Here is a 72,089-nt window from a genome sequence, read left to right as displayed (position 1 = left end):
TTGATGAGCAGTGTGTCGGCGACTGTGGTATGGAATCACATTCGGGTTGGATGTTTGCTTTGGCTCGGAAGGAATGCAGGGATGGAATCTTGGATTTCCAGTTCGATTTTGATTTATGTGGTGGAAATTCAGCCTAGGGGATGTTTGAAGGTGTCGTCAGTGTATCGGGTTTTCCCAACCCGAAGATGTTAGAGCCAGTTCCGCATGGGTATGAAATTGCGGCGGAGAACTCTTGGGAGTTGCTCTGAGGCTGAAGGATGTGTCGTCCTGTCAGCATGGAGTGGATAAAGTTGGGCTCAAACCGGGAATTCCGGTGGTTTATGGATTTTTCTAGCTCGTATGAGTTGAGCTATCGTGAATTCCTCAGTAAAAATGTGAGGGTGGGGAAGTGATGGGGAGATGGTATAGTGGGCCCTATTTTTTTAAATTGAAAATAATAATAATAATATCAAATTAATTGAAAAATAAAAAGACAAGGATATTATTGTCAATTCACTTTTGGCATGGACTAAGTTTGCAACAAAAATCGTTTTTCATGGATGAAGCATGCAAGGTTAAACCAAACAAGAGACGATCCGAGTTAATTTTAAAAACAAGGACTAAACATGGTTTTTCACACTTGCATGAGGGACGATTCATGTAATTTACCCTTGTAACATGTTTGAAATGTGAAGCCGAAATAGTGGCTTCATAAGAATGTAGAGATGATATCAAAGACAAAATTATGTGTTTGGTTTCATGCGGTTATCATATTTAAGAGTAAATTGCCCTCTAGGTCCCTGACACCTTGGTGTTTGATATGCAGCATACTTTTTGTCCGACCTTTTGAAAAAGTAACAAAACATAGTCTTTCGTTTAAAGAAAATACATTTTTTTACATTCGTAGTACATATAGAATCTATATGACCATTTTCACCTTTTTAATTTATTTTTCTTTTTTATTCATATATATATATATATATATATATATATATTAATTAACAATATAAAATAAAAACGACCCATATTTATATCACCCCACACCTACCCATATCATATCCCAACCCAACCCCACCCTTCTCCTTCTTTCACTACTAGAAAATGAGATATATTTGTCGCTAATCAACAACGAATTTGTTAAGGATCCGGTGATGGAAATTACGATGCTCCTTAAACCCTAAATATGACTTGGTAGATATCAATAGACATGTTGCTGATTTTTAGTTTCCTCCCATATTTTCGCTAATTTTAAATTGAGAAATTGTCAGAAAAGTCCTAATATTTTCAAAAAAGTTTCACTTTAGTCTCAATTTTTTTTAACAGAAAAGTCTTAATTATTTGATTTTACATGATAATATGTCATTTCATGTTAAAAAAAATGTTAATTTGAATCAACATAAAATAACTGAGACTTTTGTTCAAAAAAATTTGAAAATAAAGTGAAACATTTTCAAAAATATTGAGACGTTTTATTTTTAAGTTTCCTCTCAATATTTCAGTTCCCCACGCCCTCCCTCCTAAATTCTCACTAAAAACATCTTACCCTAATTTCAATCATCCATTCTCTTTCCCTAATTTCAATCCGACACCCCTACCCCCAACGTCGCCGATTCTGGTCACCCCTACCCCCAACATCTCTGATTTCCGCCGCCACCATACTTACTACAAATAAATGATGTTGTGGAGGTGACTTTGTGCAGGCGACGCATGTCGTCTGTACATACCTATTTGTGGCAATGAATTATGTATTTTATCTAAACCCTAGAATGGAGAAATGAGTTTCAAAAATTCCCACACAGAAGAACCAAGAAGCCACAATACCTCTGAATTTTTCCGTCTTATTCATGGGTATAAATGGTAACTCGATTACAACCATTAAATGGTTGCTTTTTCTCCGAATTTCACGTCTAAACCAGAAGTAAGAAGAGTGTTTTTCTCTACTCCGTTTTCGTCTTTTTAATTTCTCAGTTTTCACTTAGTCTTTGGGTATAAATGATAAATCGATTGAATGATTGTTGAAGCAGATGTCCTAAACCAGTAAATCCGAGTTGGAAATTCCAACATTCTGAATTTTGAGACTTGAGGTAAAATTTTATTAGTTATTTAATATTTTGGAATTATGATGTATGAGGTGTAGCACCCGATTCCTTGTATGCCTTTTATTCAAGTATTTTGTGTTTTTCTCTGGGACTCGACGAGTTGGATGCCCAACTCGTCGAGTAGAGTCGTGATCTGCAGAAAGTTTAAGTGACCTACTCGACGAGTCGGAAGACTGAATCGGCGAGTAGGTTCTGGTTAAGTAAAACCCTAAATCTGAGCGTTTGTACCCTATTTAAACACCTTATCTCAGCCTCCATCGCCCTTATCACTCCCAGAAATTTGTGTATCGAAACCCTAGCCATTTTTGTGTGTTCTAAGGCCATTTTGGTGCATTTGGTGGTTTGTGAAGCTTGAAGAAGAAGAAAGAAGCTTGAGAGTTCGAGTTGGGGCTTAGAGATTCAGAGATCTAGTTCCATTTTCAGCACAATCAAGGTAAAATGCCCCTGTCTTGGTCTTCTATGTGTGGTATTCATCTTTAGACTTGGGTTTTGGGCACATTTACGGCTTTCCAAGCCATATTCGGATTTGTGGAGTGTCAGATGACGTTTTGACTTCAGATCTGAGTCATTAGAAGGGTCTCATGGCATAAAGGTGCCAACTTTATGGCCATGAGAGCCCCATGCATCTTGTAGAGCACTTTTTATGGCTTTTTGAGCCAAAACCCCCATGCATGTGCACCAAGTTTAGAGCTTTACGTATGAAATGGACATTAGGGGGCCACATCTATGATTTTGTGGTATTAAGGCCCATTAAAATCGACTTTATAGTGTTGGTCATGGATGGACTCGACGAGTTGTTCTTAGGACTCGACGAGTCACGGTGTTATGACCACCAACTCCTTTCTTGTGGACGGACCAGTTGTTAGGGAGGAAAGTCCCTTAGATGTTTAGACACAAAAAGGAACCTGGGAATCATGGGACTCGACGAGTGTATGAACAGACTCGGCAAGCCCAAGGCAATCTCCCAATCTTTGAAGATGGACTCGACGAGTTGTTCATACAACTCGGCGAGTCGTAGACCGAACACATTCTTATAAGGGAGATGAGCTCACCGAGTTCAAGGAGGAACTTGGCGAGTCGGATGAAGATGGTCCCGATGGGTTGAATGAAGGAGAACCCGTCGAGTTCTTGCTAGACTTGACGAGTGGAGTCGAGGTTGGATCGGATTAGTAGAGTATGGACTCGGCGAGTTGGTGGACCAACTCGGCGAGTCAGGTCAACTGAGTGTTGACTTTAACTGGTTATGGTATTGACCCTGGTTAGGGTCATATGTTCGGTTTGATGACTTGAGGATTGTCGTGTAGGGATTGAGTATTCGAGGAGAGCCGACCTTCACGCCGAGGACAGTTCAAATGCTACACGACATCGAGGTGAGTTACCTTCCAGTAGGAGTGGGTCTAAGGCACCAAAGTTGGCCCACTAGTAATTGTTAGTTGGGATGATTATCTTGGTGATAATTGTTTGGTCTGTTATTATTGGATATATGAGTATGCTAGATTGTTGGATATGTGAGTATGCTAGTTGCTAGTTGCTATGTTATGTGAGATAGTATCAATAAAAGGGGACTAGTCCCCGATTCGGTCGTTAGGACCAATGGGTAGATCGGACACCCCAAATATGTCTGACAGCATGATTATGATATGATATTATGCGTTAGTAATAGGGGTGAAATAGTCCCCGTGTTCGGTTGAAATAAACCGGAGGGCAGGTCAGCTCCCCAGAATAGCTTGATATGGGTAGGTCAGCACCCCAGAATAGCTTGACATGGGTAGGTCAGCACCCGAGAACGACTTGACATGGGTAGGTCAGCACCCCAGAATGGCTTGACATGGGTCAGACGGGCGCCCCAGAATTGCCCGACAGTTTGTATGATATGTGTTGTATGGTATGTGGTATGATGGGGGAACTCACTAAGCTTTGTGCTTACAGTTTCAGTTTTGGTTTCAGGTACCTCTTCGTCCAAGTGGAAGGAGTCAGTGGTGTAGCAACGCATCACACACGCACACATGATTTCTCTTTAAGTTTTCTGGGATTGTACTCTGATATTTTATTACTTCATATGATATGATTTTGAGACATGACACTACGATTTTATGTATTGACATGATTTTAGCAATGTCTTGATAAGTTATTTTATAAACCACTTAAATAAAAATGAAATTTTTGGCCTTGATTTTTGGGATGTTACATGAGGTTAGTGAAGTCTGATGTTCTATGACTTGATATGGCCCTTGGTTAGTTACTTAATTGTAGTACAATTTATATTTATGTTTTATTAAGAAATCCATTAGGTTCTGCAATAACCGATGCACAACTTCTTCTATGTCATAATCTATATCTCTTTTTATGAAACTTTGCTTGTAGTGATGTTGAAACTATTTATTTTGTGTTATGTGCTCCCTTTCATGCTATCATACGAGTTTATGACCTCCCTCTTACCTTGATTGATAGTATTTTAGTGAAGACTAATTCTTTTTAGAGGAGAATTCAATTTGTTATGAACACCAACTGTTTGAGAAAATACCCCAATGAATGAACCATGCATGTGCATGTACTATATATTATGGTTAACAGATTACATGTGTTTGCATTATGTTGAAGTATAAGGTAGAATGAAAGATCATATTTTTCAGCAATTATAGTATTACAAATTACAATTGCAGGTATAATTTTCATTAATTCATTGTAGGTTGCTTATTTTTCAAATTTTATGTTCCATATCTTACAGGGCTAAAACAAACTTTTTGAAGGTTGGGGAGGAACTGCAAAAGGAAACTCTATCATTACAAGCAGGACCCCTTTTATACCAACTTCAAGGGCTTTGTACACGATGAGAATCTACAAGAAAATTATGGCTATTTTTGTGCTAAGGCATATATATATATGTGAAAGAATGGAATCTTCCACAGATTCTTTTAAAAGAAAGGTTATTTTGTAATTGATTAATATATAATTAGCATGGTAACCCTTCTTTCTTTAATTTTATTACAAATATTTATTTATTGTAGGGTGGAAGTTCTTATCTTGTGTTTGTAGTTAAAGTTAAGCATCTTGAAAATCACTACTATTGTTGGTAAGTAATTGTACCTTTCATAGTATTTACAATTACATAAGTAAATGGTAGAAAAATGAAATCATTATCTCTACATTTGAAATGAAGGGCATATGAGTTTGTTTAATTAGCTTCTGAATTCCTACCAGAGCATGGTCGCAGATTCAAAGCAGGAAATCATTGCTAAAATCTTGGTAAGATGTTTGGCCACTTTATTGATTATTTTAGGAATAAAAGGCTCCTTCTTGTTGAAAATAACTTTTTAATTTAAATAGGATTTTATCCTTCATGAAAGTTGTGTCTTCTTATTTGAACCTATTTGTATTTTTGGATTGAAAAGTCTCAGATCATATTGTTACAAGAGTGTTTGTGTAACACTTGATTTTCAGTATGAATTTATTTCAAACTGTTTGTTTTTCTCTTTAGGACATGGCGTGTCGAGATGACTTTGGCCGTAGAGTTTAATGAACCAACATGGCGTGTCGAGGTGCCTCAACATGGCGTGTTGGCAACTGAGAAGGAAACCCTAATTTTTAGAGTGGTGTACCCTATTTAAAGGCCTTAAGTCCCTTGGTTGGCCTCCTTACCAGCATCCTCTGTCCAGAAACCCTAAAATCGTGTATCATCTTCCATAGTTAAGTATGTGAGCTTGTGGAGAGCCTTGGGTGTTCATTTTTGTGCATTTTGAAGGAGCTAAAGAGCTAGGGGTTGCTTAGCTTGAAAAAGAGGCATTGGATCCAGAACCACCATCTTATTTGCCACGTTTTTGAGGTATCAAGTTCCCACCTTGCTTGTTAGTTGCTCAAATCTCTTTTGGGGCTAGATTGTATGCTTTTAGCCTTAGTTGGGTGGATGTTGAGGTTTAGGACGTCCATATTGCTTATTCCTTCTGATCTAAGGTCTTCATGAGCTCTTTTGTCATAAAGGTGCCAACTTTATGGATTTAAGGGCTTCATGCATTCATTAAGTCCTTCATTAAGATCCTTTTAAGTATTTGAGCTTCTCCTAGTCATGCATGAGCATAAAGTTCCTAGGAGTAAAGTTGGAAACTTTACCTTTCTAGACATCATTTTGGTCGAGATCTGAGCTTTAGAGCTCTTAGATTATGTGAAGGCAGCTTAATGCATTAAGTTGTTGGGTTTCAGGCGAACACGACATTTTTATTGGTAAACACAGTGTGTTGGTTTGGTTTTCCCCGATCTAAAGTTGATGGAGAAACACGGCATGTTGAAGGACAACACAACGTGTTTGGTCAACGCGGACCGTTGACCTTGACTTTGACTTTTGACTTTGATCAAGTTTGACCTAACGGGAGTGTTGAGGCATTTGGAGTGGTATCTAAGGAATTATTTCTATTTAGGGGGTTGAGTTGAGCTGATATTCGGAGCTGGGATGTATTCAGCTATCGTTCAGCATTCGTGGTGAGTATCTTCACTGGTTTTAGCGGGTCGAAGGCACCAATTTCGGCCCTTATTATTTATGTACAATGTTAGGAGTCTATATAACCCTTGCATGTATTATTGCTTATGTGCTTACCGGGATTAAGCCCGATGTTGGGCAGGGCCTCATGATCATTTTGTATGCTATGTGATTACTGTTTTTGCATGTGTTTACTTTTTATATGATATATGTATGCTAGGCGGCACTAGATCAATTACCGGGCGAGGCACGATACCGGGCAAGGCCCAATGCCAGATGGGGTCCGATGTCGGGTGGGGCCCTATGATATGGCGGGAACCATATATGTTTTATTATGTATGGTGTGTGGTAGTTTGGGGAACTCACTAAGCTTCGTGCTTACGGTTTTCAGTTTATGTTTCAGGTACTTCGGGTTGCAAAGGAAGAGCTCGGGTTGACTGCATTGCACACACCGCTGGTACACTGCTTTTGACATTTTACTCTGATTTACTAATATTTGATATAATTGTTTCATTTGAGATGTTTAGTTGATATTCAAATACTACTTTTATTTATTTAAAAATATGAAATTTTTGGTCCATATTTTTGGAATGTTACAAGTTGGTATCAAAGCCTTGGTTTGAGGGATTCAGTCACACTCTCGGGTGTGACTAAACTCAAACTGAGGATTTGATAAAGTTTTTAAAAGAAAATTATTTGTATTCAAAGGATTTCTAAAAATATAAAGGGTGTGATGCATGCAATCGACTGAGCTCTAGTAAGTTTTCCCAAATTACCCATACATGTTTATGATATGTTTTGAATTGTGAATCACATGCTATATAGGGCTAAGGATCGAGGAGAGATGCCTTTGTATGCTTGTTGTATGAGTTTATAGAATTGCATGCTAGTATTTATTAGTCAGTAATAGGATGGCCTGATTAGGTTAAATTTGATTCTGATTACTTGATGCTCGAATGCTACTTGCTTTGTGCTTTTAGGAGTTTTAACTAGTTTTAACTAACTAGTAAATGAATACACTAAGTCACATATTATGCGAACTAAATAATTTTAGAAGGTTAGGTTTTAACGCTATTGCGCAACTCTTGTTTGAGTCCTAACCGTTGTAGTGTGAGATCTCTCATTCGAAGAATTATCTGATTTTAGTAATATGAAATGGTATTCACGAGCTAGTTAGAGAAGTTAGCAGGAACTTCTTCTACAACTGATTGCGGAGAGTGGTGTGGAGATTTCCTTAGGGAAGCCTGGGATGTGATTAGTGCTGGGAGCGGTATTAGTGGAAGTGACTTGGTGGAGTCAAAGCCATCCTTGAGGAAAGTACGGATAGATGTGGAAGGTAGTATGGTCCTATACTACTGGAAGCAGAGGATTTGTACTCGATTCAAGGAGGGTTGCGATAAGAGCAGTAAACTTGTAGAATTTGTGATCCCTTGTTACATGATTTGTGACAAGTATTCTGATCACTTATATGGTGTATTTTCAGTATAGTGACCTTGCGTGGTAGACCAGCTGGCAGTTCTGGTGTCGGAAATGGATCAGGCAGCTTGACGATCAGATGAGGGACTTCATCTCATCTGAGATTATGCAAGTGTCATTGAGAAGGCTCATGTGATATTCGGTACGGTCAAGGAGGGCATTGGAGATTCTTGATGAGCGATTGAGCACCTTTCACGCTGAGATGGTGGCTTTGGTCAGGATGCGTTCTCTAACCTTCAGGGAGTTTCGGGTGTACGGGGCGCCAAATTATCATGGGGCGAGGAACCAAATTGCGAGCACAATGTGGTTAGCAGATGTTGCTAACCTCTTTCATACCAGTCGTTGTCCTGAGGGGACAAGGTTAGGCTAGCCTCCTACCTTCTAAAGGACAAGACACGGGACTAGTAGGAGGAGGTAGGACACACGGTGGGTGATGATGCGTGATATGGGCATATTTAGTTATAAAATTCATGCATTATCTTAATACTTTATGTTGTTTTTGTCTCATTTAATGAAAAAAATGGTGCTTAATTAGTTTACAATTTCATTTTTCAGCAATAATTACATGCTCGGATGGAAAAGGAAGCAGAACTAGCGATTGGACGCTTGGATCTTGGATTTTGAAGAAAGAAGGATGTTGTTGGACAACTTGACCCCTCGTCAGTGTTTTGGCCATATCTCATGAACTGTAACTCCGATTGACGAGATTCAAAATGTTCTGAAAACTAGACACAATTTCGGACGACTTTCGTGTTTTGAGAAAATGCTGAATCCAAATGGACTCGGCGAGTAGGTCATCAACTCGACGTGTTGGTCAGAAGTTTCGTGACTCTAGACGCGCTGACTTGCCATACACGGGTTTTAAGTGACGGACTCGCCGAGTAGGTCACTGGACTCGCCGAGTAGCCCCTGTTTTGTGAAAATCTATATAAAGGGACTTTCAGATCGATACCCTAGCATATAGATGAACCCTTGGAGGCCAATTGTCGACTAAAGGTGCTGCTGGAGCGTGGGAAGCAAGGGAATCAACCCTACATTCAATTTTAAGGAGAATCAAGTCAAAATCAAGTTTACTCTTACCTAATCTCTTGTTTGAACTATGTTTTTACCAATTAATTTCGTTTTTGTGCTTGTTTCTGTTGTAATCATGAGCTAAAAACTCATAACTTCTGTTTAGGTAGATGAATTTGTGAACATGGATTGATTATTTGATTAGGATTAATTCTAATTGGTGATTATGTTTTATTAAGCTTGTTAAAGAACCTTATGTGTTAACAATAACTATTCTTCTGTTAATAAATCAGTAATTAAGTTGTATGAACATCTCTTAGTTGCTAATTTCATATGATTTACGTGACCACATAGTTGTATGTCTAGGAATAACGAATGTGAAACTAGAATTAACTTGAAGATAGGTAAGTTAATGTGTGAGCTTGTGTGATACACCATCAACAAGAGGTTAATTGAATCACCAATTTGATTAGCTAATTACAAGTCTTTCTAAACCCGAATCAACAAACTAGGAAATTCATTAATTTAGACAACTTGCCATTGCTTGAATTAATATGTTTTCTAAGGATTAGCTATAGCGAATGTGAATCTAATCACTTTAGTCGGTAACCAATGAAGAATTAATCCGATATATTTACCATAAAATCATCCATGGGAACAAATGATTCGAACCTAAACAGAAGGCCTTTTTAATCATTGAATTTAGTTGATCTTTGTTTTCTTAGCTATTAGTTGCTTAGTTTGCGTGTTAGTAAAGTATTTAAGTTTCTAGTCTTGCAAAACTAGAGAAAACTCTTTTTTTACTTGTTTTATTTAGATAATATTAGCATTTATTTTAATTGTTTACCGTTCCCTGTGTTCGATACCCTACTTGCTTGAACTATATTACTAATCGATAGGTACACTGCCTTTCGTGTGTTTATTTTGTGTCTAAGTTAGTAGGATTAAAACTAGTTTGTTTCACACACATCAATGCGCTTAATTTGAGGACCTAGGATGGTTTCTCAACCAGGTTTTGAGTTGATTTCGCACCGATTATTGAGGTGCCACAGCTAGCGCGGGAGTTCCAGGATCTTCATCAGACTACGGAGACGGTGGTTGATATGTGTATATATATATATATATATATATATATATATATATATATATATATATATATATATATATATATCATTTCTTAATATTTTAGTCTTTATTATTATTATTTAGAACTAAAAGGTACTTATAATGGTTAAATTTATGTTTTACAGATATAATTGTTGCTAGAGCGGAAATGAAATAATTGGAGCAGAAATTGGGCTTAGAAGCAAAAAAAAAAGTTGGTTGAAGGCAGCCCACTACGCCCAGCGTAACATGGATATGCGGACTACGCCCAACGTAGATACCAGTACGCCTAGCGTACTGATCTTGGTGCCCAAGTCCTGATCGCGATTGGTTTCCTTATTCCGCCACGTGTACACCGACTTACGCCCAGCGTACATAAGTCGTTTCCAAGGCTTATAAAAAGTTATTTTCGGCCAAACAGAATGAGGAACTCGATTACCTTTGATCCTTAGTCAACAAGTAACTTATATTTTGTCGTTTTGAGGGTCTAGAAGGCGGTCGGAAGGTTGTTAAGCTTACAAGAGCGAAGATCTAAGGGATTGAAGAGCAGATTCATGTCGGTAATCATGTGGTTTGTTATTGTGACCATGTTGGCATTCCATTGTGATGCCATTATGTGTTTACATTCTAATTTAGGTGTTAACACTTTACTTTGTGTTTATGATTGAATGGATCTTTAAATTTATGGTTTAATTGCTATTTGGGTTGATTATTCTTATTTAATTTGTTTTGTCAAGTTTAATTGAAGATCCATACGTGTTAAAGATTGTTGCTTTGTTTTCTATTGATGAATTATAGATTTTAGATGACCATGTAGTTGTGTTAATTTGAATCATAGTTGTCCAGTAACCATTGGTGATTATGACTAGAGTTTTGACCAAAACCTAGGGTTAGGAAATAAAGTAATGAACTTTAATGTGTATGCATGAGTAGAATGACCATTCGATGCATGATTTAACTCTTAAGACTAATAGGGTTAAATAAGATCAAATTTTGCTTAATACGAACCAAATACTGATTTGCATGATGGTTTGTTCACCTGATCAATGAATTAATAATTGTGTTGAAATCAAAGGATTAGTTGTCATGACCATGAAACTAGTCATATTAGGAATCGGTGAATAAAGAATAAAATTCCATTATATTAGTGGTTAACCATTAATTTGAGATGTAATTTATCTAAACCAAAGTACCTAAAGAAATTTGTCCTCCAGTCTGTGTATTGATATTTTAATGTTAATGGTATTTAAAGTATACAGTAAAAGACTTCTTCATTTCTTTCGTATGTTTAGTGTAACTTATAATCAAAAATTCTAAATTAATTCAACATTGTTCCCTTTGTGTTCGAAATTTGTTCTTACCACAACTATACTATTACACGATTAGGTTCACTGCCTAGTGTGTGTGTTAGTCCGGTGGTAATAAATTCAGTTTTATAAATTTAAAACTTGAGCATATAAAATATTTATATCAAAATCACACATCAGTGTCCGAGATCACCGCGATGTTCAGGGAGAGGGCACTTCTGGTTCCGCAGTTTGTGGCGTACGATGAGATGAGGAAGGCCTGGTATCATCTAGCTGTAAGGTGTTGGAGGATATGATAGCTTGTGCTAGTGAGAGGGAGATTGATCTGGAGATGGAGAGGAAGAGGAAGTCGGAGGGGATGTCGAGTGCTGAGGGTTCGGGCAAGAGGCCCAAGGTATTTGATTTTAGACCGAGGGGCCAGCATGGTTGTAGCCACTGTGGCAAGTTCGACAAGGCACACGAGGGGGCGTGCCGAGTGGGTGGTTCTGGCTGCTTCAAGTGTGGCCAGACTGGTCATATCGGCAAGGATTATACTGTTACCACCACCGCTCCGGTATCTGGGCATATTTGCTTTCATTGCAATCAAAGGGGCCACAAGAGGGCCCAGTGTTCGAGTTTGATAGCAACAGCAACAGGACCGGTGTCAGCACCCGCTCCTACAACATTGAGGATCACTGACGGCCGTCAGGGCTGGACCGAGGCGTCTGCGGTGAAGAGCATGGCTTTCCATCTCACTGCGTAGGAGGCGCGTGCAGCTCCCGATGTCGTGACGGATATGTATCTTCTCCTTATCTCTTTATTTATATTGAATTTTTGTTTACGGTTATGTGTTTTCTTATGGTTATATATATCTTCTCCTTATCTCCTTATCTCTTTATTTATATTGAATTGTTGCTTTGGTATTATTTAATTCGGGGGATACCCGATCGTTTGTTTCTATATTACTTAGCAAGAGATTTAATGGATCTCCAGGGGAGCTGGATTGTCCTCTCGATGTTGAGATTGTCGATGATAGGTCTATCCGAGTTGCGAAAGTTCATCGTGGTTGTACTCTTCAGTTATTCAGTGAGCAATATCCCAGTTGATTTGGTTCCTATTCCTCTGCGTGGGAACAAGTTTAACATGGGAATGGATTGGTTGATCCCTAATGGGGCAATGATCGACTCCGAGCAGCATTTAGATCGGGTTCGGAACTCAAGTCGGGAAGAGTTACTGATTCAGGGTGAGAGACCGCAGTGTGGACCGATTATGTGTTATGCAGTGAGGGCCAGACGCTATCTTCATCAGGGTTGTTCGGGTTTTGTCGCCTATGTCATGGATGCTCAGTATAAGGGTAAAACAACCACGGATGATGTAATAATCGTGCGGGATTACTCGGATGTGTTTCTGGAGTATTTACCAGGGGTACCTCTAGAGCGTCAGGTGGAGTTCAGGATTGATCTTGTTCCAGGTGCGGCTCCGATAGCCAAAGCACCTTATCAGTTGGCTCCTACCGAGATGCAGGAGTTGTCTACACAACTGCAGGAGCTGTTAGACAAAGGATTTATTAGGCCGATCAGTTCGCCTTGGGGATCCCCGATTTTGTTTGTGAAAAAGAAGGACGGGTCTCATTAGATGTGTATCGACTATCGGGAGTTAAATTAGGTAACAGTGAAGAACCGTTATCCCCTCCTGTAACACCCATAAAATCATGCCAAATTTAAACTTTTTTCAAAACACTTAAAACCATTAAACATTACATAATTTGTTTTCAAAATAATAAATATCAGAGTATCCCAGTATCAATTCATAAAAATCATAACAGCAGGAGGAGCGATACGATCATTCCTTCGCCTTGCCACGATCACTAGAAGTACCTGAAACATTACACTGAAACTGTAAACCCGAAAGCTTAGTGAGCTATCCCCAAAATATCATCCTCATAAAATCATAATCATATCATATCAACAATTACAGAACAGCACGCATAATGAGCCTTCGGCCTGACTAGACCACCTCGCAGGCCTTCAGTCTATCTGGACCGCTCTCCGAGCCATCGGCATGTATGTACCGCCTCGCAGGGCCTTCATCCTATCCGGACCGCTCGTCGGGCCTTCGGTCTGACTAACAACCCTACTGGGCCTGTAGTCTGTCCGGACCGCCGTGGGTATGTTAGCCTTCAACACAAAGCAGGACCACCTCAACCCAACCCCCAACAAACAATCATGTGCACATAAATATAATACACTAGCATGTATAACAGTCAAACCGATCAACAGATCACAAAGCATATCAATCAATCCTATAACCAGGATATCGACCTAACAGGTCACTAGCATAACATCATCCTATATATCAGGACACCGACCCAACCTAATCACTAAAGCATAACATGCAATAATCCAAATACAATCCATAAAGTTGATATAGTGAGGATAACTCACCTTGCAACTGTCGACTCGAAAGATAAGCTCAAACTCTCTGATCGCTACCAAAAACCCCACCACCTATATTCGCCATACAACCATGTTAATAAATTCCCAAAATACCCCCAAAAGTTCAAAATCTGACCCATGGTCAAAGTCAAAGTCAACTACCAAGTTCAACAGTCCATGTTGACCTGAACTCGTCGAGTGCCACTAGCCACTCGCCGAGTTACTTGCATACTCGTCCACTCGCCGAGTCACTAGAGTGACTCGTTGAGTTCTTAAGGCTTGCGGCCGAAACTCCTTGGCCACTCGTCGAGTTTTCCCCTTGCAACTCATCAAGCTCATATGCATGCAACGGTTGGGAAAACCCCACCCTAACCGACTCGCCGAGTCACTTTACTGACTCGCCGGGTCTACGACAATCTTCATCAGACTCGCCGAGTTGTTCATCCAACTTGTCGAGTTCAGGACCATCTTCATGTGACTCGCCGAGTCGACCATGAAACTCGTCGAGTCCCTTCAGTCCTTCATTCATACAGGTGCTTTTTAAGCCATGCAAAGGCTCCATATTGCATATTTAAGCTCCTAGGGCATGTTTATCACGTAAAGTTGCAAACTTTACGTGTATGCAAGATGATAATGACCCAAAACATGCTAAAGGAGTCGCTTAAGGTAAGGGGAAGGTCATGTCTTGACAAAAATTGATACTTTATGACAATGAGGGGCTAAAGGAGTCCAGATCTGAGGTTGCAACCTCAGGTCTTGACCCAAATTGGAGTACCGCCACAATACCCTAAAGAAAAGGGATCTAATCCCATAAATGAAGAGATCTAGTTAAAAGAGAGCCAAGGTAACAACTTTTTACCTCCAAAATGATGCCAAGACAGGGTAGCATCCGGATCTACAACAGCCCCTTGCTCCAAACTTGTTGAACTCCAAGCTCTTTACTCCAAGATCCCTCTTCCAAGCTAAGAAGCAGACAAATATAGAGAGCAAACAGGAATTAGGGTTTCTGAACTCAAGGGAGGAAGTAAGAGAGGCTAAGGGGGGATAAGTGATCCTTAAATAGGGTGCAAAACCCCGGGAATTAGGGTTTCATCCTCCAGCTCCTACTCATTGAGTCCCTTCTTGGACTCAGCGAGTAGGTCACTTAAACATGCGGACCAACCCGCTACTACTCGACGAGTCAGGGAAACCAACTCGTCGAGTAGGACTTGAAATCAAGAGAAACTATTATATAATTAATACTTGTGAATCGGGGCGTTACAATTCTCCCCCACTTGAACTAGACTTCGTCCTCGAAGTCCACTGAGGTGAACAACGTTGGGTAGTGCTCCCGCATTTCTGCCTCCGGCTCCCACGTCCACTCGGATCCCCTCTGATGCTCCCAATGCACCTTCACCAAAGGCATCTCCTTGTTCCACAAGATTTTCTTGTTTCTTTCCAGAATGGCCACAGGCCTCTCCACGTAATTCAGGCGCTCCTTGACCTGAATATCATCCAATGACACCACTGCCTCCTGATCCATAATGCACTTTCGCAACTGCGACACGTGGAAAGTGCTGTGAATCCGGGTAAGCTCCTCCGGTAGCTTCAGCCTATATGTCACCTTGCCAACTCTGGCAATGATCCTGAACGGTCCAATGTAACCGGGACCCAATTTCCCCCTCTTCCTGAAGCAAACACCCTTCCAGGGTGAGACCTTCAGGAGTACCATATCACCCACCTGGAACTCTAACTCATATCGGCGTCTGTCAGCGTAACTCTTCTCCCGACTATGAGCGGTCTGCAATCGCTGCCTAATCTGTTGAATCTTCTCGGTAGTTTGCAAAACTACCTCCGTCCAACCCATTAACCTATGTCCGACCTCACCCCAACAAATCGGGGTGTGACATCTTGGCCCATACAATAGCTCAAAAGGCGAGGCGCCGATGCTGAAATGATAGTTGTTTTTGTAGGAAAAATTCGCAAGGAGTAGGTGGGAATCCCAACTCCTACCAAAATCAATACACACGCCCTCAACATATCCTCTAGGGTTTGAATGGTCCGCTCACTCTGACCGTCGGTCTGCGGATGAAATGAAGTGCTAAAGTGCAAATCGCGTGCCCAGTTCCTCATGGAACTTCTGCCAGAAACGGGAGGTGAATCTAACATCCCGGTCGGAAACAATGGAGACCGGATGTAACGCCCCGTTCTTAAAGTACTTATTTATGAGTCCCTGAGATTTAAGAGGAAGGTTATTTTGGTCCTTTCATGGGAAATGGGTTTCATCCAAGAAGGTTTTGGACCAGGGTATGTATCCAGAAGCGTAGGGCTTCTCGCCACCTCTTCGTGGATATAAAGTTCATCGAAAACGAAGCTAGAATGTGGGAGTTATGACACTTTGAAGATTTTGGCATTTATGGCCCTTAATGGAAAAGGTTGACAATGTAAGCCATGCATGCATGAGGCACACGTGTGGGTACGCCCAGCGTACTAGAGGTACGCACGGCGTACTCTTAGAGTCCTAAAACCCTAAAATTAGGGTCAGCCACTATATAAGGAACATAATGGTTCTTACCCTAGCCTCCATAAGCACTCTCTTAACCTCTGAAACCCTAGATAGCCGTTCCACCTCCATTGTTGGGTGTGTTTGGCCTTGGAAAGCTTGTTTTGGCAAAAGAGAGGCTAGAAGAAGAAATAGGAAGTTGTCAAAGAAGGAGTTGAGTGGCTGGAGCTTTTAGATCTGGAAAGACATCATCCTTTGGAGCCTATCTGAGGTATAAAGCTTCTTGCTTGGCATTTATATTGAGTAGATCTACGTGTTATGAAGCTTTGACACCATTCTTGTCCCAAAAGTCCTCATCTTGATGCATGTTTCGGGTTGGTCAAGATTATCTGTCCTTTCAGACCTTAGGAGAGGTCTTGAGTGAGAAAAATGAGGTCCCAAGGGTTGTGGTTGTTCCATGTGTGAGATAAGTAGGTCTTAATGGATTAAGACCTTGGGTTAAGAGCTTATTAGACGTCCCAAGCAATAAAGTTTAAGACTTTATGAATCCTAGGCATATTTGGTCTATGGATTGGGTACGCCCAGCGTACTCCCTCTGTTGGGTTTTCATTTTGGGCCTTAGAGATTGGGCTGTTATTGGGCTGCTGGATTTTGGGCCATGACTGGACATTATGGATGGAGTATTGTGGACTCATTAATTATTATGGACCATGGGTCTAGGCCCATTTGGTGAGGTGGGCGCAATTTAGTAAATTGGGCCAATATTGGGCTTTGCTTCGGACTTTTGGTCTTTGGGCCGTTAGTAGGCTTGAGAGCTTATCTAGTGTTGGGTCTTTCATAATTTGATTGTGGGCCTTAGTCATAGGCCAGATTGAGTTAAGGGTAAATTGGTCAATTTACCCTTGGAAGGATATTGTGCTTGGTCTAATGGTTATTTTTGCTTCTTCGGTTAGTCCGGGATTTTCGGTGAGGCGGTGATTCGGGAATCTGCTTCTTCAGTTCAGAGTTTCGGCAACTGTGAGGTGAGTTATCCTCACTTTATCAACAGGGTCTAAGGCACCAAGGTCGGCCCTTTTATCGGACTGAGATCCGGGTATCGTTGTATGTTATTTCTTTGATATGTTTGCATCTTGGTAGTTAGGATGGTATTATGCTAGTGACCGGTTAGGTCGGCATCCTGGTTAGGAGGATGTTATGTTATGTGATCTGTTAGATCGGTTAACTGAATGTGAATTGTTATATGAATGAATGTTTATGTGCACATGGTTGTTGGACTGGGGTTGGGTTGAGGCGGGTCTTGCTTTGTGCTGTAGGCCAACATATCCAGGGCGGACCGGTTGTCCCGAAGGCCCAGTGAGCGATCCGGATAGGCTGTAGGCCCCAAGAGGGCGGACCAGACGTGCCGAGGCTCGGAGAGTGGACCAGAACGACTGAAGGCCCGGTGCAGGCGGACCAGTCATCCTGTAGACTCAGAGAGTGGACCAGGTGGATTGAAGGCCCGGTGCGGGCAGACCAATCACACTGTAGACTCGATACGTATGGCTAGACTCGGAGGGTGGACTAGGTGGACTGAAGGCCAATGTGGCGGACCAGTCACACAGTAGACCCGAAGTGCATGGCTGTTTAGTGTTCTGATATGATATGGCATGTTATGCGTGTATGGTATATGTGGTTGGTATTTTTGGGGGTATCTCACTAAGCTTTCGGGCTTACAGTTGTGGTTTAATGTTTTTCAGGTTCTTCAGGAGACCGTGGCAAGGCAAAGGCGTGATCGTACCGCTCATCATGATTATGTTTTATGATGTGATTCTGGGAAGACTCTGATAATAATTGTATTGAAAACCTTTTTGTAATAACATTAAGAAAATGGGTTGTTTTTGAAAAGTTAAATTTGGTTGAAATTTTATGGTCGTTACAAGTTGGTATCAGTGCCTTGGTTTGAGTGAATTGGAGGAACATTCGTGTGAATCCAGTCTCAAATCAAGGAGAGATGTTAAAAGAAAATTTAAAATGGTTTTCAAAATGGGTAAAAGGAGGACGCGGAGGTACGATCAGCCGGAGCCAGTAAGTAACCCAAAAATACCATACATGATATTTGTTTTCGAGCTTTGATAGAACAGCATGCTAGTACTAGGCTAGGGATCTTCAGGATTTCATGATAATGTTGCATGTTTTATGATGCCTGCTAGCCTAGGGATTCTTCTATGGGAGATTTCCAGTGTTCCTCTAGGAGTGAGGGTTGAGTTCTTGTTATGTTTGTTTTTTTGCTAGGGTGTTGTGGTGATAATTGATATAAATATGGGTAGGCGTGGAAGGTAGTATGGGCCCGTACTACTGAAATCACAGGACCCATACGCGTATCAAATAAGCCACAACCTCTAGGGTTGGTTTAGGTGTTGGTTCCCGAGATAGTGGGAAGTATCTGAGATCTTGTGGTGTTCTTCAGTATGGTGGTTACAAGACATGCTGGGAGCGGATCCGGGTCGGGATCGGGTGCAGGAGAGGGAGGACAGGGCGGGTCAGTACCGCCCGAGGTTATTGGTCAGATAAACACAGGCGAGTTGGACGCTAGGATCCGTGAGATCCTGCACGACGAGGTTGCCGCATTGTTCCGGGCTGAGTTACCGGAACTGTTCGGGTCGATCAAGACCGCTATGATTGAGTATTTCGATGAGCGCTATGCGTCTCTCACAGAGACGGCTATCGCGGCGGCTACGGCGGCTGTAGCAGTGGCAGGGGGAGGAGCCGGTCGAGGTTTTCAATATCGGGACTTCGATAATACGAAGCCTCCTACCTTCGATGGGGTGCAGGACCCGATTGTTGCTATGAGATGGTTGTCCGACGTGGAGGGATGTTTCTTCACGTGTTCATGCCCTGCTGATCAGAGGGTGAGGTGTGCTCTGAACCTGTTGAGGCTCAGGGCGAAGGATTGGTGGAGATTGACCACGGGGTCATATTCGGATACGCAGAGGGCTGCGGTTTCATGGGATCAGTTCCGGGAGATGTTCAGCACTCGTTATGTTCCGCGAGTTGAGAGGGAGAGATTAGCTCAGGAGTTCCTGAAACTGAAGCAGGATTCGGAGTCGGTGACGGAAATCACCAGGATGTTCAATGAGAGGGTGATGTTTTGCCATGAGTTCGCTTCGGAGTAGGCTCAGATGTCCCGATATCTGAGTATGCTCAAGAGGGATATCAGGTAGTTTGTGTCTACGCAGAGGTGCAAGACCTTGTTGGAGTTGCAGGAGGCCGCCAGGCGGCGTGAGTTGGAGATTGAGTTGCAGTTGCGAGAGCAGAGGCAGGCTTCGGTGCAGTCGCAGCCGGCGCCGAAACGGTCCAAGACCGTTGATTCGAGATTGGGAGGTCAGAGCATCCACACTTGTGGGAAGTGTAGGAAGGGTCACACCGGAGTTTGTAGGTCCGGAGGTGCATGCCGCAAGTACGGGAAGGAGGGGCACTATGCGAGGGATTGTCGGCAGACAGCCCCGGTTCGGGATTTGATGATTTGTTATCATTGTCATCAGGTTGGGCACTTGAGGGTCAACTATCCACAGCTTGCTGCAGGACCGGTGTAGGCTCCAGCACGGCCACATTGAGGATCACGGGTGGAGGTCAGGGTGGAGCGGAGCCCCCAAGGGCTCAGGGTCGTGCTTTTCAGCTTATAGTAGAGGAGGTCAGGGCAGTGCCGGATGCAGTTGCGGGTATGTTTCTTTCTTGATGTCTTGTTATTTAATGATTATTGTGGAGTATTGTTTATCTGCTAGTCTCGTTGTGTGGTTTTCGGTATTGTATTCATTGTTTTTTAGGGTTACGGTATGGTTATGGGTTTAGTGTTGGGAATTTCGTTGGTTATCATTCATGAGGGTTATTAGTGGAAATCTGGTGTCTGGTCTGAATGTCGGGTAGCATCTGCAGTCTGAGGAGTGGTTAGCTAAAGATCGAGTTCCTTCGAGCTCGGGATGATCAGTGTTGATATGCGGTTTTGTGAAGGTTGCTCGTTCTAGTGGGAATCAGTTCGCGTGTAAGTGTTTGTGTTGTGTAGGGTTGTTGAGGGAGATCGGTGATGGCGACCGGTGGTTGATAGTCAGTGCTCTAAGTGGGGAAGAATTGGAGAATTCTCCGGAAGATCGATGAGCATGAGAGGTTGTTTAGCTGCATGGGATTCAGCAGTGTTTCTATCAGCCAAAAGCGTAGGCTGGTATGAGTAAGTGGCAGGCGTGCGGGGCGAGATACAGACTAAGGGTGATTGATTGTGGAAGGCCTGGGATCGGGCCGGGATTGAGTATGTAGGATAGAGGTAGAGTTCGGAACCCTAGAGGGCTAGAACAGTATGCATGGGAGATTTTCCCGGAGGGATAACTCGGAATGTTGATTGCTAGTTGAGCGGTCCGGATAGACTGAAGGCCGGTAGGCGTACCAGTCAGGTCGAAGGCTCGGAGGGCGGTCCAGATCTGCTGAAGGTTCTGAGAGTGGTCCAGATTGGCTGAAGGCCTGGTAAGGCGGTCCAGTCATGCTGAAGACTCTGCATGTGTCGTTAGATCGGTACGAGGAAATGGATTGAGTATGTCGCGATATGTTAGCGTTAGAAGGTCTGGCCCCGGGTATTGATCATGGTGGGTGGAAGGTAGAGCATGGACTTGAGAGTCCTTGCGAGCGGATCCAGAGTATGTGTGGTGCATAGGATAGCGGTTATGCTATAAGAGAATGGTGTAGTATTGAGTGAGCACCGTAGCACTTGTGGTAATCTCAAGGCAGCCAAGTGGATTTCCTTGGTAAGGGAAAGGAAAGGAATGTAGCTCCAAGAGGAAGTGTAAGTTCACGGATGTGAAAGCAGTAGTGCAGAGTTATGATTGGGGTGTTCCAATCATGGTTGATGAGCAGTGTGTCGGCGACTGTGGTATGGAATCACATTCGGGTTGGATGTTTGCTTTGGCTCGGAAGGAATGCAGGGATGGAATCTTGGATTTCCAGTTCGATTTTGATTTATGTGGTGGAAATTCAGCCTAGGGGATGTTTGAAGGTGTCGTCAGTGTATCGGGTTTTCCCAACCCGAAGATGTTAGAGCCAGTTCCGCATGGGTATGAAATTGCGGCGGAGAACTCTTGGGAGTTGCTCTGAGGCTGAAGGATGTGTCGTCCTGTCAGCATGGAGTGGATAAAGTTGGGCTCAAACCGGGAATTCCGGTGGTTTATGGATTTTTCTAGCTCGTATGAGTTGAGCTATCGTGAATTCCTCAGTAAAAATGTGAGGGTGGGGAAGTGATGGGGAGATGGTATAGTGGGCCCTATTTTTTTAAATTGAAAATAATAATAATAATATCAAATTAATTGAAAAATAAAAAGACAAGGATATTATTGTCAATTCACTTTTGGCATGGACTAAGTTTGCAACAAAAATCGTTTTTCATGGATGAAGCATGCAAGGTTAAACCAAACAAGAGACGATCCGAGTTAATTTTAAAAACAAGGACTAAACATGGTTTTTCACACTTGCATGAGGGACGAGTCATGTAATTTACCCTTGTAACATGTTTGAAATGTGAAGCCGAAATAGTGGCTTCATAAGAATGTAGAGATGATATCAAAGACAAAATTATGTGTTTGGTTTCATGCGGTTATCATATTTAAGAGTAAATTGCCCTCTAGGTCCCTGACACCTTGGTGTTTGATATGCAGCATACTTTTTGTCCGACCTTTTGAAAAAGTAACAAAACATAGTCTTTCGTTTAAAGAAAATACATTTTTTTACATTCGTAGTACATATAGAATCTATATGACCATTTTCACCTTTTTAATTTATTTTTCTTTTTTATTCATATATATATATATATATATATATATATATATATATATATATATATATATATATATATATATATATATATTAATTAACAATATAAAATAAAAACGACCCATATTTATATCACCCCACACCTACCCATATCATATCCCAACCCAACCCCACCCTTCTCCTTCTTTCACTACTAGAAAATGAGATATATTTGTCGCTAATCAACAACGAATTTGTTAAGGATCCGGTGATGGAAATTACGATGCTCCTTAAACCCTAAATATGACTTGGTAGATATCAATAGACATGTTGCTGATTTTTAGTTTCCTCCCATATTTTCGCTAATTTTAAATTGAGAAATTGTCAGAAAAGTCCTAATATTTTCAAAAAAGTTTCACTTTAGTCTCAATTTTTTTTAACAGAAAAGTCTTAATTATTTGATTTTACATGATAATATGTCATTTCATGTTAAAAAAAATGTTAATTTGAATCAACATAAAATAACTGAGACTTTTGTTCAAAAAAATTTGAAAATAAAGTGAAACATTTTCAAAAATATTGAGACGTTTTATTTTTAAGTTTCCTCTCAATATTTCAGTTCCCCACGCCCTCCCTCCTAAATTCTCACTAAAAACATCTTACCCTAATTTCAATCATCCATTCTCTTTCCCTAATTTCAATCCGACACCCCTACCCCCAACGTCGCCGATTCTGGTCACCCCTACCCCCAACATCTCTGATTTCCGCCGCCACCATACTTACTACAAATAAATGATGTTGTGGAGGTGACTTTGTGCAGGCGACGCATGTCGTCTGTACATACCTATTTGTGGCAATGAATTATGTATTTTATCTAAACCCTAGAATGGAGAAATGAGTTTCAAAAATTCCCACACAGAAGAACCAAGAAGCCACAATACCTCTGAATTTTTCCGTCTTATTCATGGGTATAAATGGTAACTCGATTACAACCATTAAATGGTTGCTTTTTCTCCGAATTTCACGTCTAAACCAGAAGTAAGAAGAGTGTTTTTCTCTACTCCGTTTTCGTCTTTTTAATTTCTCAGTTTTCACTTAGTCTTTGGGTATAAATGATAAATCGATTGAATGATTGTTGAAGCAGATGTCCTAAACCAGTAAATCCGAGTTGGAAATTCCAACATTCTGAATTTTGAGACTTGAGGTAAAATTTTATTAGTTATTTAATATTTTGGAATTATGATGTATGAGGTGTAGCACCCGATTCCTTGTATGCCTTTTATTCAAGTATTTTGTGTTTTTCTCTGGGACTCGATGAGTTGGATGCCCAACTTGTCGAGTAGAGTCGTGATCTGCAGAAAGTTTAAGTGACCTACTCGACGAGTCGGAAGACTGAATCGGCGAGTAGGTTCTGGTTAAGTAAAACCCTAAATCTGAGCGTTTGTACCCTATTTAAACACCTTATCTCAGCCTCCATCGCCCTTATCACTCCCAGAAATTTGTGTATCGAAACCCTAGCCATTTTTGTGTGTTCTAAGGCCATTTTGGTGCATTTGGTGGTTTGTGAAGCTTGAAGAAGAAGAAAGAAGCTTGAGAGTTCGAGTTGGGGCTTAGAGATTCAGAGATCTAGTTCCATTTTCAGCACAATCAAGGTAAAATGCCCCTGTCTTGGTCTTCTATGTGTGGTATTCATCTTTAGACTTGGGTTTTGGGCACATTTACGGCTTTCCAAGCCATATTCGGATTTGTGGAGTGTCAGATGACGTTTTGACTTCAGATCTGAGTCATTAGAAGGGTCTCATGGCATAAAGGTGCCAACTTTATGGCCATGAGAGCCCCATGCATCTTGTAGAGCACTTTTTATGGCTTTTTGAGCCAAAACCCCCATGCATGTGCACCAAGTTTAGAGCTTTACGTATGAAATGGACATTAGGGGGCCACATCTATGATTTTGTGGTATTAAGGCCCATTAAAATCGACTTTATAGTGTTGGTCATGGATGGACTCGACGAGTTGTTCTTAGGACTCGACGAGTCACGGTGTTATGACCACCAACTCCTTTCTTGTGGACGGACCAGTTGTTAGGGAGGAAAGTCCCTTAGATGTTTAGACACAAAAAGGAACCTGGGAATCATGGGACTCGACGAGTGTATGAACAGACTCGGCAAGCCCAAGGCAATCTCCCAATCTTTGAAGATGGACTCGACGAGTTGTTCATACAACTCGGCGAGTCGTAGACCGAACACATTCTTATAAGGGAGATGAGCTCACCGAGTTCAAGGAGGAACTTGGCGAGTCGGATGAAGATGGTCCCGATGGGTTGAATGAAGGAGAACCCGTCGAGTTCTTGCTAGACTTGACGAGTGGAGTCGAGGTTGGATCGGATTAGTAGAGTATGGACTCGGCGAGTTGGTGGACCAACTCGGCGAGTCAGGTCAACTGAGTGTTGACTTTAACTGGTTATGGTATTGACCCTGGTTAGGGTCATATGTTCGGTTTGATGACTTGAGGATTGTCGTGTAGGGATTGAGTATTCGAGGAGAGCCGACCTTCACGCCGAGGACAGTTCAAATGCTACACGACATCGAGGTGAGTTACCTTCCAGTAGGAGTGGGTCTAAGGCACCAAAGTTGGCCCACTAGTAATTGTTAGTTGGGATGATTATCTTGGTGATAATTGTTTGGTCTGTTATTATTGGATATATGAGTATGCTAGATTGTTGGATATGTGAGTATGCTAGTTGCTAGTTGCTATGTTATGTGAGATAGTATCAATAAAAGGGGACTAGTCCCCGATTCGGTCGTTAGGACCAATGGGTAGATCGGACACCCCAAATATGTCTGACAGCATGATTATGATATGATATTATGCGTTAGTAATAGGGGTGAAATAGTCCCCGTGTTCGGTTGAAATAAACCGGAGGGCAGGTCAGCTCCCCAGAATAGCTTGATATGGGTAGGTCAGCACCCCAGAATAGCTTGACATGGGTAGGTCAGCACCCGAGAACGACTTGACATGGGTAGGTCAGCACCCCAGAATGGCTTGACATGGGTCAGACGGGCGCCCCAGAATTGCCCGACAGTTTGTATGATATGTGTTGTATGGTATGTGGTATGATGGGGGAACTCACTAAGCTTTGTGCTTACAGTTTCAGTTTTGGTTTCAGGTACCTCTTCGTCCAAGTGGAAGGAGTCAGTGGTGTAGCAACGCATCACACACGCACACATGATTTCTCTTTAAGTTTTCTGGGATTGTACTCTGATATTTTATTACTTCATATGATATGATTTTGAGACATGACACTACGATTTTATGTATTGACATGATTTTAGCAATGTCTTGATAAGTTATTTTATAAACCACTTAAATAAAAATGAAATTTTTGGCCTTGATTTTTGGGATGTTACATGAGGTTAGTGAAGTCTGATGTTCTATGACTTGATATGGCCCTTGGTTAGTTACTTAATTGTAGTACAATTTATATTTATGTTTTATTAAGAAATCCATTAGGTTCTGCAATAACCGATGCACAACTTCTTCTATGTCATAATCTATATCTCTTTTTATGAAACTTTGCTTGTAGTGATGTTGAAACTATTTATTTTGTGTTATGTGCTCCCTTTCATGCTATCATACGAGTTTATGACCTCCCTCTTACCTTGATTGATAGTATTTTAGTGAAGACTAATTCTTTTTAGAGGAGAATTCAATTTGTTATGAACACCAACTGTTTGAGAAAATACCCCAATGAATGAACCATGCATGTGCATGTACTATATATTATGGTTAACAGATTACATGTGTTTGCATTATGTTGAAGTATAAGGTAGAATGAAAGATCATATTTTTCAGCAATTATAGTATTACAAATTACAATTGCAGGTATAATTTTCATTAATTCATTGTAGGTTGCTTATTTTTCAAATTTTATGTTCCATATCTTACAGGGCTAAAACAAACTTTTTGAAGGTTGGGGAGGAACTGCAAAAGGAAACTCTATCATTACAAGCAGGACCCCTTTTATACCAACTTCAAGGGCTTTGTACACGATGAGAATCTACAAGAAAATTATGGCTATTTTTGTGCTAAGGCATATATATATATATATGTGAAAGAATGGAATCTTCCACAGATTCTTTTAAAAGAAAGGTTATTTTGTAATTGATTAATATATAATTAGCATGGTAACCCTTCTTTCTTTAATTTTATTACAAATATTTATTTATTGTAGGGTGGAAGTTCTTATCTTGTGTTTGTAGTTAAAGTTAAGCATCTTGAAAATCACTACTATTGTTGGTAAGTAATTGTACCTTTCATAGTATTTACAATTACATAAGTAAATGGTAGAAAAATGAAATCATTATCTCTACATTTGAAATGAAGGGCATATGAGTTTGTTTAATTAGCTTCTGAATTCCTACCAGAGCATGGTCGCAGATTCAAAGCAGGAAATCATTGCTAAAATCTTGGTAAGATGTTTGGCCACTTTATTGATTATTTTAGGAATAAAAGGCTCCTTCTTGTTGAAAATAACTTTTTAATTTAAATAGGATTTTATCCTTCATGAAAGTTGTGTCTTCTTATTTGAACCTATTTGTATTTTTGGATTGAAAAGTCTCAGATCATATTGTTACAAGAGTGTTTGTGTAACACTTGATTTTCAGTATGAATTTATTTCAAACTGTTTGTTTTTCTCTTTAGGACATGGCGTGTCGAGATGACTTTGGCCGTAGAGTTTAATGAACCAACATGGCGTGTCGAGGTGCCTCAACATGGCGTGTTGGCAACTGAGAAGGAAACCCTAATTTTTAGAGTGGTGTACCCTATTTAAAGGCCTTAAGTCCCTTGGTTGGCCTCCTTACCAGCATCCTCTGTCCAGAAACCCTAAAATCGTGTATCATCTTCCATAGTTAAGTATGTGAGCTTGTGGAGAGCCTTGGGTGTTCATTTTTGTGCATTTTGAAGGAGCTAAAGAGCTAGGGGTTGCTTAGCTTGAAAAAGAGGCATTGGATCCAGAACCACCATCTTATTTGCCACGTTTTTGAGGTATCAAGTTCCCACCTTGCTTGTTAGTTGCTCAAATCTCTTTTGGGGCTAGATTGTATGCTTTTAGCCTTAGTTGGGTGGATGTTGAGGTTTAGGACGTCCATATTGCTTATTCCTTCTGATCTAAGGTCTTCATGAGCTCTTTTGTCATAAAGGTGCCAACTTTATGGATTTAAGGGCTTCATGCATTCATTAAGTCCTTCATTAAGATCCTTTTAAGTATTTGAGCTTCTCCTAGTCATGCATGAGCATAAAGTTCCTAGGAGTAAAGTTGGAAACTTTACCTTTCTAGACATCATTTTGGTCGAGATCTGAGCTTTAGAGCTCTTAGATTATGTGAAGGCAGCTTAATGCATTAAGTTGTTGGGTTTCAGGCGAACACGACATTTTTATTGGTAAACACAGTGTGTTGGTTTGGTTTTCCCCGATCTAAAGTTGATGGAGAAACACGGCATGTTGAAGGACAACACAACGTGTTTGGTCAACGCGGACCGTTGACCTTGACTTTGACTTTTGACTTTGATCAAGTTTGACCTAACGGGAGTGTTGAGGCATTTGGAGTGGTATCTAAGGAATTATTTCTATTTAGGGGGTTGAGTTGAGCTGATATTCGGAGCTGGGATGTATTCAGCTATCGTTCAGCATTCGTGGTGAGTATCTTCACTGGTTTTAGCGGGTCGAAGGCACCAATTTCGGCCCTTATTATTTATGTACAATGTTAGGAGTCTATATAACCCTTGCATGTATTATTGCTTATGTGCTTACCGGGATTAAGCCCGATGTTGGGCAGGGCCTCATGATCATTTTGTATGCTATGTGATTACTGTTTTTGCATGTGTTTACTTTTTATATGATATATGTATGCTAGGCGGCACTAGATCAATTACCGGGCGAGGCACGATACCGGGCAAGGCCCAATGCCAGATGGGGTCCGATGTCGGGTGGGGCCCTATGATATGGCGGGAACCATATATGTTTTATTATGTATGGTGTGTGGTAGTTTGGGGAACTCACTAAGCTTCGTGCTTACGGTTTTCAGTTTATGTTTCAGGTACTTCGGGTTGCAAAGGAAGAGCTCGGGTTGACTGCATTGCACACACCGCTGGTACACTGCTTTTGACATTTTACTCTGATTTACTAATATTTGATATAATTGTTTCATTTGAGATGTTTAGTTGATATTCAAATACTACTTTTATTTATTTAAAAATATGAAATTTTTGGTCCATATTTTTGGAATGTTACAAGTTGGTATCAAAGCCTTGGTTTGAGGGATTCAGTCACACTCTCGGGTGTGACTAAACTCAAACTGAGGATTTGATAAAGTTTTTAAAAGAAAATTATTTGTATTCAAAGGATTTCTAAAAATATAAAGGGTGTGATGCATGCAATCGACTGAGCTCTAGTAAGTTTTCCCAAATTACCCATACATGTTTATGATATGTTTTGAATTGTGAATCACATGCTATATAGGGCTAAGGATCGAGGAGAGATGCCTTTGTATGCTTGTTGTATGAGTTTATAGAATTGCATGCTAGTATTTATTAGTCAGTAATAGGATGGCCTGATTAGGTTAAATTTGATTCTGATTACTTGATGCTCGAATGCTACTTGCTTTGTGCTTTTAGGAGTTTTAACTAGTTTTAACTAACTAGTAAATGAATACACTAAGTCACATATTATGCGAACTAAATAATTTTAGAAGGTTAGGTTTTAACGCTATTGCGCAGCTCTTGTTTGAGTCCTAACCGTTGTAGTGTGAGATCTCTCATTCGAAGAATTATCTGATTTTAGTAATATGAAATGGTATTCACGAGCTAGTTAGAGAAGTTAGCAGGAACTTCTTCTACAACTGATTGCGGAGAGTGGTGTGGAGATTTCCTTAGGGAAGCCTGGGATGTGATTAGTGCTGGGAGCGGTATTAGTGGAAGTGACTTGGTGGAGTCAAAGCCATCCTTGAGGAAAGTACGGATAGATGTGGAAGGTAGTATGGTCCTATACTACTGGAAGCAGAGGATTTGTACTCGATTCAAGGAGGGTTGCGATAAGAGCAGTAAACTTGTAGAATTTGTGATCCCTTGTTACATGATTTGTGACAAGTATTCTGATCACTTATATGGTGTATTTTCAGTATAGTGACCTTGCGTGGTAGACCAGCTGGCAGTTCTGGTGTCGGAAATGGATCAGGCAGCTTGACGATCAGATGAGGGACTTCATCTCATCTGAGATTATGCAAGTGTCATTGAGAAGGCTCATGTGATATTCGGTACGGTCAAGGAGGGCATTGGAGATTCTTGATGAGCGATTGAGCACCTTTCACGCTGAGATGGTGGCTTTGGTCAGGATGCGTTCTCTAACCTTCAGGGAGTTTCGGGTGTACGGGGCGCCAAATTATCATGGGGCGAGGAACCAAATTGCGAGCACAATGTGGTTAGCAGATGTTGCTAACCTCTTTCATACCAGTCGTTGTCCTGAGGGGACAAGGTTAGGCTAGCCTCCTACCTTCTAAAGGACAAGACACGGGACTAGTAGGAGGAGGTAGGACACACGGTGGGTGATGATGCGTGATATGGGCATATTTAGTTATAAAATTCATGCATTATCTTAATACTTTATGTTGTTTTTGTCTCATTTAATGAAAAAAATGGTGCTTAATTAGTTTACAATTTCATTTTTCAGCAATAATTACATGCTCGGATGGAAAAGGAAGCAGAACTAGCGATTGGACGCTTGGATCTTGGATTTTGAAGAAAGAAGGATGTTGTTGGACAACTTGACCCCTCGTCAGTGTTTTGGCCATATCTCATGAACTGTAACTCCGATTGACGAGATTCAAAATGTTCTGAAAACTAGACACAATTTCGGACGACTTTCGTGTTTTGAGAAAATGCTGAATCCAAATGGACTCGGCGAGTAGGTCATCAACTCGACGTGTTGGTCAGAAGTTTCGTGACTCTAGACGCGCTGACTTGCCATACACGGGTTTTAAGTGACGGACTCGCCGAGTAGGTCACTGGACTCGCCGAGTAGCCCCTGTTTTGTGAAAATCTATATAAAGGGACTTTCAGATCGATACCCTAGCATATAGATGAACCCTTGGAGGCCAATTGTCGACTAAAGGTGCTGCTGGAGCGTGGGAAGCAAGGGAATCAACCCTACATTCAATTTTAAGGAGAATCAAGTCAAAATCAAGTTTACTCTTACCTAATCTCTTGTTTGAACTATGTTTTTACCAATTAATTTCGTTTTTGTGCTTGTTTCTGTTGTAATCATGAGCTAAAAACTCATAACTTCTGTTTAGGTAGATGAATTTGTGAACATGGATTGATTATTTGATTAGGATTAATTCTAATTGGTGATTATGTTTTATTAAGCTTGTTAAAGAACCTTATATGTTAACAATAACTATTCTTCTGTTAATAAATCAGTAATTAAGTTGTATGAACATCTCTTAGTTGCTAATTTCATATGATTTACGTGACCACATAGTTGTATGTCTAGGAATAACGAATGTGAAACTAGAATTAACTTGAAGATAGGTAAGTTAATGTGTGAGCTTGTGTGATACACCATCAACAAGAGGTTAATTGAATCACCAATTTGATTAGCTAATTACAAGTCTTTCTAAACCCGAATCAACAAACTAGGAAATTCATTAATTTAGACAACTTGCCATTGCTTGAATTAATATGTTTTCTAAGGATTAGCTATAGCGAATGTGAATCTAATCACTTTAGTCGGTAACCAATGAAGAATTAATCCGATATATTTACCATAAAATCATCCATGGGAACAAATGATTCGAACCTAAACAGAAGGCCTTTTTAATCATTGAATTTAGTTGATCTTTGTTTTCTTAGCTATTAGTTGCTTAGTTTGCGTGTTAGTAAAGTATTTAAGTTTCTAGTCTTGCAAAACTAGAGAAAACTCTTTTTTTACTTGTTTTATTTAGATAATATTAGCATTTATTTTAATTGTTTACCGTTCCCTGTGTTCGATACCCTACTTGCTTGAACTATATTACTAATCGATAGGTACACTGCCTTTCGTGTGTTTATTTTGTGTCTAAGTTAGTAGGATTAAAACTAGTTTGTTTCACACACATCAATGCGCTTAATTTGAGGACCTAGGATGGTTTCTCAACCAGGTTTTGAGTTGATTTCGCACCGATTATTGAGGTGCCACAGCTAGCGCGGGAGTTCCAGGATCTTCATCAGACTACGGAGACGGTGGTTGATATGTGTATATATATATATATATATATATATATATATATCATTTCTTAATATTTTAGTCTTTATTATTATTATTTAGAACTAAAAGGTACTTATAATGGTTAAATTTATGTTTTACAGATATAATTGTTGCTAGAGCGGAAATGAAATAATTGGAGCAGAAATTGGGCTTAGAAGCAAAAAAAAAAAAGTTGGTTGAAGGCAGCCCACTACGCCCAGCGTAACATGGATATGCGGACTACGCCCAACGTAGATACCAGTACGCCTAGCGTACTGATCTTGGTGCCCAAGTCCTGATCGCGATTGGTTTCCTTATTCCGCCACGTGTACACCGACTTACGCCCAGCGTACATAAGTCGTTTCCAAGGCTTATAAAAAGTTATTTTCGGCCAAACAGAATGAGGAACTCGATTACCTTTGATCCTTAGTCAACAAGTAACTTATATTTTGTCGTTTTGAGGGTCTAGAAGGCGGTCGGAAGGTTGTTAAGCTTACAAGAGCGAAGATCTAAGGGATTGAAGAGCAGATTCATGTCGGTAATCATGTGGTTTGTTATTGTGACCATGTTGGCATTCCATTGTGATGCCATTATGTGTTTACATTCTAATTTAGGTGTTAACACTTTACTTTGTGTTTATGATTGAATGGATCTTTAAATTTATGGTTTAATTGCTATTTGGGTTGATTATTCTTATTTAATTTGTTTTGTCAAGTTTAATTGAAGATCCATACGTGTTAAAGATTGTTGCTTTGTTTTCTATTGATGAATTATAGATTTTAGATGACCATGTAGTTGTGTTAATTTGAATCATAGTTGTCCAGTAACCATTGGTGATTATGACTAGAGTTTTGACCAAAACCTAGGGTTAGGAAATAAAGTAATGAACTTTAATGTGTATGCATGAGTAGAATGACCATTCGATGCATGATTTAACTCTTAAGACTAATAGGGTTAAATAAGATCAAATTTTGCTTAATACGAACCAAATACTGATTTGCATGATGGTTTGTTCACCTGATCAATGAATTAATAATTGTGTTGAAATCAAAGGATTAGTTGTCATGACCATGAAACTAGTCATATTAGGAATCGGTGAATAAAGAATAAAATTCCATTATATTAGTGGTTAACCATTAATTTGAGATGTAATTTATCTAAACCAAAGTACCTAAAGAAATTTGTCCTCCAGTCTGTGTATTGATATTTTAATGTTAATGGTATTTAAAGTATACAGTAAAAGACTTCTTCATTTCTTTCGTATGTTTAGTGTAACTTATAATCAAAAATTCTAAATTAATTCAACATTGTTCCCTTTGTGTTCGAAATTTGTTCTTACCACAACTATACTATTACACGATTAGGTTCACTGCCTAGTGTGTGTGTTAGTCCGGTGGTAATAAATTCAGTTTTATAAATTTAAAACTTGAGCATATAAAATATTTATATCAAAATCACACATCAGTGTCCGAGATCACCGCGATGTTCAGGGAGAGGGCACTTCTGGTTCCGCAGTTTGTGGCGTACGATGAGATGAGGAAGGCCTGGTATCATCTAGCTGTAAGGTGTTGGAGGATATGATAGCTTGTGCTAGTGAGAGGGAGATTGATCTGGAGATGGAGAGGAAGAGGAAGTCGGAGGGGATGTCGAGTGCTGAGGGTTCGGGCAAGAGGCCCAAGGTATTTGATTTTAGACCGAGGGGCCAGCATGGTTGTAGCCACTGTGGCAAGTTCGACAAGGCACACGAGGGGGCGTGCCGAGTGGGTGGTTCTGGCTGCTTCAAGTGTGGCCAGACTGGTCATATCGGCAAGGATTATACTGTTACCACCACCGCTCCGGTATCTGGGCATATTTGCTTTCATTGCAATCAAAGGGGCCACAAGAGGGCCCAGTGTTCGAGTTTGATAGCAACAGCAACAGGACCGGTGTCAGCACCCGCTCCTACAACATTGAGGATCACTGACGGCCGTCAGGGCTGGACCGAGGCGTCTGCGGTGAAGAGCATGGCTTTCCATCTCACTGCGTAGGAGGCGCGTGCAGCTCCCGATGTCGTGACGGATATGTATCTTCTCCTTATCTCTTTATTTATATTGAATTTTTGTTTACGGTTATGTGTTTTCTTATGGTTATATATATCTTCTCCTTATCTCCTTATCTCTTTATTTATATTGAATTGTTGCTTTGGTATTATTTAATTCGGGGGATACCCGATCGTTTGTTTCTATATTACTTAGCAAGAGATTTAATGGATCTCCAGGGGAGCTGGATTGTCCTCTCGATGTTGAGATTGTCGATGATAGGTCTATCCGAGTTGCGAAAGTTCATCGTGGTTGTACTCTTCAGTTATTCAGTGAGCAATATCCCAGTTGATTTGGTTCCTATTCCTCTGCGTGGGAACAAGTTTAACATGGGAATGGATTGGTTGATCCCTAATGGGGCAATGATCGACTCCGAGCAGCATTTAGATCGGGTTCGGAACTCAAGTCGGGAAGAGTTACTGATTCAGGGTGAGAGACCGCAGTGTGGACCGATTATGTGTTATGCAGTGAGGGCCAGACGCTATCTTCATCAGGGTTGTTCGGGTTTTGTCGCCTATGTCATGGATGCTCAGTATAAGGGTAAAACAACCACGGATGATGTAATAATCGTGCGGGATTACTCGGATGTGTTTCTGGAGTATTTACCAGGGGTACCTCTAGAGCGTCAGGTGGAGTTCAGGATTGATCTTGTTCCAGGTGCGGCTCCGATAGCCAAAGCACCTTATCAGTTGGCTCCTACCGAGATGCAGGAGTTGTCTACACAACTGCAGGAGCTGTTAGACAAAGGATTTATTAGGCCGATCAGTTCGCCTTGGGGATCCCCGATTTTGTTTGTGAAAAAGAAGGACGGGTCTCATTAGATGTGTATCGACTATCGGGAGTTAAATTAGGTAACAGTGAAGAACCGTTATCCCCTCCTGTAACACCCATAAAATCATGCCAAATTTAAACTTTTTTCAAAACACTTAAAACCATTAAACATTACATAATTTGTTTTCAAAATAATAAATATCAGAGTATCCCAGTATCAATTCATAAAAATCATAACAGCAGGAGGAGCGATACGATCATTCCTTCGCCTTGCCACGATCACTAGAAGTACCTGAAACATTACACTGAAACTGTAAACCCGAAAGCTTAGTGAGCTATCCCCAAAATATCATCCTCATAAAATCATAATCATATCATATCAACAATTACAGAACAGCACGCATAATGAGCCTTCGGCCTGACTAGACCACCTCGCAGGCCTTCAGTCTATCTGGACCGCTCTCCGAGCCATCGGCATGTATGTACCGCCTCGCAGGGCCTTCATCCTATCCGGACCGCTCGTCGGGCCTTCGGTCTGACTAACAACCCTACTGGGCCTGTAGTCTGTCCGGACCGCCGTGGGTATGTTAGCCTTCAGCACAAAGCAGGACCACCTCAACCCAACCCCCAACAAACAATCATGTGCACATAAATATAATACACTAGCATGTATAACAGTCAAACCGATCAACAGATCACAAAGCATATCAATCAATCCTATAACCAGGATATCGACCTAACAGGTCACTAGCATAACATCATCCTATATATCAGGACACCGACCCAACCTAATCACTAAAGCATAACATGCAATAATCCAAATACAATCCATAAAGTTGATATAGTGAGGATAACTCACCTTGCAACTGTCGACTCGAAAGATAAGCTCAAACTCTCTGATCGCTACCAAAAACCCCACCACCTATATTCGCCATACAACCATGTTAATAAATTCCCAAAATACCCCCAAAAGTTCAAAATCTGACCCATGGTCAAAGTCAAAGTCAACTACCAAGTTCAACAGTCCATGTTGACCTGAACTCGTCGAGTGCCACTAGCCACTCGCCGAGTTACTTGCATACTCGTCCACTCGCCGAGTCACTAGAGTGACTCGTTGAGTTCTTAAGGCTTGCGGCCGAAACTCCTTGGCCACTCGTCGAGTTTTCCCCTTGCAACTCATCAAGCTCATATGCATGCAACGGTTGGGAAAACCCCACCCTAACCGACTCGCCGAGTCACTTTACTGACTCGCCGGGTCTACGACAATCTTCATCAGACTCGCCGAGTTGTTCATCCAACTTGTCGAGTTCAGGACCATCTTCATGTGACTCGCCGAGTCGACCATGAAACTCGTCGAGTCCCTTCAGTCCTTCATTCATACAGGTGCTTTTTAAGCCATGCAAAGGCTCCATATTGCATATTTAAGCTCCTAGGGCATGTTTATCACGTAAAGTTGCAAACTTTACGTGTATGCAAGATGATAATGACCCAAAACATGCTAAAGGAGTCGCTTAAGGTAAGGGGAAGGTCATGTCTTGACAAAAATTGATACTTTATGACAATGAGGGGCTAAAGGAGTCCAGATCTGAGGTTGCAACCTCAGGTCTTGACCCAAATTGGAGTACCGCCACAATACCCTAAAGAAAAGGGATCTAATCCCATAAATGAAGAGATCTAGTTAAAAGAGAGCCAAGGTAACAACTTTTTACCTCCAAAATGATGCCAAGACAGGGTAGCATCCGGATCTACAACAGCCCCTTGCTCCAAACTTGTTGAACTCCAAGCTCTTTACTCCAAGATCCCTCTTCCAAGCTAAGAAGCAGACAAATATAGAGAGCAAACAGGAATTAGGGTTTCTGAACTCAAGGGAGGAAGTAAGAGAGGCTAAGGGGGGATAAGTGATCCTTAAATAGGGTGCAAAACCCCGGGAATTAGGGTTTCATCCTCCAGCTCCTACTCATTGAGTCCCTTCTTGGACTCAGCGAGTAGGTCACTTAAACATGCGGACCAACCCGCTACTACTCGACGAGTCAGGGAAACCAACTCGTCGAGTAGGACTTGAAATCAAGAGAAACTATTATATAATTAATACTTGTGAATCGGGGCGTTACAATTCTCCCCCACTTGAACTAGACTTCGTCCTCGAAGTCCACTGAGGTGAACAACGTTGGGTAGTGCTCCCGCATTTCTGCCTCCGGCTCCCACGTCCACTCGGATCCCCTCTGATGCTCCCAATGCACCTTCACCAAAGGCATCTCCTTGTTCCACAAGATTTTCTTGTTTCTTTCCAGAATGGCCACAGGCCTCTCCACGTAATTCAGGCGCTCCTTGACCTGAATATCATCCAATGACACCACTGCCTCCTGATCCATAATGCACTTTCGCAACTGCGACACGTGGAAAGTGCTGTGAATCCGGGTAAGCTCCTCCGGTAGCTTCAGCCTATATGTCACCTTGCCAACTCTGGCAATGATCCTGAACGGTCCAATGTAACCGGGACCCAATTTCCCCCTCTTCCTGAAGCAAACACCCTTCCAGGGTGAGACCTTCAGGAGTACCATATCACCCACCTGGAACTCTAACTCATATCGGCGTCTGTCAGCGTAACTCTTCTCCCGACTATGAGCGGTCTGCAATCGCTGCCTAATCTGTTGAATCTTCTCGGTAGTTTGCAAAACTACCTCCGTCCAACCCATTAACCTATGTCCGACCTCACCCCAACAAATCGGGGTGTGACATCTTGGCCCATACAATAGCTCAAAAGGCGAGGCGCCGATGCTGAAATGATAGTTGTTTTTGTAGGAAAAATTCGCAAGGAGTAGGTGGGAATCCCAACTCCTACCAAAATCAATACACACGCCCTCAACATATCCTCTAGGGTTTGAATGGTCCGCTCACTCTGACCGTCGGTCTGCGGATGAAATGAAGTGCTAAAGTGCAAATCGCGTGCCCAGTTCCTCATGGAACTTCTGCCAGAAACGGGAGGTGAATCTAACATCCCGGTCGGAAACAATGGAGACCGGATGTAACGCCCCGTTCTTAAAGTACTTATTTATGAGTCCCTGAGATTTAAGAGGAAGGTTATTTTGGTCCTTTCATGGGAAATGGGTTTCATCCAAGAAGGTTTTGGACCAGGGTATGTATCCAGAAGCGTAGGGCTTCTCGCCACCTCTTCGTGGATATAAAGTTCATCGAAAACGAAGCTAGAATGTGGGAGTTATGACACTTTGAAGATTTTGGCATTTATGGCCCTTAATGGAAAAGGTTGACAATGTAAGCCATGCATGCATGAGGCACACGTGTGGGTACGCCCAGCGTACTAGAGGTACGCACGGCGTACTCTTAGAGTCCTAAAACCCTAAAATTAGGGTCAGCCACTATATAAGGAACATAATGGTTCTTACCCTAGCCTCCATAAGCACTCTCTTAACCTCTGAAACCCTAGATAGCCGTTCCACCTCCATTGTTGGGTGTGTTTGGCCTTGGAAAGCTTGTTTTGGCAAAAGAGAGGCTAGAAGAAGAAATAGGAAGTTGTCAAAGAAGGAGTTGAGTGGCTGGAGCTTTTAGATCTGGAAAGACATCATCCTTTGGAGCCTATCTGAGGTATAAAGCTTCTTGCTTGGCATTTATATTGAGTAGATCTACGTGTTATGAAGCTTTGACACCATTCTTGTCCCAAAAGTCCTCATCTTGATGCATGTTTCGGGTTGGTCAAGATTATCTGTCCTTTCAGACCTTAGGAGAGGTCTTGAGTGAGAAAAATGAGGTCCCAAGGGTTGTGGTTGTTCCATGTGTGAGATAAGTAGGTCTTAATGGATTAAGACCTTGGGTTAAGAGCTTATTAGACGTCCCAAGCAATAAAGTTTAAGACTTTATGAATCCTAGGCATATTTGGTCTATAGATTGGGTACGCCCAGCGTACTCCCTCTGTTGGGTTTTCATTTTGGGCCTTAGAGATTGGGCTGTTATTGGGCTGCTGGATTTTGGGCCATGACTGGACATTATGGATGGAGTATTGTGGACTCATTAATTATTATGGACCATGGGTCTAGGCCCATTTGGTGAGGTGGGCGCAATTTAGTAAATTGGGCCAATATTGGGCTTTGCTTCGGACTTTTGGTCTTTGGGCCGTTAGTAGGCTTGAGAGCTTATCTAGTGTTGGGTCTTTCATAATTTGATTGTGGGCCTTAGTCATAGGCCAGATTGAGTTAAGGGTAAATTGGTCAATTTACCCTTGGAAGGATATTGTGCTTGGTCTAATGGTTATTTTTGCTTCTTCGGTTAGTCCGGGATTTTCGGTGAGGCGGTGATTCGGGAATCTGCTTCTTCAGTTCAGAGTTTCGGCAACTGTGAGGTGAGTTATCCTCACTTTATCAACAGGGTCTAAGGCACCAAGGTCGGCCCTTTTATCGGACTGAGATCCGGGTATCGTTGTATGTTATTTCTTTGATATGTTTGCATCTTGGTAGTTAGGATGGTATTATGCTAGTGACCGGTTAGGTCGGCATCCTGGTTAGGAGGATGTTATGTTATGTGATCTGTTAGATCGGTTAACTGAATGTGAATTGTTATATGAATGAATGTTTATGTGCACATGGTTGTTGGACTGGGGTTGGGTTGAGGCGGGTCTTGCTTTGTGCTGTAGGCCAACATATCCAGGGCGGACCGGTTGTCCCGAAGGCCCAGTGAGCGATCCGGATAGGCTGTAGGCCCCAAGAGGGCGGACCAGACGTGCCGAGGCTCGGAGAGTGGACCAGAACGACTGAAGGCCCGGTGCAGGCGGACCAGTCATCCTGTAGACTCAGAGAGTGGACCAGGTGGATTGAAGGCCCGGTGCGGGCAGACCAATCACACTGTAGACTCGATACGTATGGCTAGACTCGGAGGGTGGACTAGGTGGACTGAAGGCCAATGTGGCGGACCAGTCACACAGTAGACCCGAAGTGCATGGCTGTTTAGTGTTCTGATATGATATGGCATGTTATGCGTGTATGGTATATGTGGTTGGTATTTTTGGGGGTATCTCACTAAGCTTTCGGGCTTACAGTTGTGGTTTAATGTTTTTCAGGTTCTTCAGGAGACCGTGGCAAGGCAAAGGCGTGATCGTACCGCTCCTCATGATTATGTTTTATGATGTGATTCTGGGAAGACTCTGATAATAATTGTATTGAAAACCTTTTTGTAATAACATTAAGAAAATGGGTTGTTTTTGAAAAGTTAAATTTGGTTGAAATTTTATGGTCGTTACAAGTTGGTATCAGTGCCTTGGTTTGAGTGAATTGGAGGAACATTCGTGTGAATCCAGTCTCAAATCAAGGAGAGATGTTAAAAGAAAATTTAAAATGGTTTTCAAAATGGGTAAAAGGAGGACGCGGAGGTACGATCAGCCGGAGCCAGTAAGTAACCCAAAAATACCATACATGATATTTGTTTTCGAGCTTTGATAGAACAGCATGCTAGTACTAGGCTAGGGATCTTCAGGATTTCATGATAATGTTGCATGTTTTATGATGCCTGCTAGCCTAGGGATTCTTCTATGGGAGATTTCCAGTGTTCCTCTAGGAGTGAGGGTTGAGTTCTTGTTATGTTTGTTTTTTTGCTAGGGTGTTGTGGTGATAATTGATATAAATATGGGTAGGCGTGGAAGGTAGTATGGGCCCGTACTACTGAAATCACAGGACCCATACGCGTATCAAATAAGCCACAACCTCTAGGGTTGGTTTAGGTGTTGGTTCCCGAGATAGTGGGAAGTATCTGAGATCTTGTGGTGTTCTTCAGTATGGTGGTTACAAGACATGCTGGGAGCGGATCCGGGTCGGGATCGGGTGCAGGAGAGGGAGGACAGGGCGGGTCAGTACCGCCCGAGGTTATTGGTCAGATAAACACAGGCGAGTTGGACGCTAGGATCCGTGAGATCCTGCACGACGAGGTTGCCGCATTGTTCCGGGCTGAGTTACCGGAACTGTTCGGGTCGATCAAGACCGCTATGATTGAGTATTTCGATGAGCGCTATGCGTCTCTCACAGAGACGGCTATCGCGGCGGCTACGGCGGCTGTAGCAGTGGCAGGGGGAGGAGCCGGTCGAGGTTTTCAATATCGGGACTTCGATAATACGAAGCCTCCTACCTTCGATGGGGTGCAGGACCTGATTGTTGCTATGAGATGGTTGTCCGACGTGGAGGGATGTTTCTTCACGTGTTCATGCCCTGCTGATCAGAGGGTGAGGTGTGCTCTGAACCTGTTGAGGCTCAGGGCGAAGGATTGGTGGAGATTGACCACGGGGTCATATTCGGATACGCAGAGGGCTGCGGTTTCATGGGATCAGTTCCGGGAGATGTTCAGCACTCGTTATGTTCCGCGAGTTGAGAGGGAGAGATTAGCTCAGGAGTTCCTGAAACTGAAGCAGGATTCGGAGTCGGTGACGGAAATCACCAGGATGTTCAATGAGAGGGCGATGTTTTGCCATGAGTTCGCTTCGGAGTAGGCTCAGATGTCCCGATATCTGAGTATGCTCAAGAGGGATATCAGGTAGTTTGTGTCTACGCAGAGGTGCAAGACCTTGTTGGAGTTGCAGGAGGCCGCCAGGCGGCGTGAGTTGGAGATTGAGTTGCAGTTGCGAGAGCAGAGGCAGGCTTCGGTGCAGTCGCAGCCGGCGCCGAAACGGTCCAAGACCGTTGATTCGAGATTGGGAGGTCAGAGCATCCACACTTGTGGGAAGTGTAGGAAGGGTCACACCGGAGTTTGTAGGTCCGGAGGTGCATGCCGCAAGTACGGGAAGGAGGGGCACTATGCGAGGGATTGTCGGCAGACAGCCCCGGTTCGGGATTTGATGATTTGTTATCATTGTCATCAGGTTGGGCACTTGAGGGTCAACTATCCACAGCTTGCTGCAGGACCGGTGTAGGCTCCAGCACGGCCACATTGAGGATCACGGGTGGAGGTCAGGGTGGAGCGGAGCCCCCAAGGGCTCAGGGTCGTGCTTTTCAGCTTATAGTAGAGGAGGTCAGGGCAGTGCCGGATGCAGTTGCGGGTATGTTTCTTTCTTGATGTCTTGTTATTTAATGATTATTGTGGAGTATTGTTTATCTGCTAGTCTCGTTGTGTGGTTTTCGGTATTGTATTCATTGTTTTTTAGGGTTACGGTATGGTTATGGGTTTAGTGTTGGGAATTTCGTTGGTTATCATTCATGAGGGTTATTAGTGGAAATCTGGTGTCTGGTCTGAATGTCGGGTAGCATCTGCAGTCTGAGGAGTGGTTAGCTAAAGATCGAGTTCCTTCGAGCTCGGGATGATCAGTGTTGATATGCGGTTTTGTGAAGGTTGCTCGTTCTAGTGGGAATCAGTTCGCGTGTAAGTGTTTGTGTTGTGTAGGGTTGTTGAGGGAGATCGGTGATGGCGACCGGTGGTTGATAGTCAGTGCTCTAAGTGGGGAAGAATTGGAGAATTCTCCGGAAGATCGATGAGCATGAGAGGTTGTTTAGCTGCATGGGATTCAGCAGTGTTTCTATCAGCCAAAAGCGTAGGCTGGTATGAGTAAGTGGCAGGCGTGCGGGGCGAGATACAGACTAAGGGTGATTGATTGTGGAAGGCCTGGGATCGGGCCGGGATTGAGTATGTAGGATAGAGGTAGAGTTCGGAACCCTAGAGGGCTAGAACAGTATGCATGGGAGATTTTCCCGGAGGGATAACTCGGAATGTTGATTGCTAGTTGAGCGGTCCAGATAGACTGAAGGCCGGTAGGCGTACCAGTCAGGTCGAAGGCTCGGAGGGCGGTCCAGATCTGCTGAAGGTTCTGAGAGTGGTCCAGATTGGCTGAAGGCCTGGTAAGGCGGTCCAGTCATGCTGAAGACTCTGCATGTGTCGTTAGATCGGTACGAGGAAATGGATTGAGTATGTCGCGATATGTTAGCGTTAGAAGGTCTGGCCCCGGGTATTGATCATGGTGGGTGGAAGGTAGAGCATGGACTTGAGAGTCCTTGCGAGCGGATCCAGAGTATGTGTGGTGCATAGGATAGCGGTTATGCTATAAGAGAATGGTGTAGTATTGAGTGAGCACCGTAGCACTTGTGGTAATCTCAAGGCAGCCAAGTGGATTTCCTTGGTAAGGGAAAGGAAAGGAATGTAGCTCCAAGAGGAAGTGTAAGTTCACGGATGTGAAAGCAGTAGTGCAGAGTTATGATTGGGGTGTTCCAATCATGGTTGATGAGCAGTGTGTCGGCGACTGTGGTATGGAATCACATTCGGGTTGGATGTTTGCTTTGGCTCGGAAGGAATGCAGGGATGGAATCTTGGATTTCCAGTTCGATTTTGATTTATGTGGTGGAAATTCAGCCTAGGGGATGTTTGAAGGTGTCGTCAGTGTATCGGGTTTTCCCAACCCGAAGATGTTAGAGCCAGTTCCGCATGGGTATGAAATTGCGGCGGAGAACTCTTGGGAGTTGCTCTGAGGCTGAAGGATGTGTCGTCCTGTCAGCATGGAGTGGATAAAGTTGGGCTCAAACCGGGAATTCCGGTGGTTTATGGATTTTTCTAGCTCGTATGAGTTGAGCTATCGTTGTGTTAGGAGCGAGTGATGTATCATGGAGTGGTACTCAGTTGATAAGTGTGGTTATCAGAGGATGAGGTCGGTGACCGGCTTGAAGCGGTGGTCAGAACACCGCAAGAAAGGGAAAGTTGGGTTTCGGGTTTCGATGGTTGTGTCTTGAGGAACCTGGTCTGGTGAATGCCAGGTGGTGCATTGCGGGAGAAGTTCTGGAGTCGAGTTGCCGCAGGCTTCGAGGGCGAAGCCTAATTTAAGTGGGGGAGAATTGTAACGCCCCGTTCTTAAAGTACTTATTTATGAGTCCCTGAGATTTAAGAGGAAGGGTATTTTGGTCCTTTTATGGGAAATGGGTTTCATCCGAGAAGGTTTCGGACCAGGGTATGTATCCAGAAGCGTAGGGCTTCTCGCCACCTCTTCGTGGATATAAAGTTCATCGAAAACGGAGCTAGAATGAGGGAGTTATGACACTTTGAAGATTTTGGCATTTATGGCCCTTAATGGAAAAGGTTGACAATGTAAGCCATGCATGCATGAGGCACACGCTTGGGTACGCCCAGCGTTGGCTGGGTTACGCCCAGCGTAATGGGTAAATGGACGCAGGTGCAAGGTCGAGTACGCCCAGCGTACTAGAGGTACACCCAGCGTACTCTCAGAGTCCTAAAACCCTAAAATTAAGGTCAGCCACTATATAAGGAACATAATGGTTCTTACCCTAGCCTCCATAAGCACTCTCTTAACCTCTGAACCCCTAGATAGTCGTTCCACCTCCATTGTTGGGTGTGTTTGGCCTTGGAAAGCTTGTTTTGGAAAAGGAGAGGCTAGAAGAAGAAAGAGGAAGTTGTCAAAGAAGGAGTTGAGTGGATGGAGCTTTTAGATCTAGAAAGACATCATCCATTGGAGCCTATCTGAGGTATAAAGCTTTTTGCTTGGCATTTATATTGTGTAGATCTATGTGTTGTGAAGCTTTGACACCATTCTTATCCCAAAAGTCCTCATCTTGATGCATGTTTCGAGTTGGTCAAGATTATCTGTCCTTTCAGACCTTGGGAGAGGTCTTGAGTGAGAAAAATGAGGTCCCAAGGGTTGTGGTTGTTCCATGTGTGAGATAAGTAGGTCTTAATGGATTAAGACCTTGGGTTAAGAGCTTATTAGACGTCCCAAGCAATAAAGTTTAAGACTTTATGAATCCTAGGCATATTTGGTCTATGGATCTGAAGTTTGGACTTAAGAGCTAAAGCCATTAAGATATTATGAGATGTTGTAGTTCAGCGGAGTTACGCCCAGCATAAGCTGAGAGTACGCCCAGTGTAGCGGGTCTGTGTCCCGATTCTGTTTCGCGAGCATCATGGTACGCCCAACGTACTCCCTCTGTTGGGTTTTCATTTTGGGCCTCAGAGATTGGGCTGTTATTGGGCTGCTGGATTTTGGGTCGTGACTGGACATTATGGATGGAGTATTGTGGACTCATTAATTATTATGGACCATGGGTCTACGACCATTTGGTGAGGTGGGCCCAATTTAGTAAATTGGGCCAATATTGGGCTTTGCTTCGGACTTTTGGTCTTTGAGCCATTAGTGGGCTTGAGAGCTTATCTAGTGTTGGGCCTTTCATAATTTGACTGTGGGCCTTAGTCATGGGCCAGATTGAGTTAAGGGTAAATTGGTCAATTTACCCTTGGAAGGATATTGTGCTTGGTCTAATGGTTATTTTTGCTTCTTCGGTTAGTCTGGGATTTTCGGTGAGGCGGTGATTCGGGAATCTGCTTCTTCAGTTCAGAGTTTCGGCAGCTGCGTGGTGAGTTATCCTCACTATCTCAACAGGGTCTAAGGCACCAAGGCCGGCCCTTTTATCGGACTGAGATCCGGGTATCGTTGTATGTTACTGCTTTGATATGTTTGCATCCTGGTAGTTAGGATGGTATTATGCTAGTGACCGGTTAGGTCGGCATCCTGGTTAGGAGGATGTTATGTTATGTGATCTGTTAGATCGGTTAACTGAATGTGAATTGTTATATGAATGAATGTTTGTGTGCACATGGTTGTTGGACTGGGGTTGGGTTGAGGCGGGTCCTGCTTTGTGCTGTAGGCCAACATACCCAGGGCGGACCGGTTGTCCCGAAGGCCCAGCGAGCGATCCGAATAGGCTGTAGGCCCCAAGAGGGCGGACCAGACATGCCGAGGCTCGGAGAGTGGACCAGACCGACTGAAGGCCCGGTGCGGGCGGACCAGTCATCCTGTAGACTCAGAGTGTGGACCAGGTGGATTGAAGGCCCGGTGCGGGCGGACCAATCACACTGTAGGCTCGATACGTATGGCTAGACTCGGAGGGTGGACCAGGTGGACTGAAGGCCGGTGCGGCGGACCAGTCACATAGTAGACCTGAAGTGCATGGTTGTTCAGTGTTCTAATATGATATGGCATGTTATGCGTGTATGGTATATGTGGTTGGTATTTTTGGGGGTATCTAACTAAGATTTCGGGCTTACAGTTGTGGTTTAATGTTTTTCAGGTTCTTCAGGAGACTGTGGCAAGGCAAAGGCGTGATCGTACCGCTCCTCATGATTATGTTTTATGATGTGATTCTGGGAAGACTCTGATAATAATTGTATTGAAAACCTTTTTGTAATAATATTAAGAAAATGGGTTGTTTTTGAAAAGTTACAATTGGTTGAAATTTTATGGTCGTTACACCGGAACCCCGTGGCGAACATAAACGTCGGCCAACTTCTCGACTGACGAACTCTCCCGAATCGCCAAGAAATGCGCACTCTTGGTCAATCGATCCACGATGACCCATATGGCATCGAACCCCTTCGTCGTCCTCGGTAGCTTGGTAATGAAATCCATCGTAATTTGTTCCCATTTCCAAATGTGAATCTCCAGGGGCTGCAACATGTCGTGCGGTCTCTAGTGCTTAGCCTTGACCATCCTACAAGTCAAGCACCTCTCAACATACCAAGGGATTTCTCGCTTCATGCACGGCCATCGTAGCTCAAACTCAAGTCCCGATACATCTTGGTGGCCCCCGGGTGAATAGAAAAATGGGACTTATGGGCCTCCTCCATAACTGTCTGTCTGACCCCACCAGATATCGGAACCCATACCTGGTCACATCGAGTCAACAATCTCCAGCTATCCCGTAAAAATCGGGTGTTCTAACCCCTGATCCTCTCCATTTTCCAATTCTCTGGTCGCATGCCCTCAGCCTGAGCATCTCTGATCAAACTCACTAGCGGAGAATCTACCGTTATCCTCATACATATCGCTGGAGTGGGAGACCCAGCTGACTTGCGGCTTAGAGCGTCCGCCACCACATTCGCTTTACGGGGGTGGTAAAGGATCTCACAATCGTAGTCCTTCACTACATCCAGCCACCTGCACTGCCTCATGTTCAGGTTCGGCTGATCCATGACGTGTCTCAAGCTCTTGTGATCCATGTATATGGTACAACGGACCCCATACAGGTAATGTCTCCATATCTTGAGAGCGAACACCACCGCTCCTAGTTCCAAATCATGAGTAGGATATCTCGTCTCGTGCGACTTCAGTTGTCACGATGCATAGCCTATCACTCATCCTCTCTGCATGAGGACCACCCCCAAACCTGTGATGGATGCATCACAGAATACCACAAAATCCTCAACTCCCTCCGGGAGTGTCAAGACTGGAGCCTCGCACAACCGCTGACGGAGGGTCTCAAATGACCTCTACTGCTCAGGGCCCCTCCAGAAATCCACCCCCTTCCTCGTAAGACGAGTGAGGGGTACTGCAATCTTGGAGAAATCTCGAATGAATCTCCGGTAGTACCCTGTCAATCCCAGAAAACTCTTGATATTCAAAGGAGACCTCAACACCTCCCACTGCATGACTACCTCGATTTTGGCCAGATCGACCAAAATCCCCTCTTGGTTGACGAGATGTCTGAGAAACTGGACCTCTCGTAACCAAAAATCGCATTTCGAGAACTTGGCATAAGCCATTCTCGTCTCAGAACTCCCAACAACTCCCTAAGATACTCCTAGTGCTGCTCTCGAGTCTTGGAATATACCAAGATATCATCTATGAATACGATATCCGAGCGATCAAGCATCGGTCTGCAGACCCGATTCATCGGTCCCAGCAGCCAGAATTGAAGGTGCTTGGTGAGAACCGAAGGCGAAGCTGGTCGAGTAAGGACCCGAAAGCAAAATGGGGCGAAAGAGAAGGTTCGGTCCGAAAGGACCTTCGGTCCTCCAATATTCGGGTTCGGTTCTTCATTGGGTTCGGTTCGGCAGGGCGGTTTCAGTCCAGGAGGCTTCGGTCCTTAGAGGGTTTGCCTCTAAGAGGTTCGGCTTTAAGAGGGTTCGACCCTAATTGGCTGTTTTTCAAATAAACTCCCCGTTTCGAGTGGTTTTTCACCGAGTTAAGTGTCGGGATGACCAGAATGATTACAAAAAGTTAAAAGAGATTTTGAGAGAGATTCGAGAGAGATTTGGAAGAGAGATATTTATAAAGAGAGATTGAGAGAGACTATGTTTGTGACCTTTTTGAGTGTTTGGCTTCATAACGCAAAGTTTGTATACCCCGTTAAGCCTCGTTATGATTGTTATACGCCCCCGAGGGGTATGGAATAATGTTTTATCGAGTAGTTTCATCACTTACCCCGATTAGGGTTTAGAATTTCTAAACACATGACACTTCTAAGTGATACTTTATATTAACATAGCGAGTTGTACAATGAGAAACATAATGAAAACCCTAATATACGAGGGTTAGCTGAGTTAACCGGTTTGATTTTTGACTTTATTTGATTCTTTAAGTTAACCAAAAATTGACAGTTGTCATATCATCCCCCCATTAGAAGGAATTTCGTCCCGAAATTAGCGTTTTGACTGGAACATCATGAGATGGGGAAAAGATGCGGGTATTTTTCGTAATGCAGGACATTGATATGGTAAGGGCCAAGCCATTTTATGTTAATTGACGACGTTTGGACATCTTATTGTTGTCGGTGCTAAGTCGATTTAAAACTAAAACTGTTTGTTTTGGGATGATAGTTTATTCTATTATACTCCCCACTTTGTCCTTGTTATTCTTACTACGAAATTTTATAATATAGTTAGTGAGTACTAGCAGTATGAGCGCTTTGACAAAAGTGATGAAATTTTGCAATATGAATCCCACTAGTTTTTTTATAATCGATGGGTGTAAACTAGTCGTATATCATTAAGATTGCAAGGGCAGTCGAATGAGTGACTCTGCCTTAAGCCCACAACCAAACGAGGAACAGGAAGTAAGGCAGAATTAAACATCCTAATTCTATAGAATCTTAATGATATATGACCATAATGTTTACACTAGCCATCATACATTCATCAGTAAGAATCCTGAGTTTTTATATAAACGATATGACTTACTTGGGGGAGAGGGGTAGTTTACGACTAGGGTTTGTCGTGTTCTCGAGATTTATGGTTGATATACTTTAATCGATGCTAGTTTTAGTAAAAAAAATTAAAAATCTAAACGTTGTTGTTAGAAACATGTACCGATATCTACAGGCGGTTCCAGGGGAGTCTTTCCTGCAGTGATCATAAGCACCCTTCCACCATCACCAACATTCCTTGCTCTTGGGCAGCCTCTTTTAAAGTGTCCCATTTCGCCGCACTCATAACAGGTTGGGCTTACTCTAGTGACAGGGACCTGGATGATGGGTTGTGCTGGTGCCCTACAGAAACAGACAGTATGCCCCTTCATGTTGCAATTTTGGCAATGCATCTCCCGACAAACCCAGTATGATGAAAGTTACACTTGTTGCATTTCGGAAAGGTTCCAGCGTATCGATTTATGGGTGATGGAGTGGCATGGGTTGTGGCAGCATGAACAACAATGATTTGTTGCTTCTTAGTGGAGTCATCGGCCGGTTGGTCCTTCTTGTTGTTCCAAAACTTCCTTTTGTTATTTCCCTCTGTTGCTTGATCAAGGGTGGTTATCACCGTGTCGTGGATGGCACTATGATCTATGAGTTGTTGTGCCAACTCCTTGGCACTGTCAAAGGTAGTTGGTCTTGAGGCCAACACACTATCTTGAATTTGGGGAGACAATCCCCAGAGGTATCGTTCCACCTTTTTGTCTTCCGGGGTGACCAAAGCGGGACAAAGGAGTGCTAGATCACAGAATCGGCTGGTGTAGGTTGCAAGGTCAAAGCCTGCCATCTTGTGATCACATAGTTCTTGCTCTAGCTTTTGCATTTCGCTCCTTGGGCAATACTCTTTCAGCATCATCGCCTTTAAGTCCTCCCAGCTCATCGAGTTAGCCACTGTAAGCGTCAGTGACTTAACGTGGCCGTTCCACCAAGTAAGGGCCCGGCCGGAGAAAGTGCATGCTGCAAATTTGACCTTGCTTGCTTCGGGGCATACACAAATTTCGAAGACCGATTTGATCTTTTCGAACCATTGCCTCGGTGTGATGATGCCCCCGCTTCCATTGAAAGAATCGGGTCTGCCACTAGTAAAATCCTTGTATGAACATTCCTTCATACGCCCCGTACTGTCCCCATGGTTGGAGTTTGTGGCACTAGATCCAGCACCACCAGTACCATTCGCACCAATTTGTGACATTGCGGCAGCCACAGTTGCTATTACAACAGCTTGGAACATTGCGGGATCAAACTGCGGAGGTGGTGGTGGTGTTGTGCTGCTGGAGTGTCTGGAATTTTTCCTCGGCGGCATAGTTCTGTCATAAGTTTGTAAAGACGAACAGACGGTAAGCCTCCAATAGCAGTGGTAAGTCGAATGTTATTGAACTAGATTTTTATGTATTATGTCCCGAATTAAAGGTATTTTGAAAGCAATTCATAATGAAAGTCCATATAGATAAACTTATGAATTTAGTAGTAGTGACTCGAATGTAATCATGTGATTTGTGTTCCATGCCTAATCCACTCCTAAGATCACCCGATGTATACCAATTGTGTGTAATTAAGGTTTAATAGGTCGTTGAACTTAATGAGTCTGCCCTAGATCCACAACCAAACAAGGAACAAGACCCAAGGCGGACTCACCATTTCTAATTCGATCGTCTCTTAATTACACATAACCTTGAGGTATATATTAAGTAATCTTAGAGTTACTATAAGCAAATCGTTTGTAATACTAGGTTATGAAATATGTGGTAAACTCCCAGTGAAATAAAATGCATGCTAATTTCATTGATATAATCTAGTACATAGAGTTTAGGAAAGTTGACCTTGTATTAGGTCTACATTTTATTAAGGTAAGGGAAAATTTCGACAGTGACACGACCCCTTGAACGGTGTAGTCTCTAAATTTGAAGGTTCGAATTCATGCATGCGAGGGGTAGTGTTTAAACATATTCTAGTAGTTTGAGTCTTCATCGATATGTCAGTAGTGTGCACACTACTCGCGGCGGGTGATGTTTTGTGGGCCATAGAATGAAGACATGAAAGTCTGCATTGCCCTAACCTCTGTCCTGACTTCTATCATTTGTTGTTCTTCTTTTATCACGCGTTTTCTCTAACGCTGTTTGACGTTCCCGATACTCTCTAATCTCGGCTCGAGTTGCGGTCACTTCCCTCTGAAGGCTTTGATGTGGTTTCTGATCTATTCATGGCCTCCATCCAGGTGATGAAGGCGAATTGCGGTGATCTTGGTGGTAGCGTCACCTCCATGATTCGGCTGACCGATGCTTGCGTTTGTACCCTCTAGTTAGTGATGCGGAATATTATGACAAGGAGAGCCCTGTCTACTAATCCTCCCCTGTTGAGGTTGTAGAAGCCTCATCCATGCCATTGAGAGGGTGTTGACCTTGTTCCTAACTCTGTCTCTGTAAATCTATGGCTCATCGAGGTGTCGGACCATGGAAATCTCGTCGGGGTCTTCCTCTATTATTTCTTCAGGATCCTCTTCAAAATTCTCTCTGATCCAACCACCATTTTCCTAGTTAGGAAGAATAGGGTCTCCTGGTAGTTGAGCTCCCGCCATGTTGTTCGTGCCAGTAAAGGGGTAGAAGAGATAATTAATAGACGTCTAATCCTATAATTACTTATAGGGGTGATCCTCATTAGTCACTTCTATAATCACATAGTGCATACCAGTTACACATAATCTGAGATAGAATAGACCTTCGAATAAATGACTCTGCTCTAAGTCCACAACCAAACAAAGAACAGGAAGTAGAGCAATAATCATAGATTATGAGTCTATAATATCTTTAATTATATATAACCTTAGCGTATGCACTCAGTCATTATAGACCTACTAATAGGGGTCTTTAGTTTTCACATAAGTTGGTTATAGAATCACAAAATACTCCTATAATATTTTAATGTTTGTCTTATGTTCTCAGTGTTTCTTTGTAGATAGAGTTGGTAAGTTTTAGACTTGTTGCAACACCACAACCATTCTCGGGCATATGATATTCACTTCTAGGATAGACATAGTTGATCAGGCTATGTCATTCCCAGACCTGACTATACATCCCCAAACCTACTTGTACCGTTGAACAATCACCACTTTCGTTCTGTTCTAGTATGATACTGACCTTAGTATGTATGCATGCATGTATACTTTTATTAAAATACTTGATATATTTTAAAAAGTATAAATCTTGGTCAGATTGTTTTTGTCCCATTGTATTTATAGTTGTATATCCTTTGTGGTTCGATATACTTAGTTCACTATAAACAATGCTCTGATACCAATCTGTCACACCCCCAAACCAAGGATGGTGGAAACGTCTGGGAGTGGAGGACTTCATGTACAGTATCATAACAACGAGTATAATACTGACCATAGCAAACACAACCAACATAACTATAATTGAAAAAGTTACAGCATAGTATAAGTTTACATGTTTCTAAATCAATTACATTATGTTGACAAAAATGAAATGTTTGACGCCTTATCGTCCCATCCTCAAAAGCCATTGATTTCCTGTTTTACTGATTTCTTGAGAAGACAAGTAGTTTTGAAAGAGTGTCAACAGTTAAGTTGGTGAGTTTATAAGAGTTTTATTTGAAAAAGATGTCGTTTTCCTTCTAAAAGTAAATGAGTATGTTTCCAGAAAGTCCAATATTTCCTTTATAAAATGTAAAATGAAAGCTCCTATGTTATGCAATAATGTACCCTATAAAGGCCCATAGATTCCTTCTATAATCTCCCAGTGTACATCAGTTATATAAAATTTAAGTTAAATAAACCATCGAATATAATGGGTCTGCCTTAGACCCACAACCAAACAAGGAACAGGAAATAAGGCGGATCCACCAATTCTAAGTCGATCACAACTAAATTTTTATTTAACTCTAACATATACACTTAGCAATTATAGTCGGAAACTAACAAATTCTAGATGAATTGTAGTTTTAATATTATAAAAACCATTTTTTGTAAACCCGGTACTTTGTATTCGTACCCCGTTTATATGAAAACCCGGTACTTTGTACTGTACCCCTTTTGTATAAACTCGGTACTTTGAAATGTACCCCTTTTGTATAAACCCGGTACTTTGTATTCGTACCCCGTTTATATGAAATGAAAACCCGGTACATTGTAATGTACCCATTTTGTATTAAACTTGGTACTTTGAAATGTACCCCTTTTATATGAAATGAAAACATGGTACTTTGTAATGTACCCCTTTTGTATGAAAACCCGGTACTTTGCAATGTACCCCTTTTGTATAAACCCGATACTTTGTATTCGTACCCTGTTTATATGAAATGAAAACCCGGTACTTTGTAATGTACCCCTTTTGTAATGAGTTTGAAATGTAAATGAAACATAAACTATTCCTATTATAGTTTATCATAATGTTTGTATTGTATATGCAACCTAATTATACCTATTATAGTTTAGCATAATTGTTTGTGGTGTATAATAGACTTAACTATACTTATTATAATTATTTGTAATGGTAGTACTCCTTTGTATATGATTCATACCTTTAAACTATGGTAAATAATATGTACTATCAGCAACATGTATTCAAATAATACTACACACCTTGCTCAGCAAGTTACAAGGTATAAATAGGATTGTTAATTATTTTATAGTTTATAACTTTTTTTTGTTCCTGCTATTGGAAAATTTATAGAAAAATCACCAGAGGTCAAAATCTAGATCCGTAAACTCTAAGGGTTTAGAAAATGTGTCTATTTTATTCATAATTTTTATCATTATTTTTGGTCACCTTTATCTTGTGTAAAAATGTCCAACTTCACAGACTGGTCCGAAGTGGTTTCTGAAATGATAGGCTATTTTGTAAAAATCGTCATAAATTGTAGAAAAATCGTATGGAGATGTGCAAGTAGTCATTTTAAAGGTAATAACCTAAACTACTTTCATATTAAAAAATTTTGAAAGATAAAAATCTTAAGAAGTTCAAAACAGTCCGTGAATGGGACTCAACTTTCCTGTTGAAAGCTGATGATTGAGTTTAAGTTATATTATGGTGATTTAACTTGTATCCCCCCCCCCACCCCTAAAACTTGAAGAAAACATAAAATATAGGGGTATGAACTCACCTTGACTGATTTCAATAGATGTACGATGAAGAAAAAGGAGTTTCCAAGTCAAGAACACTTGGGAGATGCTTGAAGATTCAAAGATTCTATGAACAAATATGATGATATTTGTGTAAAGAATCCATCATTTGAGTGAAAGGGTGTAAGAGAATCAAGTGAAAGATGAAATTACTTACCCAAAAGAGGATGAAGAGCTCAAAACTCTTGGAGAATCTCTAAATCTTAGAGAGGAAGTGAGAGAGAAAAAGTATATTTGCTTTTGGTGAAGTGTTGGTGATTTAGGGAGGATGAGTAGTAAAGTTTATTTGTGTGTATGGGTTTAAGGAAACTTGTGAGGGAAGGGTGAGAGCATAATGAGTGGGCAAGGATGATGTGAATAGTGATTGAGAGTGGTCATAGAGTGAGTATGGGAGGTTGCTTGTGTCATAGTTTTGTGGAAAAGTCAAGGATCACTTTTTTTTACTTTGCCTTTGCTCTTAAGGAAGGTGTGGATTTTAATATGGAATCCTTAGAATATGCATATTTTATGATCTTATAAGGTTAAAAATAATAAAATATGGCTTTATACGAAAATCCCGTGCGAAAATCATCGAAAACGGGCTTAAAACGAAGTCGGGGTTGAAAATCGAGTGAAAAGGTGCTTCCTGCGAAGTTGCTCGGATTGGGCTGAAGTTCGGTCCCAGCAGCCAGAACCGAAGGTTCTTGGTGAGAACTGAAGGCGAAGCTGGTCGAGTAAGGACCCAAAAGCAAAATGGGGCGAAAGAGAAGGTTCGGTCCGAAGGGTCCTTCGGTCCTCCGAAGTTTGGGTTCGGTTCTTCATTGGGTTCGGTTCGGCAGGGCAGTTTCAGTCCAGGAGGCTTCGGTCCTTAGAGGGTTCGCCTCTAAGAGGGTTCGGCCCTAATTTCCTGTGTTTCAAATAAACTTCCTGTTTCGAGCGGTTTTTCACCGAGTTAAGTGTCGGGATGACCCGAATGATTATAAAAAGTTAAAAGAGATTTTGAGAGAGATTCAGGAGAGATTTGGGAGAGAGATATTTATAAAGAGAGGTTGAGAGAGACTATGTTTGTGACCTTTTTGAGTGTTTGGCTTTGTATGCAAGGTTCGTATACCCAATTAAGCCTCGTTATGATTTTTATAAGCCCCCGAGGGGTATGGAATAATGTTTTATCGAGTAGTTTCATCACTTACCCCGATTAGGGTTTAGAATTTTTGAACACATGACACTTCTAAGTGATACTTTATATTAACATAGCGAGTTGTACAACGGGAAACATAATGAAAAGCCTAATATACGAGGGTTAGCTGAGTTGACCGGTTTGTCTTTTGACTTTATTTGATTTTGACTTAACCAAAAATTGACGGTTGTCACATGCTGGTGCGTTGGTGAGTCCAAACGGCATCACCACGAACTCGTAATGTCCATAACGAGTCCGGAACGCGGTCTTCTCGACGTCCTCCTCTCTGACATGGACCTGATGATACCCTGACCTTTAATCAATCTTGGAGAACCAAGATACACCCTGCAACTGATCGAAGAGATCATCTATCCTCGGGAGTGGATAACGGTTCGTCACCGTCAACGTGTTCAAATCTCTTTAATCAATGCACATCTGGTGCGAACCGTCCTTCTTCCTGACGAAAAGGATCGGTGCTCCCCATGGAGAACTACTAGGTCGAATGAACTACTTGGCCAACAGTTCCTACAGCTATGACGACAGCTCCTGCATCTCGGGTGGCACCAACCGGTACGATGCCTTGGCGATAGGGGTTGCACCTAGCACCAAGTCGATCTGGAACTCGACCTGCCTCTCCGGAGGTATCCCCGGCAACTCCTCCGGGAACACATCAGCAAACTCTCTAACCACCGGAAGCTCTGTAAATGAAGACTGATCCTTAACCCGCGAATCTACCACGTACGTTGGGTAACCCACACACCCATGCTGAATATACTGTCTGGCCTTGGTGGCTGAACAAAACCTTGATCCATTCGGGTGCCCTCGCCATATACAATCAGTTCTCCCCCACTTGGGGTTCGAACTACCACCCGCTAGCCCTCACAATCAATCATGGCACCAAATCTACTAAGCCAGTCCATCCCTACAATCATGCATACTTCCCTCATGGGAATCGGAATCAAGTCTATGGAAAAGGATACCCCGAAGATCTTCAAATCACATCCTCGGTAGACCGAAGAAGCAGAAACCCTGTGTTTGTTGGCGATGGAGATTCACAACAGACACTCTAACTCGTCCACTAGCATACTGAACTCCCTACTAAATGTCTGAGATACGAATGACCGACTCGCCCCCGAGTCAAATAAAACCAATGCAAGCAAGGAGTTCACTAAAAACGTACCTAATCACAAGTACAAAAGATAAGTATAAAACAGATATAATAATTGAGATAAAGGATAGAAACATACCAACAACCACATTCGGTGCTGCCTTGGCCTCCTCAGCCGTAAGCTGGAAGGCACGTCCCTGAGCCTTTGGAGGCTCCGCCCTAACTGGCCTCCCATCTGTAATCCTCAATATAGTCGGCACTAGAGCCTGCGTTGGCTTCGCCGTGAGTTGTGGACAATTGGTCTTCACGAGACTAACCTGATGACAATGATAACATATCCTCATATCCGAGGCAGAGACGGAATGACGATAGTCCCTAGCAAAATGCCCCTCCTTGCCACACCTGTGGCACCCGCTACTAGCTCGACAAGCCCCAATATGACCCTTGCCTCACTTTCCACAAGGGCGACTCTGCTGACTCCCAGTCCTAGAATCAGCAGTCTTAGACAACTTCGGGGCCGGCTGCGACTGTGCTGGGGTCGGAAACTGCTCCCTTAACTGTAGATCAATCTCCAGCTCATGCTGCCTAGTAGCCTCCTGTAACTCTAACAGATTATCACATCGTTGTGTGGCAACAAACTGTGGAATGTCAGTCTTGAGCATGCTCAGATAACGTGTCATCTGAGCCTGCTAAGAAGCAAACTCCGGGCATAACATCTCCCTCTCGGTGAATACGGTTGATCTACGTCACCATCTCCCCATCCTATCTCAAACTCAAAAACTCCTATGCCAAACATTCCAGCTCGACCCGCAGAATGTAACGGGCGCGGAACATGTTCTGGAACTGCTCCCAAGTAACAGCAGCTCTCTGCTCATCAGTGTCTGAACCTGTCGTCAGTCTCCACCAGTCCTTGGCTCCAAGCCTCAGCATGTTCAGGACACATCTGACCTTCTGGTCAGTAGGACATGAACACATGAAGAAACAACCCTCCACGTCAGATAACCACCTCATGGCTCGAATAGGATCCTGGGTACCGTTAAATTTCAGGGGCTTCGTGTTATCGAATTCCCAGTACTAGAAACCCCTACCGGGTCCTCCTCCTGCCGCAGATACAGCCGTTGCAGCTGCTGCGGCAGCCGTCTCCGCAAGTGCTGTGTAGCGCTCATCAAAGTACTCGACCATGGCGGTCTTAATCGACCCAAACATCTCTGGCAGCTGTGCGCAGAACATAGTAGTAACCTCATCATGCAGGATCTCTCGAATCCTGGCATCCAACTTGTCTGTACCCATCTGCACCAATGTCTCGGGTGCGGTTGGACCCTCCTAGCCTCCGTCTCCTGATCCTGATCCTGACCCGGATCCAGTGACAAAGCGTCAAGTAACCACCATTCTAAAAACATATCAAAAAGATGTCAAATAATCCGCATAACCACAAGGAATCAATTCCTAACCCAACCCTAGGGGTTGTGACTTCGTTGCTACGCATATAGGTCCTGTGCTTTCAGTAGTACGGGCCCATACTACCTTCTACACCTACCCATATTTGTCTCAAGTATCACCATAACACCCTAACAATATACATAAACATAGCGAACGCTCAATCCTCACTCCTAGAGTAATCCTAAACATCTCATATCTGGCCTCCCAGCCTCTCACATCCCACCCATGAAACTTCCACCAACCCTGCAACACTCGTGTATGCTATCCATACATAACGTTGGACCCTATAGACTTTCGAATATCTAATCCTACGAGCCCCCAATCAAACAAGAACAGAACAAAAAGTCCAAACCAAACATTCTCAGGCTATAAGATCTTAATTATGTATAACTGTGATGCATACCCTAAGCAACTACAGTAATTATGTTAATCTCATATTAGGAAAACCCTAGGCTAGCAGGCATCATATAATCAGGCAATTCGATCATGCAATTCCTGAGGGTCCCTAGCCTATCTCTAGCATGTTGTTTTAACACATCATAACATCAAATAACAGTATGGTACTTTGGGGTCTACTTACTGGCTCAGGCTGATCGTACACTCTGCATCCTCCTTTACTTATTTTGAAAACCATTTAAAAATCATTTTAAAATTCTTTCCTTGATTTGAGACTGGATTCACACAAGTGTTCCTCCAATTCACTCAAACCAAGGCTCTGATACCAACTTGTAACACCCATAAAATCATGCCAAATTTAAAGTTTTTCAAAACACTTAAAACCATTAAACATTACATAATTTGTTTTCAAAATAATAAATATTAGAGTATCCCAATATCAATTCATAAAAATCATAACAGCAGGAGGAGCGGTACGATCATGTCTTCGCCTTGCCACAATCACCAGAAGTACCTGAAACATTACACTGAAACTGTAAGCCGAAAGCTTAGTGAGCTACCCCCAAAATATCATCCTCATAAAATCATAATCATATCATATCAACAATTACAGAACAGCACGCATAATGAGCCTTCAGCCCGACTGGACCGCCTCGTAGGCCTTCAGTCTATCTGGACCGCTCTCCGAGCCTTCGGCACGTCTAGACCGCCTCACAGGGCCTTCGGCCTATCCGGACCGCTCGACAGGCCTTCGTTCTGACTAATAACCCTGTTGGGCCTGTAGTCTGTCTAGACAGCCCTGGGTATGTTGGCCTTCAACACAAAGCAGGACCGCCTGAACCCAACCCCCAACAAACATTCATGTGTAGATAAATAACATACACATTTGCATGCATAACACTCAAACCAATCAACAGTTCACAAAGTATATCAATCAATCCTATAACCAGGATATCGACCTAACAGGTCACTAGCATAGCATCATCCTATATACGAGGACACCGACCCAACCGGGTCACTAAAGCATAACATGAAATAATCCAAATACAATCCATAAAGGGCCGGCCTTGGTGCCTTAGACCTTGTTGATATAGTGAGGATAACTGACCTTCCAATTGTCGAATCGAAAGATAAGCTCAAACTCTCTGATCGCTGCCAAAAACTCCACCACCTATATTCGCCATACAATCATGTTCATAAATTCCCAAAATGCCCCTAGAAATCCAAAAGTCGATCTATGGTCAAAGTCAAAGTCAACTGCCAAGGACAACAGTCCATGTTGACCAGAACTCATCGAGTGCAACCAGTCAATCGCCGAGTTACTTGCATAATTGTCCACTCACCGAGTCACTAGAGTGACTCGTTAAGTTCCTAAGGCTTCCAGCCGAAACTCCTTGGCCACTCGTCGAGTTTTCCCCTTGCAACTCGTCAAAATCATATGCATCTAATAGTTGGGAAAACCCTAGCCGACTCGCCGAGTCACTCTACTGGCTTGCCAGGTCTACGACAATCTTCATCAAACTCGCCGAGTTTTTCATCCAACTCATCGAGTTCAGGACCATCTTCATGTGACTCGCCGAGTCGACCATGAAACTCGTCAAGTCCCTTCAGTCCTTCATCCATACAGGTGCTTTTTAAGCCATGCAAAGGCTCTATATTGCATATTTAAGCTCCTAGGGCATGTTTATCACGTAAAGTTGCAAATTTTACGTGCATGCAAGATGATAATGACCCAAAACATGCTAAAGGAGTCTCTTAAGGTAAGGGGAAGGTCATGTCTTGACAAAAATTGATACTTTATGACAATAAGGGGCTAAAGGAGTCCAGATCTGAGGTTGCAATATCAGGTCTTGACCCAAATCGGAATATAACCACAATACCCTAAAGAAAAGGGATCTAATCCCATAAATGAAGAGATCTAGTTAAAAGAGAGCCAAGGTAACAACTTTTTACCTCCAAAATGATGCCAAGACAGGGTAGAATCCGGATCTACAACAGCCCCTTCCTCCAAACTTCTTGAACTCCAAGATCCCTCTTCCAAGCTAAGAAGCAGACAAATATAGAGAGCAAACATGAATTAGGGTTTCTGAACTCAAGGGAGGAAGTAAGAGAGGCTAAGGGGGATAAGTGATCCTTAAATAGGGTGCAAAACCTCGGGAATTAGGGTTTCATCCTCCAGCTCCTACTCGTCGAGTCCCTTCTTGGACTCAGCAAGTAGGTCACTTAAACACGCGGACCAACCCGCTACAACTCGACGAGTCAGGGCAACCAACTCGTCGAGTAGGCCTTGAAATCAAGAGAAATTCTTATAAAATTAATACCTGTGAATCAGGGCATTACGCCTCCAGAGGATTGATGATATTTTCGACCAGCTTCAGGGTGCATCTTGGTTTTCCAAGATTGATTTGTGATCGGGGTATCATAAGGTGCGGGTTCGGTATGAGGATGTGCAGAAAACGGCCTTCCGGACTCGATATGTCCATTATGAATTCATGGTGATGCCTTTCAGGCTCACCAATGCTCCAGCTGTGTTCGTGGACCTCATGAACCGCGTGTGTAGACCGATGCTGGATCGGTCAGTGATAGTATTCGTTGATGATGTCTTGGTTTATTCCAAGACTCAGGAGAAACATGAGGAGCACTTGAGGGTAGTGTTTGAGACATTGAGGAGGGAGAGACTTTTCGCAAAGTTCTCCAAGTGCGTGTTCTGGTTGCGCGAGGTGCAGTTTTTGGGGCACCTTGTCAACTAGGAGGGTATTATTGTCGATCCGGCCAAGGTCAAGGCCGAGATGTAGTGGGAGGTTCTGAGGTCTCCATCTGAGATTCAGAGTTTTTTGGGTTTGGATGGGTATTATCAGAGATTCATCCAGGATTTCTCCAAGATCGCTGTTCCTTTGACCCGACTGACCAAGAAGTCGGAGACATTTCACTGTGGGCCTGAGCAGCATGCAAATTTTGAGACTCTCAGTCAGCGGTTGTGTGAGCAACGATTCTAACCCTGTCGGAGAGTGTTGATAAATTCATGGTTTATTGTGATGCCTCGATCTCGGGTTTGGGGTCGGTTTTGATGCAGCGGGTTTGCGTGATCGCTTACGCTTCGAGACAGCTGAAGCCTCATGAGGAGAATTATCCGATGCATGATTTGTAGTCGGGGGGTTGTTGTTTTCGCCCTCAAGATTTGGTGGCATTACCTCTATGGGGTTCGGTGTACCATTTACACGGATCAAAAGAGCCTGAGGTACTTGATGGATCAGGTGAATCTGAATATGAGGCAGCGTCGATGGTTGGATGTAGTGAAGGATTATGATTATGAGATCCTTTACCACTCGGGAAAGGCCAACATGGTGGCCAATGCTCTTAGCCGCATGACGGTCGCGACACTGATTACCAACTTCCAAACCAATGTCTTAATGGCTTAAGATCTCGCGTCCAAACTTCAGATCCAGTCATAATGGAACATCTAAAGCCATAAAGTTGCAAACTTTATGGCCATGTATGGCTACAATGAGCCCAACACCAAGATCCTAACTACAAAATCAACTATAAGGCTCCAATACTCTTACATGGAAGATTATGAAGACCCAAGATTGCATTTTTATGATTCTAGACTCACTATTATGCTTAAAAGGACAGTCCAAAACTCTGGAGCATTCCAAACTCACAAAGATCACGTCTTTTGGACCAAAAAGAATATAAAATATCCCTAAATCAAGATCTAACATATTAGACATCAAGATCTGAACTTTACCTCAAAATGATGCTCCAAGATGTCAAGAGTCCAGATCCACAAGCTAGAGGGCAACCATAATACTCCAAAAATCTTCCTTCTCTTATCAAGAACACTAAATGATACCAAAAAGATGAACCAAGGCTTCAAACCCTCATACACACTTAGGGTTTTTGAACTGAGGATGGAGGCTAGAGTGGTGAAGGGTTTTGAGGCCATAATGTTCTTTAAATAGGGTGTAAACCCTAAATATTAGGGTTTGGTCTCTGCGTGCAAACGTCTGGCATCCATCATAGAACGTTTGGCGTTTGACGACTAGCATTCTATGCCAAACGCTTAGCATTTGAACCAAAGTGCCAAAAATTAACACAAAAAGATTAAAAGTGTAAATACCTGGAAACCATGGTGTTAAACTTCTGCCCAAAGAACTCTGGGGCTCCACAAGTCTTGAACTCCCGAAAAGAGAGAGTCTGTACCCCCAACTATCCCGCCACAATCTCGACCCGAAAGGCCCCCAATCGCTAGTCCAGAAGCTCCATAATACCCTCCTTGATGCAACCAAACATCAAGGTAACTGTCACACCACAAGCTCCTTGGAATCCCCGAGACCATCCTTGACTCGAGTACATATCATATGCTTTCAGTAGTATGGGCCAAATATTACCTTCCACACCTATCCGTACTTTCCAATAGAACTATCTTGATTCCTCTAAGTTACCCCTCCACTAAGGAAAATCACACAAGCCCTATGCTAAGCAACATACAAATCCCCACAGAAGTACTCCCTAGGGTCTCCTAGGAATCCTCGTCTCACTGGCCTTTGCAGTACAAGGAACTGCTACCAATACCGATGGTTTCCTTACGCATGCAAATTGAACACAATACAGGATCAGATAGATGGTTGAATAATGATTCTGTCCTAAGCCCACAACCAAATAAGGAACAAGAAATAAGGCTAAATCAATCATTCTAAGGCTATCTGATCCTAACCGTATATAATTTTTTTAAACATACACTTAGTAGGTAACTCTACCATTATAGATTCCAAGTAATACATAACACCCACTTCCTCTTAGCATACTAGGCATTACATAAATCAGGCAATTCTATCATGCGATTCCTGAAGGTATCCTTAGCCCTACTCTAGCATGTAATTCTCATAAATAGATATTAATCATAATACTCAGGTATGAGTATTTTGGGAATCAATTACTTGAGCTCGGCTGATTCCACGCATCACACCCCTTTCTTTGTAAAATACTTTTAGAAAACTTGTTTTCTTTTTCAAAAAATTACCAATTTCTCAATCTGAGTTCAGACACGCCCAACAGTGTGCCTAAATCCCTCAAAACAAGGCTCTAATAGCAACTTGTAAAGTCCCAAAAATACTAATAAAATTGTTCTTTTTTATAACCATCAAATCAATACATCAAAACTTTCAAAGCCAATAATAGTAAAAATGCATCACAACCATGAGAGTAAAATAATAATAATCAGGGCGGAAATCATAAGGGATGTTGTGCAGTCAAGCTGGGCCTTTCTCTTTAGAACTGGAAGTACCTTAAAAAAATTTAAACCACAAATCGTAAGCACAAAGCTTAGTGAGTTCCTTAAAATACTACATACCATACACATGGGCCCATCCCAACATACATATAAATAGGCCCATCCTAACATGCAAATGGGCCTAACCCAACATACATATAAATGGACCCAGCCAACATGCGAATGAGTCGAGCCCAACATACACATGTAAGAGTCACAAAGACAACTAGCATCCTACACAGTATAGTTAGAAGACTCACTTCAATCTGAAGAAAAACAAATCTCACACTCGAACTGTCGAAACTGGAACTCTCTACACTAATCAATACACAATAAGACTCTAATCATAAATTAAGGTAATAATCAACACTCGAGAGTCTTGGTTCATAGATTATCCACTTGGGGTGAAATACCATTTTACCCTTCCAAAGTTATAACCCACTCTATTTGACCTAATATCCATTTTGTCCAAAAATCACCATTGTGTGCTAATACCAATGTATACCATGCTCTATACCCAACGTAGAGCCTCTGATGTGAAACGGAAACAATTCAGGATACGCTAAGCGTAGCCCATATTATGCCCAATGTAATTATTGTAATGACCGGTTCCTGGGGTGTATTTAGTTCTCAAATTTATTTATTTTTGAGAAGGGACTCGATGAGTTGGAGACCCCAAACTCGTCGAGTACGAATGGTTTTGGACACGGGTGGCGAAGTCTACTCGACGAGTTGGGGAGCCCAGACTCGACGAGTAGGACTGCCAGAATGAAACCCTAATTTTAAGGGTTTGCCACCCTATTTAAAGGCCTTAACTCCCTATTATGGCCTCCCTCATCGTCTCCCATTCTCCAGCAAACCCTAATTCGTGAATTTGAGCCTTGTGAGTGTGTGTGAGTGAAAAAGGAGTGATTCTTTAGTATTTTCTTGAAGGAGTGGAAGCTTGAAGTGCTTGGTTGAAGGAAGGAGCTTTGGATCTAGAAAAAGAACTTCATTTCCAGTTCATTTGAGGTATAAAGTATATACCTTGTCCATTCATCTCTTCATGGAATAGTTTAGGGCTTTAAGGAGCCATTTTTGGAACCATTCATGGATGCAAGGATGTTTTGGGGTAATAACTTCATATCCAGAGTCTTTAAGGCACTTCATGGCATAAATTTGCCAACTTTATGGCCATGGGAGTCCCATGCATCTTGTAAACCACTTTTTAGGGCTTCTTGAGCTAAATAACCCATGCATGCACGTAAAGTTAGAAACTTTATGTGATATATCAACCCTAGGGAACAAGATCTATGTTTTGGATGCATTGAACCCAACTAAAATAGACTGTATGCATTTAGAATATGGGGGACTCGACGAGTTGTTTATACGACTCGGCGAGTCTGGTCGTGGTCCCTAACCTTTTATGGTTCTGAGTAAACTCGTTGAGTCTAGGAGATGACTCAGCGAGTTGGACATGGTTTATGGGGTTGAAGATGAAAGAATTCGATGATTTCAATGAGGAACTCGGTGACTTATGAGCAAGTCACGATTTTGTAAAGGAAGGACTCGACGAGTCCAAGAAAGGACTCGACAAGTTGAATGGAAAAGTCCCAATGCTCATAGGAGAAACTCGACGAGTTGTGGAAGAACTCGTCGGGTTGGATCGCGATTTCAGAGTTTTCTGATAAATGGAACTCGACGAGTTGATAGACTAACTCGGCGAGTTGAGTCAACCCAGAATGTTGACTTTGACCAGAATGTTGACTTTGACCATAGAGTTGACTTCGAGTTGGACTTTGACCAGGATTGACCCTTGATGGGTATGAAGTATGGAATGGTTATCATGGGTAGTCCCAAGTAATGGTTTGGCCCAATTTAGAGAATTGGGCCATTAATGGGCTTGATGAGTTTTATTGGTTTTGGACTTGGGCCTTAGTTAAGTATTATGTTAGACCAGGGGTAAAATGGTCATCTTAACCCAAGTATGGATTATGGATAATGGTTGGAACCCAATTGCTAATTGGGTGATGTTTTGGTATTGATAGCACGAGGAGTTGCAAGGACAGCAGCAAAGGATTCCTGCAGAGAGCTTCAACAGTGCGAGGTGACTTGCCTTCCAGTAGAAGTGGGTCTAAGGCCACAATGTCGGCCCACTAGTAGGATTTGTTTGTAGATGATTGTCCTTGTGATAATTGTATGGTATGCCACTATCTGGTATGTTTTATGTGTTGGCATGGTATAATATTATGTGATAGTGATAGTAGGGAATAGTCCTGTATCCGGTCGATAGGACCGAAGGGGTAGGCTAGCACCCAGATATGCTATGCAGTATATGATTTATGTTTATATGCTAGTACGTTATGTGGTAGTGGTAGGGGTGAAATAGTCCCCAGATCCGGTCGAAAGGACCGAAGGGGTAGGCCAGCACCCAGATATGCTCGATAATTACCGGTTGAAAGAGACCGAAGGGGTAGGACAATACCTAGGTACGATAGGCAATCACCAGTTGAAAGATACCGAACGGGTAGACCGACACCCATATATACTCGATGGTTACCGGTTGAAAGAGACCGAAGGGGTAGGCCATCACCCATATATGCTTGGAAGTATGTTATTGTATGGTATATGGTATGATGGGGAAACTCACTAAGCTTCGTGCTTACGGTTTTTAGTTTCGGTTTCAGGTACTTCGTTTTCAAAGGAAAGGAGATGGCTCAATCGCAGCTCGTCACACTATGTTTTCCGCATATGAGATCTTTGGGATTACACTCTGATATTATTTATGATAACATGTTTTGATTATTGACACTTTGGTTTTGACATGGGATGTTATTATGGATGTTTTCTTATACTATTGGTTTTATAATAACCTAATTAAAAAATGAAATTTTTGGTCTTGAGTTTTGGGATGTTACAAGTTGGTATCAGAGCCTTGATTTGAGGGATTCGCACACACTCTTGGGTGTGTCTGGACTCAAGCAAAGGACTTGGTATGAAAGTTTTCAAAATAAAAATCATTTTATAAAAAGAATTTTGGAAAAGAATTTGAAAGGAGAAAAGAATTTTGAAAAGAACAAGGTGTGTGATGCGTGCAATTGGCCGAGCTCACGTAAGTTTTCCCCAAGATACACATACATGTTATGTAATGTTATGTTATGATATGAATTGAGAATATGTGAACTGCATGCTAGATTAGGGCTAAGGATCTAGGAGGGCTGCCTCATATGCCTATTGTATGTGCTTGTAGACCTACATGTTAGAACTGATCGGTCGGTGATAGGATGACCCGTTTAGGTTATGCCGGATTGTATGAGCTTTAGAATTTCATGCTAGTACAAATTCCTGATTAGAGGGAGGAATGGTTTGATTGGAGTATGTTGGTTAGATTTTCCATTGTCTGGATGTTGCTTGCTTTGTGCTTTGTGGGACTCTGAGGTGATGGGAGTTAGCTACTAAGTGAATACGCCAAATCACATGTGATAAGGGTTGAATAATCTTAGAGGGATGGATTTGACCCTATTGCACAGCTCTCGTCTGAGTCTTAACCGTTGTAGGGATGAGTCCTTTACTTGAAGGATTATCCTAGCCTCGTCACATGTGATGGTATTCATGAAGTAGCTAATTAGCATTATGAGGAGTCCTTTAGCAGCTGAGGACTGGGTTGGGGTTGGTAACCTAGGGAAATCCTAGGATAGAATTAGTGATGGGAGCGGTATTAGTGCAAGGGACTTGGTGGAGTCAATGAAATCTTTGAGGAAAGTAAGGATAGAGGTGGAAGGTAGTAGGGCCCATACTACTGAAAGCAGAGGATCCGTACTCGAGTCAAAGAAGGCCCAGATAAGACCAAGGAGCTTGTAGTGTGTGATCCCTCGATATACAGTGAGTATTCAGATGGATGTTATGGTATGTTTTCAGCATGGTGACACTGCATCAGATACCAGTTGGCAGTTCGGGTGCCGGTGTGGGATCTGGCTCAAGCTTTGGAGCCGGGCAGCTTGATGATCGGATGAGAGAGTTATTTCAATTGAGATTACGCGCAACATCATTGATCAGACTCCTGTGATCTTCGGTTCGGTTAAGGAGGGGATTTTGAAGCTTTTGGATAGTCGCCTCGAGGCCTTTCAGGCCGAGATCGTTGCGGGGCAGCTGGGGGCTCATTTGGAGCCCAATACTATTGGATCCCTGGAATCCTTCAGGAAGGAGGATCCTGTTGATAGCCCTTGTTATCTGGGATCAGAGGTGGGTTATGCACCTCGTCTTTAGGAGAGTTCACTACAGGATTCGATAGCTATGGTGGTTTCATGAGCCGTACGCTTGGAGTTACCCAACATCATTAGGCGTGTCACTGATAGGTTGACCGCTAAGTTCCAGGGTCAGACAACGGTTGTTCAGACTGTGGATGGAGTAGTCGAGATAACTCGAGATTATGAGAATGGTTTATATACTCAGTTGAGGAAGAGGAAGCGAACTTCTGGTCTGGTTCGACGATCTAAGCAGTTAAACACTGCCGTAGCTGGTGTCAGAGATCCGAAGGGTCGAAATGGTAGCACTAAGGATGAGGGGACACAAAAGGATGTGCATAATAGGTCTAAGTGCGGCAAGTGTGGATGGAAGGGTCACAAATGCCAAGAGTGCACAATAGAAGTAGATTTATGCCATCATTGTCACCAGCCAGGTCATATCAGATCGAATTACCCCCGCTCAGTGGTCAGAGTAGCTCAGGTTTCTTCATAGGTACTTTGACAGGGAGAGAGACTCAGGGCATCCACAAGCGATAGAGCAGGTACATATCTTTTGCTTCCTTTCGGTTCTATTTGTATCTTGTGGTTGCTTTCTTGCATCGGTTTTGGGTAAGATTATATTTGGGATTACCTCTCTCTGCTTATGTATGGGATATATTTCCAAGAAATGTTATATGCCAATTGTATATCGTGAGTCATTAATGGGTTGGAGACTTTTGGGTAAGGGTTAGCAAGGTAACTCTCCAGTAAGGTCCAGATTCAGTTGTTCCATCCCCGATCTGTTACGATCAACATATTTCTATGGAAAAACCTTGGGAGTTCCACACCATAGATGCTAAGAGGGGAGCGGTAGCAGAGAGAGATGGTAATATCAGTGCATGGGTGATTAATCATTGTAAATGTTAGGGGAGTATTACATTCGCATGAGCTTCAAATTTCTAGGACTCAGAGGTCCTTCGAAGATGGAAATCAGGATGAGGATTCGTCAGTTCAAGCAGGAATATGGCTTTAGCTCCAGCATGAAAACTTAGGGAATTGGTGAAAACTCATGGGAGGCAATTTGGGTTATCATACAAATTGCGACTACAAGAGTATCTCTCAGTGTTTCAGGAGTTGGACGATCATTGAGATTGGCTAGTAGCAGAATGCTTGTATTGTTATCGGATGCCAGCAGGTCGATCATTGGATGGTAAGAAGGATTGGGAATCTGTCCAATCTTGTGTGTTGTGAAGACTTAGTCGAATCTAAGTGGGGGAGAACTGATCAGGTATTCAGGAGAAGAAATTGGTGTGAAACCAGGATGAGTTTCACATCCCCATAAGGGGGAGTAGAGGTGGCCCAAGTGGCTGTCTGGACAGAGGATTGTGTGAGTTGGGATTTCGGAGAACTTCCTAACATTAAGATTGCACTCTCGTGATGGTTGATAACAGGATAAGTAACCGGGTTGGATATTCCGGTCAGGACATGAGTTTAGTTTGGGTCATGAGACCATGCAGGTGCTCAACTTTGGGAAGTGTTCGGATTAGTGAATTAGCGGTAGGATCATGGGCACAGGTTGGGTCAGTAGGAAGTGTTGAAAGACTGCGGGTGTAGCCGTAGCATTCACATGATTGATAGACAATGTTAGAAGTGTTGTAAGTCTGTGGTTTAGCCGTAGCATCCACATGATTGATAGATGGTGTTAGAAGTGTTGTAAGTATGCGGTGTAGCCGTAACATTTACAAGGTTGGCAAATAATGTTAGAAGTAATGTCAGTCTGCAGGTGCAGCCATAGCATTCACCGATATCAGTTCAGCAGCGAGACTTTAGTGAATCTATGACCTGCACATGGATTTCTTCAGATGGTTTAGGCCAATGCGGATTGTTCGCAAGATGGTGGAAGGACCATATCGTGTTGGAATCGCAGGTTGATAGGTCATGAGAGACCGGATATGAGGTAGGACCACAGTTGGGTTCGTAGCATTCAACTTAGCACCGGAATCGGTGTTGATAGAGTTCAGATAGAAATATTCGGTCGGGATAGACCGAAGGGGTAAGTCGAGCACCCAGATATGCTCGACAATATCCGGTCAGGATAGACCGAAGAGGCAGGTCGAGCACCCAGATATGCTCGGCAGTATCCGATTGAAATAGATCGAAGGGGAGGCCAGCACTCAGATATGCTTGGCGGTATTAGTATCTTAGGATTTCAGGTATAGACGAGTAACTGGTTGATTGGGTGAAGTTAAGATACTCACCACATGATTAAATAATAGTAATTGGTTTGATCCTGTTGCACAACTCTCATATGAGTCTAACTGTTGCATGGATGAACCTTATACTCGAAGGATTATCTAATCCATACGCCGAGTTGGGTATTCGGCATCTGGACATGGTGAGTGAAATCCCTGGGTGGGTAAGGCCGAGATGACCAGCACTGGGAGTGACTGGGGATCAATTATTTGCAGAAAGTTGATATGATACCGTTTTGGCATGGGCGGTCTATCGGGGAGACAGATCAATGTAAGGTTCAGAACCTGGAAATGCAAAAGTTAGTTTTGTGCTTGGGATGGTAGACTTATCCTATGTTGAGACAGGAAAGGGTTCTTATTGATTATTCTCAATTTCCTAGGAAAATGCCATGGACTGCGCGGGGTAATGGTTATACCCCTCCAAATTTCAGGAGTAAGCACTCATCGGATTCAGGATGGGGTGTCGGCTGTTGGTGAGGGCAGTATACCCAGGATTCATCACGATTGAAGCGTTCTCGAGACTTCACCTCCAGAGAGTGACATTCTTATCTAAGAGGCGAGACTGTAGGCCAAGTATAGTGGTCCTTCCAATGATTGGACGGACGGGTAAGGTTATGCGTTGTACAGGGTGGCTGTAAGAATTCAGACTGGTTCATAGTGACATTTATGTCCCATAAAGATGTAACATCCCAAAATTCAAGGCCAAAAATTTCATTTTTAAATAAGTTATTATAAAACCAACAGTATAAGAAAACATCCATAATATCATGTCATGCCAAAACCAAAGTAGAAATAATCAAAACATGTTATCATAAACAATATCAGAGTGTAATCCCAAAGATCTCATGTGCGGAAAACCATAGTGTGATGCGTTGCGATCAAGCCGGCTCCTTTCCTTCGAAAACAAAGTACCTAAAACCAAAACAAAAAATCTTAAGCACGAAGCTTAGTGAGTTCCCCCATCATACCACATACCATATAAACACATAATGCTTAGCATATATGGGTGCTTACCTCCCCTTCGATAACTTTCAACCGGTAACTGCCTAGCATATCTGGGTGCTGACCTCCCCTTCGGTATCTTTCAACCGGTAACTGCCTAGCATATCTGGTTGTTGGCCTCCCCTTTGGTATCTTTTAACCGGTAACTGCCTAGCATATCTGGGTGCTGGCCTCCCCTTCGTTATCTTTCAACCGGTAACTGGGGACTATTTCAACCCCTACCACTACCACATAATAACATAACGCATATATCATAAACTGTCTAACGTAACTGGGTATTAACTACCCCTTCGGTCCTTTCGACCGGTACTGGGGTATAACCTACCCCTCCTACCACATAACACATAACATCATAGCATACCGGCACATAATCATAACAGATAGCAACATACCAGATAATTATCACAAAGACAATTATCTCTACTATAACTCTTACTAGTGGGCCGACCTTGGTGTCTTAGACCCATTTCTACTAGAAAGTAACTCACCTCACACTGCTAAAGTCCCGTAGACACAATCTCGGCTGCTGGATGACAGGTTCCCAAACTATCAACATCCAAATAACACCCAATTAATAATTGGGTTCCAACTCATAACCATACGTACATACTTGGGGTAATTACTACATTACCCCTAACTTAGCTTTATCAAAGCCCAAGGCCTAATCAAAAGGCCCAAAAGTCCACTATGAGTCAAAGCCAACATATGGCCCAATTTTCTAAATTGGGCCCAAACCTTTGCATGGCCTTATTCTAAGGCCCAACCAAAAAGTCCAGTCCAACATTTAGTATTTCTAATGGCCCAAAATCTCATAATCATAAAGGCCCAACTATGGCCCAATTTTCCAAATTGGGCCCAAACCCCTTACATGGGCCTTACCCTAGGCCCATTAAAATTTTCTAGCCTATTTGCTTGTTCTTGGACGGCCCATTATTATCCCAATCACCAAAGCCCAATAGAAAGGCCCAACTTAAGGCCCAAGTGAGATTAGGATTTCACATAAAATGACAATTAGGGTTAAGTGTTTCTCACTTAACCCATTAAGGACTTAATCCATTAAGTCCCACGTGGCCTTAGGTTAATTTGCAATGATTTTTAATTAATATTTTAAGTTCATTAAATAATTCTGATGCGGTCCCAATTAGTCCCAAATTAGGGTTTCATGGCATTAGGGTTTTCCAAACCCTAATTAGGGTTTCCAACCCATATTAGCCCTATAGGCCCAATAGCTAGGTCTTTTGACCAATTAAGGTTCATTAGGCCCATTAGGGTTTCACTAGGCCCATTAGTCACATGTTTGGGCTTTTAGGCCATTTAGGGCTTTATTGGGCCTATTAGGGTTTTAGTCCCTTTGTCCAACCATTCCAAACGGGTCACGTTCCAAACAAGGCACACCGCTACCCGACACGGTGGTCGGTGGCGGCAAGAGGCGGCGGCCACCACCTCACGGTAGTGGTTAGGGTTTCTTTCTCATTATTCCATTTTTATTTTACAATTTACAATGAAATACCAAAAGTAACACACACCCTAACTAACATAACACACACACATGGTGGTAGCCACCACCTCACGATAGTGGTGGTGGCTTTTCCGGCCAAAAAGACCCACACACATACACCTCTCGTCTTATAGAAGCAACACATAACCCACACAACTCGAGTTGAACACAAAAATGCACCCACCAAAAATAACCCCACAACCACCCACACACGGTGACAGTGGCCTAAGATGCAGCAAGCGAAGACGGAGGAAGGGGCAGCGACACGAGCTGTAGCAGCAACATTGGAAAGAAGTGGCAGTTAACGATGGTTGAGGCCGGCGACGGATGACGCGACAAATGGATAGGGTGGCAGTCGATCGGAAAGAAGCAGTTGAAGTTGACGTCGGAACCGCAGCAGCAAGCATCGGAACGAACAACCCCCCTCACCGTCGATGGCGATG

The sequence above is a fragment of the Lactuca sativa genome, chromosome 5, assembly GCF_002870075.4.
Source record: "Lactuca sativa cultivar Salinas chromosome 5, Lsat_Salinas_v11, whole genome shotgun sequence".
NCBI classification, from domain to species: domain Eukaryota; kingdom Viridiplantae; phylum Streptophyta; class Magnoliopsida; order Asterales; family Asteraceae; genus Lactuca; species Lactuca sativa.
This window is presented reverse-complemented; position numbering follows the sequence as displayed.